This window comes from Staurois parvus, unplaced genomic scaffold (genome assembly GCF_062004578.1).
Source record: "Staurois parvus isolate SC_StPar_1 unplaced genomic scaffold, SC_StPar_1.0 ptg000293l, whole genome shotgun sequence".
Taxonomy (NCBI): domain Eukaryota; kingdom Metazoa; phylum Chordata; class Amphibia; order Anura; family Ranidae; genus Staurois; species Staurois parvus.
This window is the reverse complement of record NW_028318089.1, coordinates 384,285-456,373: the sequence shown is the minus strand read 5'-3', so window position 1 is coordinate 456,373 and position 72,089 is coordinate 384,285. Positions and strand designations below refer to the sequence as shown.

Below are 72,089 nucleotides of genomic sequence, written 5' to 3'. Positions count from 1 at the left end.
TGATCAGTGACACTGGTGACAGGGCAGTGCAGGGGTTAACTGGGGGGGGGGGGCGATCAAGGGGTTAAACGGGATTACTGGTGTACTGGCGGGCAATCTGGCGCTATCTGGGAGGGGCGCTAACTCTATCGGAAGTCGCCAGCGACACTGATACAGTGATCAGTAAAAATTGGTTCACTGATCAGTGACACTGGTGACAGGGCAGTGCAGGGGTTAACTGGGGGGGGGGGCGATCAAGGGGTTAAACGGGATTACTGGTGTACTGGCGGGCAATCTGGCGCTATCTGGGAGGGGCGCTAACTCTATCGGAAGTCGCCAGCGACACTGATACACTGATCAGTAAAAATTGGTTCACTGATCAGTGACACTGGGTGACAGGGCAGTGAAGGGGTTAACTGGAGGGGGGGGGCGATCAAGGGGTTAAACGGGATTACTGGTGTACTGGCGGGCAAACTGGCGCTATCTGGGAGGGGCGCTAACTCTATCGGAAGTCGCCAGCGACACTGATACAGTGATCAGTAAAAATTGGTTCACTGATCAGTGACACTGGGTGGCAGGCAGTGAAGGGTTTAACTGGAGGGGGGGGGCGATCAAGGGGTTAAACGGGATTACTGGTGTACTGGCGGGCAATCTGGCGCTATCTGGGAGGGGAGCTAACTCTATCAGAAGTCGCCAGCGACACTGATACAGTGATCTGTAAAAATTGGTTCACTGATCAGTGACACTGGGTGACAGGGCAGTGAAGGGGTTAACTGGAGGGGGGGGGGCGATCAAGGGGTTAAACGGGATTACTGGTGTACTGGCGGGCAAACTGGCGCTATCTGGGAGGGGCGCTAACTCTATCGGAAGTCGCCAGCGACACTGATACAGTGATCAGTAAAAATTGGTTCACTGATCAGTGACACTGGTGACAGGGCAGTGCAGGGGTTAACTGGGGGGGGGGGGCGATCAAGGGGTTAAACGGGATTACTGGTGTACTGGCGGGCAATCTGGCGCTATCTGGGAGGGGCGCTAACTCTATCGGAAGTCGCCAGCGACACTGATACAGTGATCAGTAAAAATTGGTTCACTGATCAGTGACACTGGGTGACAGGGCAGTGAAGGGGTTAACTGGAGGGGGGGAGGGCGATCAAGGGGTTAAACGGGATTACTGGTGTACTGGCGGGCAAACTGGCGCTATCTGGGAGGGGCGCTAACTCTATCGGAAGTCGCCAGCGACACTGATACAGTGATCAGTAAAAATTGGTTCACTGATCAGTGACACTGGGTGGCAGGCAGTGAAGGGTTTAACTGGAGGGGGGGGGGGGCGATCAAGGGGTTAAACGGGATTACTGGTGTACTGGCGGGCAATCTGGCGCTATCTGGGAGGGGCGCTAACTCTATCGGAAGTCGCCAGCGACACTGATACAGTGATCTGTAAAAATTGGTTCACTGATCAGTGACACTGGGTGACAGGGCAGTGAAGGGGTTAACTGGAGGGGGGGGCGATCAAGGGGTTAAACGGGATTACTGGTGTACTGGCGGGCAAACTGGCGCTATCTGGGAGGGGCGCTAACTCTATCGGAAGTTGCCAGCGACACTGATACAGTGATCAGTAAAAATTGGTTCACTGATCAGTGACACTGGGTGACAGGGCAGTGAAGGGGTTAACTGGAGGGGGGGGGGCGATCAAGGGGTTAAACGGGATTACTGGTGTACTGGCGGGCAATCTGGCGCTATCTGGGAGGGGCGCTAACTCTATCGGAAGTCGCCAGCGACACTGATCAGTAAAAATCGCTTCACTGATCAGTAACACTGGTGACAGGGCAGTGAAGGGTTAACTGGAGGGGGGGGGCGATCAGGGGGTTAAATGTGTCCTAGAGTGTTCTAACTGTAGTGTAGTGCTTGTGTACTCACTTTTTGGATGTCTTCTTCTCTGTCTGGAACGGAATGTGTCCAGGCAGAGAAGAATGACATCATATCCTGCCCTGTGTATATGTCAACACAGGACAGGATAGGACAGGGACCGATCATGTGATTTCAGCCAGAAATCACTGGCTGAAATCTAATGATTGATCCCTCCTGGATCAAATAGTGTCACCCGCGGGTCGGCGGGAGCGCGCGCGCGCCCCCTGTCGGCGAAAGTGTCGGGATCGCGGAACCCGTTTTAAAACGTGGTTTTGCGCTCCACTGCCGCCCTGCACACGTATATACATAATGGCAGGGCGGCAAGCGGTTAAGAAAGCAGATTTATTTAGGGTGAATGCTTGTTGAGATTTGATTTTATGCCACAATCGCTCCAGCGCACAACAATGTCGTTTAAGATTTCTGGTGTCGTCAGTCTGCCAAGGTTGTAATGGTCGTGGCCTGATGCTTCGTGTTGTTAGAGGAGCAAGTGAGTCTAATGCGGATGAAAGCGAACGGTTATAGACAGCAGTGGCCAGGTCAGGGCAGGACAGGGTAGAGATTCTGTCATAGAGTTGGTCAGTTGCAGAGTGGAAAAGAGCAGGGTTAAAGTTGTGAAGGTTTCTGCGGGTAATTGTTTGCTGCATCGAGGGATAGGTGTTTGAAGATGAGGAGACTGTGAAGGTGATGAGATTGTGATCAGAGAGAGGAAAGAGGTTGTAGGGAGTGCAAAGATGTGAGAAAACAAAGTTTAATGTATTCCCATCAGAGTGAGTGGAGGACTGTATACATTGTGCTAATACAAAAGATGAGGTTATGTTGAAGAGTTGGGATGTAGCCGGGTTGTTGACATTAATGGGGATGTTAAAATCTCCGAGAATGATAGTGGGTAGTTCAGAGGAGAGAAAGTAGAGTAGGCAGGCGGAGAATTCATCAAGAAAGCGGGACACCGGTCCAGGAGGCTGATAGATCACTGCAATCCTCAGAAATGGGAGAAAACAGCTGGATGCAGTGAGTCTCGAAAGAAGAGAAGGATAGAGAGGGAGGGTTAGGGAGGACTTGAAAGGTGCTCAGTGAGGATAGAAGCAAACCAACCCCACCACCTTTCCGACCACTGGGTCTGGGTGAGTGGGTCCAGATAACGCCTCCATAGGAAAGTGCTGGGTGGGAATATATATATACAGTTGCAAGAAAAAGTATGTGAACCCCTTGGGATTACATGGAGTTTTGCATGACTTGGGCATAAAATGTGCTCTGAACGTCATCTAAGTCACAACAATAGAAGAACACAGTCTGCTGAACATAATACTACACAAACATTAGATGTTTTGATAAACTCTGGAATTCATTTTCCCATCAATGACAACAATCCGTCCAGGCCCTGAGGCAGCAAAGCAGCCCCAAACCATGATGCTCCCTCCGCCATGTTTTACAGTGGGGATGAGGTTTTGATGTTGGTGTGCTGTGCCTTTTTTTCTCCACACATAGTGTTGTGTGTTCTTCCCAAACAACTCAATCTTGGTTTCATCTGTCCACAGTATATTTTCCAGTAGTGCTGTGGAATATCCAGGTGCTCTTTTGCAAACTTCAAACGTGCTGCAATATTCTTTTTGGACAGCAATGGCTGTATACACGTCATATCACTATAATGGAGTACAGGGGAGCTGGGATATACATTACTGTATACGTGTCATATCACTATAATGGGGTACAGGGGAGGGGGGATATACATTACTGTATACGTGTCATATCACTATAATGGGGTACAGGGGAGGGGGGATATACATTACTGTATACATGTCATATCACTATAATGGAGTACAGGGGAGGGGGATATACATTACTGTATACACGTCATATCACTATAATGGGGTACAGGGGAGGGGGGTATACATTACTGTATACATGTCATATCACTATAATGGAGTATAGGGGAGGGGGGATATACATTACTGTATACGTGTCATATCACTATAATGGGGTACAGGGGAGGGGGGATATACATTACTGTATACGTGTCATATCACTATAATGGGGTACAGGGGAGGGGGGATATACATTACTGTATACATGTCATATCACTATAATGGAGTACAGGGGAGGGGGGATATACATTACTGTATACGTGTCATACCACTATAATGGAGTACAGGGGAGGGGGGATATACATTACTGTATACGTGTCATACCACTATAATGGAGTACAGGGGAGGGGGGATATACATTACTGTATACGTGTCATATCACTATAATGGAGTACAGGGGAGGGGGGATATACATTACTGTATACGTGTCATATCACTATAATGGAGTACAGGGGAGGGGGGATATACATTACTGTATACATGTCATATCACTATAATGGAGTACAGGGGAGGGGGGATATACATTACTGTATACACGTCATATCACTATAATGGAGTACAGGGGAGGGGGGTATACATTACTGTATACACGTCATATCACTATAATGGAGTACAAGGGAGGGGGATATACATTACTGTATACATGTCATATCACTATAATGGAGTACAGGGGAGGGGGGATATACATTACTGTATACATGTCATATCGCTATAATGGAGTACAGGGGAGCTGGGATATACATTACTGTATACACGTCATATCGCTATAATGAAGTACAGGGGAGCTGGGATATACATTACTGTATACACGTCATATCACTATAATGGAGTACAGGGGAGGGGGATATACATTACTGTATACACGTCATATCACTATAATGGAGTACTGGGGAGGGGGGATATACATTACTGTATACACGTCATATCACTATAATGGAGTACAGGGGAGGGGGGATATACATTACTGTATACGTGTCATATCACTATAATGGAGTACAGGGGAGGGGGGATATACATTACTGTATACGTGTCATATCACTATAATGGGGTACAGGGGAGGGGGATATACATTACTGTATACGTGTCATATCACTATAATGGGGTACAGGGGAGGGGGGATATACATTACTGTATACGTGTCATATCACTATAATGGAGTACAGGGGAGGGGGGATATACATTACTGTATACGTGTCATATCACTATAATGGGGTACAGGGGAGCTGGGAAATACATTACTGTATACATGTCATATCACTATAATGGAGTACAGGGGAGGGGGGATATGCATTACTGTATACACGTCATATCACTATAATGGGGTACAGGGGAGCTGGGAAATACATTACTGTATATATGTCATATCACTATAATGGAGTACAGGGGAGGGGGATATACATTACTGTATACACGTCATATCACTATAATGGAGTACAGGGGAGGGGGGATATACATTACTGTATACACGTCATATCACTATAATGGAGTACAGGGGAGGGGGATATACATTACTGTATACACGTCATATCACTATAATGGAGTACAGGGGAGGGGGGATATACATTACTGTATACACGTCATATCACTATAATGGAGTACAGGGGAGGGGGGATATACATTACTGTATACACGTCATATCACTATAATGGAGTACAGGGGAGGGGGGATATACGTACTGTATACATGTCATATCACTATAATGGAGTACAGGGGAGCTGGGATATACATTACTGTATACACGTCATATCACTATAATGGAGTACAGGGGAGGGGGGATATACGTACTGTATACATGTCATATCACTATAATGAAGTACAGGGGAGCTGGGATATACATTACTGTATACACGTCATATCACTATAATGGAGTACAGGGGAGGGGGGATATACGTACTGTATACATGTCATATCACTATAATGAAGTACAGGGGAGCTGGGATATACATTACTGTATACACGTCATATCACTATAATGGAGTACAGGGGAGGGGGATATACATTACTGTATACACGTCATATCACTATAATGGAGTACTGGGGAGGGGGGATATACATTACTGTATACACGTCATATCACTATAATGGAGTACAGGGGAGGGGGGATATACATTACTGTATACATGTCATATCACTATAATGGAGTACAGGGGAGGGGGGATATACATTACTGTATACGTGTCATATCACTATAATGGGGTACAGGGGAGGGGGATATACATTACTGTATACGTGTCATATCACTATAATGGAGTACAGGGGAGGGGGGATATACATTACTGTATACGTGTCATATCACTATAATGGGGTACAGGGGAGCTGGGAAATACATTATTGTATATATGTCATATCACTATAATGGAGTACAGGGGAGGGGGGATATACATTACTGTATACACGTCATATCACTATAATGGGGTACAGGGGAGGGGGGTATACATTACTGTATACATGTCATATCACTATAATGGAGTACAGGGGAGGGGGGATATACATTACTGTATACAGGTCATATCACTATAATGGAGTACAGGGGAGGGGGGATATACATTACTGTATACGTGTCATATCACTATAATGGAGTACAGGGGAGGGGGGATATACATTACTGTATACGTGTCATATCACTATAATGGAGTACAGGGGAGGGGGGATATACATTACTGTATACATGTCATATCACTATAATGGAGTACAGGGGAGGGGGGATATACATTACTGTATACAGGTCATATCACTATAATGGAGTACAGGGGAGGGGGAGATATACATTACTGTATACATGTCCTATCACTATAATGGAGTACAGGGGAGGGGGGATATACATTACTGTATACATGTCATATCACTATAATGGAGTACAGGGGAGCTGGGATATACATACTGAGTAATGTATATCCCAGCTCCCCTGTACTCCATTATAGTGATAGGACATGTTGTATACAGTACTTACTGTCCCCCCGAGTCCCCCGCGGCAGTGGAGAGGGTGTCTCCTCTCAGCGGAGGAGAGCAGATCTCTCCTGCACCTGTCCCCTTGGCGGTGGTGCCGCAGAAGCTGTAAACCAGAACTTGGCTTCACAATGAGGCTTGGAGCGCAGGTGCAGTTGCTCCATGCTTCATCTGTGCTCACCGCTTGCAGCCACTCGCCACAGAGGAATTTCTCTTCGCATTTGGCGAGCGGCTTTTTCATGCGCTGTATTAGACATACTGTCACTATATTTGCAGCTAGGGGTGGACTGACAACTCATGGGGCCCCCGGGCAATAGGGGATCATGGGGCCCCTGTGTCCTTGCCCAAACTCAAAAAAGCCTATGAAAAAGGTACCAGGGGCATCTCATGGGGCCCCCTACTGACCCCGGGCCCTCGGGCAGTGCCCAAGTTTCCAAATGGTCAGTCTGCCCCTGTTTGCAGCACTTCACTACCTTGACCGGTCATGACATCTGTTTTTAAATGATTTTAGGTCTATTTTGATGTATTATCTCATTCTGAGGTGATGGTGAACTGAGGTATTTACCTTATATTTCCACATGTGTATTGTGTAATAAAGCATAATTTTTGTAATTACTTTGAGTATCGCATTCTGTCCATTATGTAACCGCCTTTTTTGAATCTCTTTTCACGTTTCTTTTGGCTGGATTATATGTATAGAATGGAGGAACTTTACCACATGGAAGAAGATAAAATGGAGAGATTTCGAGACAGATGGGAAAAATGGGATGAGTTTAAGAGATCAATTAAACATGCTGAAATGAGAGAAATAGAGAAAGAGGAGACAAGAGGACCTGTATAATTAAAAGAGGAAAGTAAAATAGGAAGAAGAAGAAGGGAATCCTGAGGATAGTCAGGGAGGTAGAGGAACAGGGAGCTAAGGGAAAAGAAAGGGGGGTGGGGGTAGGGGGGAAAGATGGGGGGGTTATTTGGGGGAATATTTAATAGGGAAATGCAATTGTTTTTTTTTTTTCATATATATATATAAGAAATGTAATGTTATGATATCTTATTTTTGTAGTTTGAAGTTTGTCAAAATTTTAAATCTAATAAAATATTAAATAAAAAAAAAAAGAAAGTGGCTTCCTATAGGGGCACTGAATGAAAAAAAGGAGCCATGAGTACCAGCAGGGGACCTAAGAAGAGAATGATTGGGGCTGCTCTGTGCAAAACCATTACAAAGGTAAGTATAACATGTTTATTATTTTAATTTAAAAAAAAACCCTGAGTTTTAGAACCACATCAAGGTTTTTCTTTTCACTCTTACACTTTGAAGCAGGGCTTTTTTTCAGTGGGAGAATCACAGTTCCACAACTTCCAGCAATGTGTGTCATGGCAAGGGGCGCTGGGGGGGGGGGGGTGCTGGTGAGTCTATTCATGCTGGCTGCTGGGGGATCTATTGTCACTGGGGGGATGTTGTTTGTTGTTGCGGAGGTCTATTGTTGCTGGTGGGGGATATATTGTTAAATGGATCCATTTATGGAAACAAATAGATACAATGTTTCAACCGCTGTATGGAAGGACAGTCCCAGAACTGTCATTAATAGTCTATTTCTGACAGTTCTATGACATTCCCTCCATACAGCGGTTGAAACAGCTGTATGGAGTGAATGTCCCAGAACTGTCAGAAATAGACTATTTATGACAGTTCTGGGACATTCACTCCATACAGCGGTGAATGGAAAAAAATAGATACAATGTTTCAACCGCTGTATGGAAGGACAGTCCCAGAACTGTCATAAATAGTCTATTTCTGACAGTTCTGGGACATTCACTCCATACAGCTGTTTCAACCGCTGTATGGAGGGAATGTCATAGAACTGTCAGAAATAGACTATTAATGACAGTTCTGGGACTGTCCTTCCATACAGCGGTTGAAACATTGTATCTATTTGTTTCCATAAATGGATCCATTTATGGAAACAAATAGATACAATGTTTCAACCGCTGTATGGAAGGACAGTCCCAGAACTGTCATTAATAGTCTATTTCTGACAGTTCTATGACATTCCCTCCATACAGCGGTTGAAACAGCTGTATGGAGTGAATGTCCCAGAACTGTCAGAAATAGACTATTTATGACAGTTCTGGGACATTCACTCCATACAGCGGTTGAAACATTGTATCTATTTTTTTCCATAAATGACATTCTGCAGATACACTTAGAGGAGCGCTGCAGATACACTTTTTGCCGGCTTGGAATTATTCTTATTTTCATCCTACTTCTTCTTTTTCTTCTTATGAGGATGAGGATGAAGAAGAAGAAGTAGGATGAAAATAAGATTAATTCCAAGCCGGCAAAAAGTGTATCTGCAGCGCTCCTCTAAGTGTATTTGCAGAATGTCATTTATGGAAAAAAATAGATACAATGTTTCAACCGCTGTATGGAAGGACAGTCCCAGAACTGTCATAAATAGTCTATTTCTGACAGTTCTGGGACATTCACTCCATACAGCTGTTTCAACCGCTGTATGGAGGGAATGTCATAGAACTGTCAGAAATAGACTATTAATGACAGTTCTGGGACTGTCCTTCCATACAGCGGTTGAAACATTGTATCTATTTGTTTCCATAAATGGATCCATTTATGGAAACAAATAGATACAATGTTTCAACCGCTGTATGGAAGGACAGTCCCAGAACTGTCATTAATAGTCTATTTCTGACAGTTCTATGACATTCCCTCCATACAGCGGTTGAAACAGCTGTATGGAGTGAATGTCCCAGAACTGTCAGAAATAGACTATTTATGACAGTTCTGGGACATTCACTCCATACAGCGGTTGAAACATTGTATCTATTTTTTTCCATAAATGACATTCTGCAGATACACTTAGAGGAGCGCTGCAGATACACTTTTTGCCGGCTTGGAATTATTCTTATTTTCATCCTACTTCTTCTTTTTCTTCTTATGAGGATGAGGATGAAGAAGAAGAAGTAGGATGAAAATAAGATTAATTCCAAGCCGGCAAAAAGTGTATCTGCAGCGCTCCTCTAAGTGTATTTGCAGAATGTCATTTATGGAAAAAAATAGATACAATGTTTCAACCGCTGTATGGAAGGACAGTCCCAGAACTGTCATAAATAGTCTATTTCTGACAGTTCTGGGACATTCACTCCATACAGCTGTTTCAACCGCTGTATGGAGGGAATGTCATAGAACTGTCAGAAATAGACTATTAATGACAGTTCTGGGACTGTCCTTCCATACAGCGGTTGAAACATTGTATCTATTTGTTTCCATAAATGGATCCATTTATGGAAACAAATAGATACAATGTTTCAACCGCTGTATGGAAGGACAGTCCCAGAACTGTCATTAATAGTCTATTTCTGACAGTTCTATGACATTCCCTCCATACAGCGGTTGAAACAGCTGTATGGAGTGAATGTCCCAGAACTGTCAGAAATAGACTATTTATGACAGTTCTGGGACATTCACTCCATACAGCGGTTGAAACATTGTATCTATTTTTTTCCATAAATGACATTCTGCAGATACACTTAGAGGAGCGCTGCAGATACACTTTTTGCCGGCTTGGAATTATTCTTATTTTCATCCTACTTCTTCTTTTTCTTCTTATGAGGATGAGGATGAAGAAGAAGAAGTAGGATGAAAATAAGATTAATTACAAGCCGGCAAAAAGTGTATCTGCAGCGCTCCTCTAAGTGTATTTGCAGAATGTCATTTATGGAAAAAAATAGATACAATGTTTCAACCGCTGTATGGAAGGACAGTCCCAGAACTGTCATAAATAGTCTATTTCTGACAGTTCTGGGACATTCACTCCATACAGCTGTTTCAACCGCTGTATGGAGGGAATGTCATAGAACTGTCAGAAATAGACTATTAATGACAGTTCTGGGACTGTCCTTCCATACAGCGGTTGAAACATTGTATGTATTTGTTTCCATAAATGGATCCATTTATGGAAACAAATACATACAATGTTTCAACCGCTGCATGGAAGAACAGTCCCAGAACTGTCATTAATAGTCTATTTCTGACAGTTCCATGACATTCCCTCCATACAGCGGTTGAAACAGCTGTATGGAGTGAATGTCCCAGAACTGTCAGAAATAGACAGAAACTGTCACAGAACTGTCCTTCTCATCCTTCTCCTTCTTCTCATCCTTCTTCTCATCCTTCTTCTCATCCTTCTCCTTCTTCTCATCCTTCTCCTTCTTCTCATCCTTCTCCTTCTTCTCATCCTTCTCCTTCTTCTCATCCTTCTTCTCATCCTTCTCCTTCTTTTCATCCTTCTCCTTCTTCTCATCCTTCTCCTTCTCCTTCTTCTCATCCTTCTCCTTCTCCTTCTTCTCATCCTTCTCCTTCTTCTCATCCTTCTCCTTCTCCATCTTCTCATCCTTCTCCTTCTCCTTCTCATCCTTATCCTTCTCCTTCTTCTCATCCTTCTCCTTCTCCATCTTCTCATCCTTCTCCTTCTCCATCTTCTCATCCTTCTCCTTCTGCTTCTCCTTCTCCTTCTTCTCATCCTTCTTCTTCTCATCCTTCTCCTTCTCCTTCTTCTCATCCTTCTCCTTCTTCTCATCCTTCTCCTTCTTCTCATCCTTCTCCTTCTCCTCATCCTACTCCTTCTTCTCATCCTTCTCCTTCTCCTTCTTCTCATCCTTCTCCTTCTCCTTCTTCTCATCCTTCTCCTTCTCCTTCTTCTCATCCTTCTCCTTCTCCTTCTTCTCATCCTTCTCCTTCTTCTCATCCTTCTCCTTCTCCATCTTCTCATCCTTCTCCTTCTTCTCATCCTTCTTCTTCTTCTCATCCTTCTCCTTCTCCTTCTTCTCATCCTTCTCCTTCTTCTCATCCTTCTCCTTCTCCTCATCCTTCTCCTTCTCCTTCTTCTCATCCTTCTCCTTCTTCTCATCCTTCTCCTTCTCCTCATCCTTCTCCTTCTCCTTCTTCTCATCCTTCTCCTTCTCCTTCTTCTCATCCTTCTCCTTCTCCTTCTTCTCATCCTTCTCCTTCTCCTTCTTCTCATCCTTCTCCTTCTCCTTCTCCTTCTCTTTCCTCATCTCCAAGGGCATTTAAATTAAAGGTACAGTGTTCTGCACTAATTTAAAGGCTCTCTGAAGCCTAGAAACCCTTTTTATAAGTCATCTTCGTAGCGAAGAAATTCGCATCGAATCGAATTTCACACTGGAATTCGCCGAATCAGCCGAATCGAATTTTTGAGAAATTCGCTCATCTCTAATTGTTATCATTAACACATTTCACACAAATTTCTTGTGAATCAAAATTATACTTGGTTGTGTATTCTCTAAAAGTTACTGGGAGGTGGGTAGGGTGAGGAACCAAGGTACAGTGCTCAGAGGTCGGTAGGGGGCAGGGAGAAGACATGACTTGCTGCATGTCTTTGTTAAAATAAATTCAAATACGTGTAAATTAATTGGTTTACGTTAAAGTTATAGCGTCTACAAATGGCGGTATAGATACTGGGATTTAAATTTTTTTTATGCTAGTAATGGGGGGGGGGGGGACTGACTAACTACCACTGACATCCCCAGTGACACCAATACAGTGATCAGTGCTAATAAAAAGCACTGACACTGTACTAATGGCACTGGGCAGGAAGGGGTTAACTTTTGGGTGATCAAAGGGTTAACTATGTGCTCTGTTGTGTTTTACTATGTGTGCTGTTTTACCTTGGAGACATGCTGTGCAGAGAAATACAAAGCAGCATGTCCTTGCTGGCAGGAGAGAGACCTGTGTTTACACTCAGGTCTCTCCCCTGTCATCTTTGCACTGCGATCGCAGGATGCTGGTGGGGGATCTCTGGCCAGGACCCGGTGATTGATATGCCTAGCCGCCAATGGCGGCACGGGTAGGGTGGCACGCACACGCTCCCTACCCGGGAATGAAAATCACGTATATCTACGTGATTTTGCGCAGCCCTGCAGCAGTAATTCTACTATAGGGCAGCAGAAAAGTGGTTAAAGTGTTACTAAACCCACAAATCAGTAAAATCAGTCTGTCTATGCAGTAAAGCATGCTTGTTATACTCACGGTGAAACCTAAGGGGTTAATTCCATGCACTGTGTGAAAAGGCCTTTGATCCTGTCTTCTCTGATTCTCCCCTTCTTCAAGCGACCACCTCTTATCTCCTGATAAGACAGACTGAACTGTAGGCATTTTGCACATGCTCAGTTTGGTGTGTATTGTAAGGGAGGTTTTTTTTTTTTTTCTTGGGGGGGATAGTGCATGTGATCAGCACAAGGCCAATCAACACTGGTTAGACAGAGGTCAGGGGTCCTGCATCCTCTTAGACCAGAAAGAAAACTCCTCCTACAAGCTTTAGCTAGTGCTCTGCCGGACACTGATAGAAGCCACAAGACTGCTCTAACTTCTGATGACAAAAAGTATTTAGCAGTTTATATTTACTAAAATAACTGCATTTCCATGTTCTGTGTACTGTGGGAGACCAGATATAGTGAATGCAGGGTCCTGGGTTTAGTAACACTTGAAAGGCTTGTTCACACTTTATTTTCTAAAGCGCGAACCACATTCATATTTTTCTTCAGAGAGCATTTGAGCAGTTGTAATGCTTCCTCACTGCCTTCATTAACCCCTAGAACCCCACACTAGCACATTGTTGTGGTGTGCAATGGGTTAGCCTTTGCAGCTAAAGTGGGAGCGGTTGTAGGGGTGTTAAAAATGCAGCTAATCTGTGGAGTTTTACCATCCCTCAGCCATTGTGAATGAGCCCTTAGAAGGTTTTACTGCTAATTCAGCCAATGATTCTATCATAGCGTTGTCAGATTTATGTCCTTTGATTGAAGCACTGTAAAAACCACATGGAAACTATTAGTGCTGAACCTCAGGTCTGCTAATGGACTCAGCATAGTGAGATTGGAGACAGTGGCATACAACCGCTGGGACAACTCTGTTTGGGTGGATTGAAGCTAAAGCCACTAATTCCGTAATATATATAAATATCTTCATCTTTTGCTGTGATTGCAGAGTTAGTTGATGTTGACAATGTATATAATGATAAATGAACTCCGGCACGTGTGAATGAGCCCCCAGCCGGTGGCTCTACCATACAGTGAAGATTTAGCAAATGAACTGATACGCAGGTATGTATAAAGCAGCTTTGTTCTCAGGGCAGTGATGACCCCTGACAGGGTCTCTTTAAATAAAGATTTCAATTGCAAGCAAAAACTATCTTTCGTGTAATGTCCCTTTAAGAATTGGCTCTAAATCTGAAGTCCTGTAGCAAGCAGTGAGGTGAGTCATTAAATATTACAAGCTATCCACTGAAGATTTCCATATTTCTACCTTGGATGTTATTTTATTAAGGGTTCATGTACACTGCAGCTGATAAACGCACGTTTAGGAGCTTTTCTGCGTTTTTTTCAGCAGCCCCTGAACTCTCCCTAATGTTTTCCTATGGGTCCATCTACACATCATCGTTTACAGGCAGTTGAGTTTACAGTCATTTTTTTCTAATGCACCAAACTTGCGTTCGGAGTAGATTTTACCGGCGTTTCAAATGCCAAATTTGTGTAAATGCTTGTAAACGTGGCTAACCGCGTTTATACGCGTTTGCGTTTAGAAGCGTTTTTTTAACTGTTCCATGTCCACAGGCTTTTTTCATCATCAGAAATGTATGCAAAGTGTTTTCCATGTATTCAAATGGACCCGGTACACCAGCGCAGTCAGTTCCAGGTTTTGCGTGAAGGAAAAAATGGTAGAACATGCTGCATTATGCTCATGATGGGATCCATAGTGAACACAACCAGAAAAGACAGGTCATCTCAACACATACTGAAAACCATAAATGTCGCACTATTTTTGGCTTCATCAGGGGGTTGCGATTGGACGGTCACTGATGAATCCCCTGATGAAGCCACGTGACCAGTGGCGTAATGCGTAGGGGAGGGGCTACTACGTCACTCTGCACCCAAGGAGGACGGCGAGTATACTCACTGTGCGGCGCACACAGAGTCTATTTTAAAAAGCGCTTTTAAGTTTTATACGATGTGAGTGCAATATTTGGGCACCTTAATAAAGGTTTACTTTTTAAAAGGATAAAGCACTATGTCCATATTTCTTTCCTTGCCATATGTTACTGAGGAGTATCTAGGGCAGGATTGAGGAGGAGATAAAACAGCAGTTGAAGGAGGGAGAGATCCTTGCAGGGATATTGGCACACGAGGAGAGGAGTGCTGAGAAGCACTTAAGGGATACCCACCATTCATTGTATGGTGCAACAAACAACATCAGGTTCAATTTGTGAACGAAAAGCGTATTTATTAGGCTTCTAAGGAGGTGACAGGGGCGGGCTGACAACTCATGGGGCCCCCGGGCAATAGGGGATCATGGGGCCCCTGTGTCCTTGCCCAAACTCAAAAAAGCCTATGAAAAAGGTACCACGGGCATCTCATTGGGCCCCCTACTGACCCCGGGCCCTCGGGCAGTGCCCGAGTTTCCAAATGGTCAGTCCTCCCCTGGGAGGTGAGCGCATAAACTAACTATATTAAGGATTCACTGGAAGTCACAAATATCATCTTGGATCACATTAAATTTTTTGGGGACTGTCACCAATTTATTGATTATTAGAGACATTTATAAATTTTTTCTTTTATGGATCACATCACTGTTATTTTTGAGATTTTTACCATTTATATATCACCAGATATTATTATATTAATATTATAAGTACATATTATATATTTTTGGGCGGCACATATTGATTTTTATAACAAGTCGAGTTTATTTATTCATCTGTTTCTGGGTATATATTAATTGCGTTATATATATAAAGAATTATATATCACTAGTTGACACACAATATTTACACCAAAAACAGGAGTGCAACATTTATGGTTTTTTATTTTTCTATACACACATTATATGGGGATGTGATTAATGTCAGTGATCCATTTAATAATATATTCCTATTAGTGGCTCACAAGTAATACCAAACGCATCTCAACACATACTGCTCTGTCTGCTTCTGCTCTATCTATTTCTCTCAAAATGTCTGAAATAGTTTTTTACTGTTTTTCAGTGCATTCTGGGCATTTTGGAAGGTTTCCTGAGGTTATCTTTTAAAAACGCTTCTAAACGCAAACGCTCATAAACGCGGTGGCTAAACTGACCTTTTTTAACCTACGTTTTCCAGCAGTCCGCTTCCATCCTTCAGAAGAGTTTTCCAAACGTCCTGTGCACATGAGCCCTAACAATGGACAAAAAGAATATAATTACAGAACACATGATGAGAGAAACAATAGAAGGGTCATATACGTAACAAGGACTGCCTCTTTTAAGTTTCTTAAAGCAAACACGTGTCACACCGACCGCGTGGCCTAATGGATAAGGCGTCTGACTTCGGATCAGAAGATTGAGGGTTCGAGTCCCTTCGTGGTCGTCTTTTTTTTTTTTTTTTTTCCTTCTCCTTCCAGTATGTGTTTTATGTCACTGTTTTCTGCATCCCGTATATTCCTCTATTTTACATGGATCTGCTAACAGAATAATTTTTTTTAAATACTTAACATTGATTAAATGTTATAATATATATTATGATAGAATTATTTAGTAGTAAAATAAGCTGATAGTGTTATTTCATGCGGTCTGGTTGAAGAATTATATTGACTAAACTGTAGAAAAACAATTATAATACACAAATCATTTTCATTGTATTAGCCTGGGTTCATGTCTTTTTGCTGGCGTGCGTCGCAGTAACGCATGCACGTTGACACACTTTGTTTTTGTGTGCAAAGTCTTTAAAGCATCCACCACTAACAGAGCAGCAAAATGAGGTGGAAGCATACAGTACATACATGAGGTGACCCCATCAAAGACCACAAGCCATCAGGAAACATGGCATCAGTTATAGATCGCACAAAGTGCAAGCGCAACCCAGTCGGAACACCCAGCAGTTACATAAACTGCAGTACTTGACATAGGATATGAGGATTGTCTGTAAACTGGATGAGACTGCAGCATCGCCCCCCTGAGGATTTACCCCCCTTCCTGACCAGGCCATTTTTTGCATTACGGCGCTGCGTTACTGTAACTGACAATTGCGCGGTCATGCAACGCTGCACCCAAATTTACATCCTTTTCCCCCCACAAATTATTTTTTTTATTATTATACAATATTTATATAGCGCCAACAGTTTGCTCAGTGCTGTACATTATAATGAGAGACAGTACACGAGACAGTACAGTAACAATACAATACACGAGGGGTTCGAGGGCCCTGCTCCTTGGAGCTTACAATCTAGGAGGGGGGGGGGGGATAGTGGTACAGGAGGAAATAGCTGTAGGGGGATGGAGTGGTAGGAAAAGTGGAGGAGATCAGCAATTAGGTGAGGGCAGTGTAGGCTTCCCTGAAGAGATGGGTTTTCAGGGTGTGCCTAAAGGTGAGGAGGGTAGGTGACAGTCTGATGGATTGGGGTAGTGAGTTCCAGAGGATGGGGGAAGCCCTTGAGAAGTCCTGGAGACGGGCATGGGAGGAGGAGACCAGGGAACTAGAGAGTAGGAGGTCTTGTGAGGAGCGGAGAGTACGTTTTGGGTGGTAAATGGATATCAGGTCAGTGATGTAGTTCGGGGCAGTGTTATGGACAGCTTTGTACGTCAATGTTAGTAATTTGAATTTTATGCGTTGGGCAATCGGAAGCCAGTGGAGGGATTGGCAGAGAGGGGTGGCAGATACGGAGCGGTTAGTAAGATGGATGAGTCCGGCCGCAGAATTCAGGATAGACACAAATAGACAAATAGAGCTTTCTATCGATGGCATTTGATCTCCTCTGCTTTTTTTATTGTTTGTGCTATAAACAAAAAAACACCAACAATTTTGAGAAAAAAAACAATATTTTTGACTTTTTGCTATTAACCACTTGCCTACCGGGCACTTATACCTCCTTCCTGCCCAGGCCAATTTTCACCTTTCAGCGCTGTCACACTTTGAATGACAATTGCACGGTCATGCAACACTGTACCCATATGAATTTTTTATCATTTCTTTCACACAAATAGAGCTTTCTTTTGGTGATATTTAATCTTTTTTTTGCTAAAGAAAACAAAAAGTACCTTAAACTTTTTAAAAAAACTGCAATTTTCTTCGTTTGTGTTATAAATTTTTGCAAATAACATTTCTTCATAAATTTAGGTCAAAATGTATTCTGCTACATTTCTTAGGTGAAAATAATAACAATAATTGAATTTGTATTTTTTTTTTCAAATGTTTCTATTATTTTTTTTATTACATTTTTTCTTTTTTTTACTGTTTTATTTTTCAGCACACTGTAACCAAAGCAATACAATGCTTACCATAGTAACATTGAACTACTCTGGGCAAGTGATCAGGATTTTGTTTTTTTTAACACATTATGATTGCTAATACCAATGTATTTCACTGATATTTGCAATCATTGTTAGTGAATGAAACCACGGCACCACCTGCCTGGAGTTTGCATGTTTTCCGTGTCTGTGTGGGTTTCCTCCGGGTACTCCGGTTTCCTCCTTCACTCCAAAGACATGCTGGTAGGTGAATTGGATCCTGTCTAAATTGGCCCTAGTATGTGTATGTATGAATGTGAGTTAAGGACCAGGGGCGGACTGACAACTCATGGGGCCCCCGGGCAATAGGGGATCATGGGGCCCCTGTGTCGTTGCCCACACTCAAAGCACACCCAAAAAGCCTATAAAAAGGTACAAGGGGCATTTCATGGGGCCCCCTACTGACCCTGTGCCCTCGGGCAGTGCCCGAGAGCTCGAATGGTCAGTCCGCCCCTGTTAGAGACCTTAGATTGTACACCCCTTGAGGACTAGGAACTGATGTGAATGTACAATATATATGTAAAGTGCAGCGTAAATTGACAGCGCTATATAAGTACCTGAAATAAAAATCAATCTAAGTCTAGGTTCACACTACAGCGATGCGGTAAATCCCGTCACCGCACCGCATTCCTGTACAAATCACATGCGATTTTTATGCGGTGCGATTAGAGCCATACATTATATATGGCTCTATTCGCACCAAAAACGTGCAGGACCCTTTATTCGGTCCGCACTAGAATCGGATTGGATGGGTATTCACACCTATGCGATCCGATTCTGCGCATCGCCCTGCGTTTTGCGGACCAATCTCGGGGTGTTGTTAACTTAACATACACATCCGCCTCGGTTCGCATGAACGGGGTGCGATTCTGATGCGGTGTGGAATTCGGATGAAAACACTGAGAATTCCGGACCGCATCAGTGTGAACCAGGGCTGAATGTTAGTATCCGATTATATTGTGTATATCTGAATGAGTGTATGAGCCTTTGATGGCACAGAAGCATGACGTCATTGGACTGTATGTAGCGCAGCATGATACGAGATATAGTGCGGTTTATACAAATGTAGAATGCCCACATCATTATGCAATCCACCTCAATACAGCGTTGTGGTGAGTAATTGGTTTCTATGGAGCTCATAGGGCACGGTGTGAATGAGCCCCTTTCTGACAGTATACTGCACTGCAATGAACAGTATTGTTGTACTGCACTGCTGCAAAACTCTCCATAGACAGAATAGCAGTCAGGATGGTAATGACCACATTATACCACAACATGAGACATAGCTTTCAATGTGCAGCCCCAGTGGCCTAATGGATAAGGCACTGGCCTCCTAAGCCAGGGATTGTGGGTTCGAGTCCCATCTGGGGTGGATTTCTTTTTCATAGCTGATTTTACCGCTCCAATTGAAATGTATTACCTATCTACCTAAACGGAACTTTTCTTTTACTAGAAAACGTAATATGTGTGAAAAAAACGCTATTTTTTGGATACTCTGTTATTGACTGAAATATGAATGCTTTCTCCAACGGAAACATCTTCCAACTCAACTGTTTTATCAATGTAACGTGAATCCTCCGAGCTGAGTTCATTTTAAATATTCTGCGTACCAAACAAGGCCGGAGCCCGGTGTGAGGTCACAGGTGTCCTGAGGAGAGGGAGCTTTGCTTTAAGGCGGGAAGAGGAATGGACACTGGAATTTTTCTACGTCCTGATAGGTCAGAGCGTGCTGCAACAGCGACCCTTGCTGGAGGTGGGCTGCCACAGCTTTCAGTGAGCTGACTAGATAGACTGACTGGGAAGGGGGATGGGGAGCTCCTGTCACTCATGATTTCATGGTGTGTGGTGTTTGTTGTGCCCAGTTATAATGATAAAGGAGTGTATGTGGGGTGGAGGGAGGGCAGATATCTCACCCCCTACAATGAGCTGTTGAAAACCTAACTCCAGGGCACCCCCACTTTATTATTTTTATTCTGTATGCATTTTTTATTTTAAGGGTCTTTGTATGTTAACCACTTGCCCTCCTGAGGATTCCCCCCCCCCCCCCTTCCTGACCAGGCCATTTTTTGCGTTTATGGCGCTGCGTCACTTTAACTGAAAATTGCACGGTCATGCGACACTGCACCCAATTAAAATTTACGTCTGTTTTTCCCACGAATAGAGCTTTCTTTCGGTGGTATTTCATCGCCTGTGCGGTTTTTATGTTTTGTGCTATAAGCAAAAAAACAAGAAAAAAAGCAATATTTTTGACTTTTTGCTATTAACCATTAGCCGCCCGGCCAATGGCCGTTTGGCGGCTTCAAATGTGTCCCTGCATTCCGGGTGCACGCCATTTGGCGTGCTCCCACGCATGCGCCGTTTGCGCTAATGCAGAGCGGCGCAGCAGTGCGATCTGTCACCGGCCGTGCACCTCGGACACGGCCGATGACAGATCCGAGTACCGGCTCCCGTTGCTGGTACCATGTGACCTGCTGTGACCAATCACAGCAGGTCACATGGGTCTTTGTATGTTAACCACTTGCCCTCCTGAGGATTCCCCCCCCCCCCCCCTTCCTGACCAGGCCATTTTTTGCTTTTATGGCGCTGCGTCACTTTAACTGAAAATTGCGCGGTCATGCGACACTGCACCCAATTAAAATTTACGTCTGTTTTTCCCACGAATAGAGCTTTCTTTCGGTGGTATTTCATCGCCTGTGCGGTTTTTATGTTTTGTGCTATAAGCAAAAAAACAAGAAAAAAAGCAATATTTTTGACTTTTTGCTATTAACCATTAGCCGCCCGGCCAATGGCCGTTTGGCGGCTTCAAATGTGTCCCTGCATTCCGGGTGCACGCCATTTGGCATGCTCCCGCACATGCGCCGTTTGCGCTAATGCAGAGCGGCGCAGCAGTGCGATCTGTCACCGGCCGTGCACCTCGGACACGGCCGATGACAGATCCGAGTACCGTCTCCCGTTGCTGGTACCATGTGACCTGCTGTGACCAATCACAGCAGGTCACATGACAGTTGTATACAATGGATGGCTTCATTCATGATGCCATCCATTATATACTAGTGCCTAGCTGTGAATGGTCACAGCTAATCACATGCACATGTCATGTGATTAGCTGTGACCAAATCACAGCTAAGCACAAAAAAAAAAAAAGAAAAAAAAGCTGAATGAATCGATTTCATTCAGGTAAATGCTTGCTTATAGCAAAGTAATTCTTTGCTATAAGCAAATTGTGTAAAAAAAAAAAAAAAAAATACTGATCACTTCCCCAAAGTAGTACAATGTTACTATGGTAACATTGTACTACTTTGGTCATAGTAAAATATGAAAAAAAAATCATAAAAAAAATGTAATAAAAAATTAAATATAATAAAAAAATAAAAAAAATTAAAAGAAAATATATATATATTTTTTTCATACTGTCCCCAGTCAGTGTCCCTGTTCACCGCCATGCCAGTTATATGATGACGCTGTACTGCACTGGTGACAGTATGTAAAAAAAAAAATAGTGAAAATTATTTTTTTAATTTTTTCATTTTCCGAAAAATTATGACAAAAAAATACAACTTCAAAAAACTCGCCATGCCTCTTATGAAGTCTACTCTGCAAAAAGGTGGGGGATTTCTTTTGGGGGATCATTTGGGGGATATCTGTACTATTCTGACCTCAAGAAATTAGATTGGCTGTCAGTACTTCAGGATGATCAATAATCAGATCTATACCATAGTTTGTGAACTCTATAACTTTCCTACAAACTAAATAATACATCCTAATTTGGGTTATTTTCACCAAAGACATGTAGCAGAATACATATCGGCCTAAATTTATGAAGAACAATTATTTATTTGTAAACTTTTATAACAGAAACAAAGAAAAATGTGTTTTTTTTTCAAAATTTTTGGTCTTTTTTTGTTAATTTAGCAAAAAATAAAAACCCCAGCGGTGATTAAATACCACCAAAAGAAAGCTCTAGTTGTGTGAAGAAAATGATAAAATTTTAGTTTGGGTACAATGTTGTATGACCGCGCAATTGTCATTCAAAGTGTGAGAGCGCTGAAACCTGAAAAATGGCCTGGGCAGGAAGGTGTAAAATTGCCCGGTATTGAAACGGTTAAATATGTCCAGCACAAAAATGTAAAAAGATCAAATTTTGTCATAAATGGAGGCCAAAATGTATTCTGCAACGTCTTTGCTAAAAAAAAATATCCCAATACGTGTAAATTATTTGGTTTACATGAAAGTTAGAGTGTCTACAAATGGCGGTATATATACTGGAATTTTTTTTTATTATATATTAGTAATGGCGGTGATCAGCGACTTATAACGGGACTGCGAAGGGCAGGGGCGGACTGACAACTCATGGGGCCCCCGGGCAATAGGGGATCATGGGGCCCCTGTGTCCTTGCTCACACTCAAAGCACACCCAAAAAAAGCCTATAAAAGGTACCAAGGGCATTTCATGGGGCCCCCTACTGACCCAGGGCCCTCAGGCAGTGCCCGAGTGCTCGAATGGTCAGTCCACCCCTGTTAGAGACCTTAGATTGTACACTCCTTGAGGACTAGGAACTGATGTGAATGTACAATATATATGTAAAGTGCAGCGTAAATTGACAGCGCTATATAAGTACCTGAAATAAAAAATAAACCTGGCGAAGTGTATTCTGACACTGGGCGGAGGAACTGACTAACGGCCACTGACATCCTCAGTGACACTAATACAGTGATCAGTGCTAATAAATAGCACTAATGACACTGGGCAGGAAGGGGTTAACATCTGGGGGGATCAAAGGGTTAACTGTGTGCTGTGTGTTTGTTTTTACTGTGCAAGTACGCTGCTTTGTAGAGCCATACAAAGCAGCATGCTGGAGCTAACAGGGGAGAGATCTGTGTTGTTTACATACAAGTCTCTCCCCTGTCAGTGTTCTTTGGTCGTTGGGGACTCTCCGGCCAGTACTCGGTGATCAACAGCTGTAGCCGCCAAGTCATGTATATATACATGATTTTGCGCAGCCCTGCAGAAGCTACATGTCTTTGCTGAAAAAAAAATACGTGTAAATGAATTGTTTTACATGAAAGTTATAGCTTCTACAAATGGCGGTTTATATACTGGGATTTTTTTTCCTTTATACTAGTAATGCGGCAATCAGCGACTTATAGCGGGACTGTGGCGGGCATTCCGACACTGGGGGGGGGAACTGAGTAACTGTCCCTGACATCCCCAGTGACACTAATACAGTGATCAGTACTAATAAAAAGCACTAATTGTACTAATGACACTGGGCAGGAAGGGGTTAACATCTGGGGTGATCAAAGGGTTAACTGTGTGCTGTTTTGCTGTGTGTGTGCTTTACTGTGTAAGAGCTGACAGGGGAGAGATCTGACAGGGGAGAGATCTGTATTGTTTACAAACAGGTCTCTCCCCCGTCAGTGATACTCGGCGATCACTGGGTGCCGGCGGGGAGTCACCAGCAGGGACTCGGTGATTGATTGACAGCCAAGGCCGCCAATGGCCCCTACCCGGAAATGCTATATATGATTTTGTGCAGCCCTGCAGCAGTATTTTTGCTATAGGGAAAGCGGTTAAAGATAGTAATTTTGGGGTGCCAGTCCTCAATGATGCAGAGAAAGACATTCCCATAGAGTCCAGGAAGAGGTAGGCAGCTGCAGTGTATTCAGGGGACAGCCCCATAATGGTAGTGAGTATTGCAGCAAATTTATTTTTTATATTTAAACATACTCAGGCTATTTTTGTAATAGAATTGAACAGAAAAGAAAAGAATAGAATAGAAAAGAATAGAGGGGAAAAAGGAACAGAATAGAAAATGATTATTATTATAATACGAGATTTATATAGCGCCAACAGTTTGCTCAGCGCTTTACAATATAACGGGAGACAATACAGCAACAATACAGTTCAATACAATAGGGATAGGAGGGCCCTGCTCCTGGGAGCTTACAATCTAGGAGGGAGGGGCTGGTGGTACAAAAGGTAGTAACTGTGGGGGATGGACAGGTAGGAGTCAGGGGCAGACTGACCATTTGGAAGCTTGGGCATTGCCCGAGGGCCCAGGGTCAGTAGGGGGCCCCATGAGATGCCCCTGGTACCTTTTGCATAGGCTTTTTTGAGTTTGGGCAAGGACACAGGGGCCCCAAGATCCCCTATTGCCTGGGGGCCCCATGAGTTGTCAGTCCGCCCCTGGTAGGAGTAGAAGATTCCATTATTAGCTGAGGGCAGCATAGGCTTCCCCGAAGAGAGAGTAGGCGATAGTCTGATAAATTGGGGTAGAGAGTTCCAGAGGATGGGGAAAGGTCTGGAGAAGTCCTGGAGATCATCATGGGAGGAGGAGACAAGGGAGCTAGAGAGCAGGAGGTCATGGGAGGAGCAGAGAGTATGGTTTGGGTGATATTTGGAGACAAGATCGGTGATGTAATTTGGGACAGAGTTATAAATGGCTTTATATGTTATTGTTTTGAATTTTATCCGTTGGGCAATGGGAAGCCAGTGGAGGGATTGGCAGAGAGGGGTGGCAGATACAGAACGGTTAGTTAGGTGGATGAGTCTGGCAGCAGCATTCATGATAGACTGAAGAGGGGATAGCCTGCGATTCCGTAGGCCAATGAGGAGGGAGTTACAATAGTCAAGGCGAGAGATAACAAGGGAGTGAATACGTTGCTTAGTGGTTTCAGAGGTTAAGAATGGCCGTATCTTGGAGATGTTGCGGAGGTGAAGTCTACAATAAAAGAATAGAACAGAATACAAAAGACAAGAATAGAATAGAAAAGAATAAAACAGAAACAGGCCAAAAACAGAATTGCTCCATAGAAGGCACCATAGGCAGGTTACACATGCCTTCCCAATGCCACCCTGAAAATTCCCTTGCAAGCTTTGGGTTTTTTAAAGGGTAAGTCCATTGTTTCACAACTTCAGATATCTGGACCCCACTGTAGTGCACATAGTGTCTGGGATGCCCCATGTTGCCAGTGTGGCAGTCTGTACACTACAATACACAACCCAAGGCTGTCCATCGTAATGCTTGCAATGGCAAGTGCTTATTGGTCTGTGCAGCCAATGGGAAGCACATGTGAGGCTTCTGCTTCCATTAGGCTTGGTTATCATTATTATTATTATACAGGATTTATATTATTATTATTATACAGGATTTATATTATTATTATTATACAGGATTTATATTATTATTATTATACAGGATTTATATTATTATTATACAGGATTTATATTATTATTATTATACAGGATTTATATTATTATTATTATACAGGATTTATATTATTATTATACAGGATTTATATAGCGCCAACAGTTTGCTCAGCACTTTCCAATGTAAAGGGTGACAATACAGCAACAATACAGTTCAATACAAGAGGGATAGGAGGGCCCTGTGCCTTGAAGCTTACAATCTAGTTCAAACCTATGCAGTTTGCGTTTGATCCGTTTCTGCGGTGCGTTTTTGCACATGCATTTTTCTACTTATTTTTGATGAGTTTTGGCTCTTTTTTTTTTCAAATTGCTGCTGGGCAGAATAAAACACATCAAAAACGCACTACATGCTTTTCTGCAGCATCTCCATTGAAGTCTATAGAACCAAAAAAGCAATGTTTTGCATTTAAATAAGTCCCTGACCCTTTCAAAAAAATGCACCGGGTGAAAACGCAGAGATATGAACTTGTCCCATAGGAAATCATGTTAAATGGACTGCTGTGCGTTTCTGCGAAACGCATCAGAAAATGCACAGGTGTGAACCTAGACTTAAAGCGGAGCTCCAACCAAAAGGGGAAGTTCTGCTTTAAGGACTGCTCCCCTGCTCCCCATTAAGGATTGGCACCTTTGGGAGAAGGGTACCCGATTTTGACTTAGGTGATCGGAAGCGGAAGGTGTCCTCCCTCCCTCCCTCCCTGTAGTCTTTTGGGACATGTGACAGGTCCCAGATGACTACAGGACCATTCATGAAGCGCAAGCTGTCACAGCCGTGTGCCCACACTGAAGATGCCGGCGCCTGGAATACAGGATGGCTGGTGAAACGGGCTGCGAGGGACACACAGCGGGACCGAGGGACAGGTAAGTGGCTGATTTTTAAAAGTTAGCAGCTACAGTTTTTGTAGCTGCTGACTTTTATCTTTTGACAGGTGAGTGGAACTCTGCTTTAAGGTGTCCCAGAAGGAAGGGCTGCTTCTTATTCAGGGCCGCCTTTAATGCAGGGCAAAAGGGGCAGCTGTCCTGGGCCCAGTTTTTGATGAGGGGACAAAGCAGTTGTCCCTTTTAGCCTGCGCTGATAACAGTTTTCTCCTCCTGGCACCTACCAGTACCCGGCACAGGCTAGTGTCCTGCAGTGTCCCCTCTAATGGCCCTGCCCCTTCTGCACTGACTCCGCCCGCCCTAGCTCTGTCTTATGCAGGCCATAGACGGGCCAAAAATCGGCCAATTTTCACACTGTTAGTGGGTTAATTGGTCGGCACTTTTTTTTATCAGTCAAGTTGGAAAATTTCTGGCTGATTTTGACGATCGGACGATTTTCCCAGAAATGATGGGCAAATCGGCCGATCGTTTTACTGATAAAAAATCTGCGCATGAGCCGTGACCTGCAAGAAGAAGAAGAAGAAGAAGAAGAAGAAGAAGAAGAAGAAGAAAAAGAAGAATTCCAGTCCGCTATTATATTTTATATGAAAAGTCTTGCGGTTGCAACAATGTATCTATTTGTATCCGAATAAAAACATCTTTATCCAAAATGGATACAAATAGATACATTGTTGCAACCGCAAGACTTTTTCATGTAAAATATAATAGCAGAGCTCTCTGCAAGGGACAGAAGTAATTATGGGGTTAAATGCCGGCCGTAGGTGGGACGAAAATGGGCCGATTTTTTTTACCGTTGGTGGTAACGTCGGCCGATCGAATGACCAATTTTTTTTTTTTTTTTTTTTTTTTAAAACGGCCGTTTTTCAACCCGTCTATGGGAGTGAATCTCTTCGCTGGAGATGTGCTGTGCCACTCCCCCTCTCCAGGCTCTTCTGTGGACAGCTGCCGCATGAGTCTACTCTGCCAGGTGAGTGGGGTGTGTCCTCAAAGACTGTGTGCCGAACCCTGAGCCCGGCTCCCCCTCCCCCCACCTCTGACAACTTTGCTGCAGAACTTCTTGCAGGGGGGAGGATGGGGCTGTTGAGTGTTGGAGTTCGGGACAGCAATTGGCAGCTGTGGGGTTCACTCTCCTTCCCTCCCCCCTGCATTTCCCATCCATTGCTCCATAGCAGAGTATGGAGGAGGAGAGGTGCTTGTGAAGCCTGGGAACCAAGATTGACTGACCACCATCTCTCCACCCTGAACAATAACACACCGTAAAGAATAACCCCCTCCCCATCCTAAACAATAACCCCCACCTCTCCACCCTAAACAAGAACCACCTCTCCACCCTAAACAAGAACCCACTTCACCCTAAACAATAACCCCTCCCCCACCTTTCCATCCTAAACAATAATCCCCACCTCTCCACCCTAAAGAATAACTCCCTCTGCACCCTAAACAATAACCCCCTCCCCCACCTCCCCACCCTAAAGAATAACCCCCTCCCTACCTCTCCACCTTAAACAATAACCCACCTCTTCACCCTAAAGAATAACTCCCTCTGCACCCTAAACAATAACCCACCTCTCCAACCTAAATAATAACCCCCTCCCTACCTCTCCACCTTAAACAATAACCCACCTCTCCACCCTAAAGAATAACTCCCTCTGCACCCTAAACAATAACCCCCTCCCCCACCTCTCCAACCTAAAGAATAACCCCCTCCCCACCTCTCCACCCTAAAGAATAACCCCCTCCCCACCTCTCCACGCTAAAGCATAACCCACCTTTTCACCCTAAAGAATAACCCCCTCCCCCACCTCTCCACCCTATACAATAATCCACTTCTCCACCCTAAAGAATAACCTCCTCCCCACCTCTCCACCCTAAAGAATAACCCACATTTCCACCCTAAAGAATAACCCCCTCCCCCACCTCTCCACCCTAAACAATAACCTACTTCTCCACCCTACCTCTCCACCTTAAACAATAACCCACTTTTCCACCCTAAAGAATAACCCCCTCCCCCACCTCTCCACCCTAAAGAATAACCCACCTTTCCACCCTAAACAATAACCCCCTCCCTACCTCTCCATCTTAAACAAAAACCCACCTTTCCACCCTAAACAATAACCCCCTCCCCCACCTTTCTATCCTAAACAATAACCCCCACCTCTCCATCCTAAAAAATAACTCCCTCTCTACCCTAAACAATAACCCACCTAAAGAATAACCCCTCCCCCACTTCTCCACCTTAAACAATAACCCCCACCTCTCTACCCTAAATAACCCCCTCACCACCCTAAACAATAACCCACTTCTCCACCCTAATGAATAACCCCCTCCCCCACCTCTCCACCCTAAAGAATAACCCCCTCCCCCATCTCTCCACCCTAAACAATAACCACTCTGACTTTCCACCCTCAACAACCCCCTCCCCACCTCTTCACCCCCTGGGGTCCTGTGTAATGATGGAGGTAGTATAGGGGAGGGGGTCCTGTGTAATAATGGGGAGTAGTATGGGGGAGGGGGGACCTGTGTAATAATGGAGGCAGTATGGGGGATGGAGGTCCTGTGTAATGATGGGCGTAGTGTGAGGGAGGTCTTGTGTAATGATGAGGGTGCGAAAGTGCATGGGGGGGGCCCAAGAAAATTTTTGCCCAGGGTCCAATCAGTATTAAAGATGGCCCTGTTGTTATTGGTCACTGCAGTCATGTCTCCTTTGTGAGCATTATGATGGATGCACACTCCGGGGATTGTGGTGTACAGAATACAGACTGCTACATTTGTCAGTATAGAGCATCACAACCCTACGTGTAGCAAGGTCTGGAGGGTGGTCAGGGTTAGACATGTGCAAAACAAAAAAATTTGTTTTGTTTCAATCCAAAATCTAACAAATTTTGTGTACTTGGATTTGGTAAATCTGTTCAATTTGTTTTCGGGATTCGTTTTGGTAATTCGTATTCAAATTCAATTCGAAAACATTTTGACCAAATTCAAAAAGTCGTTCACATTCAACATTGGTTCAACCAAATTCGAAAAGTTGTTCAAAATCGAAAAGATTTCAACTGAAATAAAAAAAAATAGCTGGCTATACACATATAGATTTGAAAAAATAAATGAGGGTGCGCATCCCTCTGAATGCATTCTGGGAGGACGTCTTATGATGACCCTCCCAGAACTAGACAACCGCGCTGTAGCCATCATTCAGCTATAGCCCGGTAAGAAAATGGTTATTCATCCAGATGTAAGAAAGCCGAGTGGGGTTTAGCTGTCACTGGAAGCTGACCTTGAATGACATTTCTATATGTACAGTATCTCCCAGAAGGGAGTCCACCCCTCACATTTTTGTAAATATTTTATTCTATCTTTTCATGTGACAACACTGAAGAAATTACACTTTGCTATCATGTAAAGCAGTAAATGGACAGCTTGTATAACAGTGTAAATTTACTGTCCCCTCAAAATAACTCAACACACAGCCATTAATGTCTAAACTGCTGGCAACAAAAGTGAGTACACCCCTAAGTGACAATGTCCAAATTGGGCCCAATTAGCCATTTTCCCTCCCTGGTGTCATGTGACTTGCTAGTGTTACAAGGTCTCAGGTGTGAATGGGGAGCAGGTATGTTAAATTTGGTGTTATCACTCTCACTTTCTCATACTGGTCACTGGAAGTTCAACATGGCATCTCATGGCAAAGAACTCTCTGAGGATCTGAAAAAAAAAAAAAGAATGGTTGCTCTACATAAAGATGGGCTAGGCTATAAGAAGATTGCCAAGACCCTGAAACTGAGCTGCAGCATGGTGGTCAAGAGCATACAGCAGTTTAACAGGACAGGTTCCACTCAGAACAAGCCAGCATCTACCAAAAACCGAAACATTTTGGGTGGTATATGTATAAGGAACAGGGAAATTCATTCTGTTGTCTTGTTTTAGCAAGAGTGACTGACAACAACTGTATGGAGGTGACAGTACTAAAGCTCGGGCATAAAGTGCAAATTTAATGGTCAATGAACACTGGAAATTCTGTACAGAAGTTTATTAAATATTTAGCAATATGTATAAAATGCTGCAATCTCGCACAATGTGTAGAGCACATATTACATTTTACCCTCCAGAAATCTTTATTTATAACTGGATCTCAGGCTTCTTCGTAACCTGAGACTTCATCTCAAGCCTTTTCGCTGCAATACATAGTCCATTACTGAAGTATTGGCATCACTTAATCCATGCTCACACTCCTACTCTGTTTTATAGAGGAATGAATCTTCTTTTGTCGTAACCGTTCACGGTTCATATTCTGAAGTCTGTAAGCAGAAATAATATCAGAGATTAGTTCCCAGCTCGTTTTCATTTTCAAAGACAAAAAAAAAAAAGTTAGACCTCAGTCACACAGACATACTTAAAACGGAGTTCCACTCATTTGCCTCCTCCCCCCCTCCACTGCCATATTTGGCATCTTTTGACAGGTATCTGAATCCCACTTCTGGCTCAGTTCGCCACGGCGAAGTGACACAGAAGTTCGGCCCCCTCTTCCCTCCTGCAGTCTTCTGGGAACTTTTACAGGACCCAGGAGACTGCCGGACCAATTAGGAGGCGCAGCGTGACTCACACATGCGCAGTGGACACCAGGTTGTGAAGCCACAAGTTGTCACAGCCTGGTGCCCACAGTTGACATTCCGGCGCCGTGGAGGAGAGAAGGGGAGAAGGGACGGAACGGGTGAGAACATCGCTGGACCCTGGGACAGGTAAGTGTGTGTTTATTAAAAGTCAGCAGCTACAGTTTTAATAGCTGCTGACTTTTAATAAACACAGAAATGGCTGGAACTCCACTTTAGTTGTACGCCTGTGCTTGCCTGCTCAGGATGTACAGGTGTTCTATGCATCCATGTGCAGGCAGTCCTATCCATCCACATAGACACAGCTGCTGCTCCCAGTTTGACAACCATATGGGTATGTGTGTCCCTGAATGCAGGCAGTGTGAGTTTGGGTAGCATGCACCCACTAATGAATGGGACTGCCTGCACATGGAGGCATGGAACACCTCTAAACCCCACGTAGGCAGACACGGCAGCTTATGTATGTCTGTGAGAATGAGGCCTAAAAGAAAAGCTTTAAATGTACCTATAGCCAACATTTTTTTTCAGTTTTGGATTGAACAGGGGAGGATCACACCCGTCAGGTTTTTATTGAGTGCAAAAGCACTCCTCTCTATAAATCACTCAAAAAAAACAAAAAAAAAACTGGCTTAGCCCAAAACAAAAGAGCAACAGTAATAAAGACATTGAGCTGCAATAATTTTACAGACATTATTCACTACAATTCAGGTATATTTTCCAAATATTATTCTCATACACCAAAATCATGAAAAAGCAAGCAAAGGGGAAAAAAAAAAAAAAAGAAAATCGAAGACACGCCATGGTTAATAGTGAAATGTGTCAAGGCATGCATGTTTTGTTAACATCTGGTGGCTCTGCTCAATTCAGGGGACACTGAAAACATATCTAGGAGACTCCATTGTATGAGGGTGGTAAAATGCCCCCAACACAGGAAAATCCCATCACCAGCTGTTTTCAGCACCATAAAAGGTATTTAATGCTGGGCATATTCATGATAGACTCTGTATCTATTGCCTGCAGCTGTTTTTTTTTTATTCAGTAGATTGCATGTATGCTTTGCATGGGAAGAGATCGTATTCCTTGGAATTTTGAAGGTGGAATACAGTGTTCTAACATTCATATTTGCATTAACAAAACAGCTCTCTGATAGTGTTACTTGATGTGAAGAGATTATTCTTTACATGGGAAGAGATTGAATTCCTTTGAGTTTTGTAAAAGAACTATGGTGTTCAGATCTCTATATTTGTACTAACAAAACTTTCTGAGATTGAAGCTTGTTGCAAACATTCAATGTCTTCCAAATGTTAGCAAGGACTTAATGTTTGAAATAATGGTGGTAACACTAATCCACTATAGGAACCTTTATGAATTTCAATGGTAAGAGTGGAAATATGACAGTTCATTGTTTGAACTTTCAGGAATGTTGATCCTTGTGGATGCTAATGAACGCTGTGCTACTGGTCACAAGTGACATTTTGTATAAATCCATAAACTATACTTAAAATATATTACAGTAAGTCAGATTTACCTGTATGCTGCACTCCATTTGGCAAAAACACCCTGCTCGTCCTGTTGGTATCTACGAACTACCTGTTGAATGATCCCCCATATATTGGCCGGCACACCAACAAGATACTTTTAAGCAAGTGGTCAGTATAAATGGGCAAACCTGGCGGGTGAAATGCTTGAAACAGTTTCATAGTAGTAATCTATGACTTGCACCTTAGGTTATTACCTACCTTTTGGTCAGTGGTGTTTTATCCCATGTGAGTAGCCCGAGTGTGTTTAAGTCCCTACATGATGGTACGAAGTCAAGTGGACAAGGAACAGGAGTACCTAAATGGTCAACTGCGCCATAAGAGTTATCTAGGAGGTGCTTTTGTTTTTTTTTGTGGGCCTTACTAGGACAAATGCCAACTGAATCTGCACAACTATGATGTAAACACTGGCAGTTTGCTTGAGATAGCCTTGTTGGCCACTTAGGGCGTCTTACACTTTTTGTTCGATCTCAGAGTATTAGATTGGCAGTGATGTAGCAATCCTGTGGTCTATACACAGATATCTACACCATGCCAAACACCAATTAGCTGTTTTTAATTATGTATATGCAAGATGTTGTGTGTTTGCTTATATTTTCCCCTTTTAGACTTTTTTTGTAATAACATTTTTTTTTTTTATACCAGTGAAGACTATTAAGGTCCTTTAAGCCACACCTATCACCTAAAGCAGCCTCTCTTAACCACGGTGCCCAGGCAGGGTGCCTTGAAGTTTCTTCAGGGGTGCCTTGGCAAAATGTCTAAAAATTGCCCAAAACTTGTATGCAAGCCTGCATTTTAGTTACACAAAGCCACAAGTTTTCATTGTGTACCATTACAGCCTTCTCGCCGCCGGCATCCTCATAACCAATGACATCATCAGCTGATAAGGAGGATGTCAGCTGCTTGCACAGCATTCTAGTTTTCCCCTCCCCTGCCCCTCTCCATCAGTCCTGGGGTCACCTTAGCTCAGTGATGGAGAGAAACTGAGGGAGAAGAGAAACACTGGAATACTAGTCAGTACCAGTGTGAAAAAGTGTATTTGCTTTGGAAGAATAAATCACCTCTAATGTTGGGTGTCCTACATGTGTGGATGTTGCCGTGTTATATAAAACTATTAGAATAGTTTTGCACATTTTAGAATGGGGTGCCTCAAGACTGTCAATTTTAAAGGGTGCATCAGGACTGTCCATGATAGTAAAGGGTGCCTTGGGACTGTCCATAATTTTATCTGCTACAGTTGGGAGGCGGTTAATGAATGATACCCATATACAGTGTATGTAAAAAGTTTACACACCCCTGTTAAAATGTCAGGTTTCTGTGATGTAAAAAAATTAGACAAAGATAAATCATTTCAGAACTTTTTCCAACTTTAAACGTGACCTATAAACTGTACAACTCAATTGAAAAACAAACTGAAATCTTTTAGGGGGGAAGTAAACATAAAATAAAATAATGTGGTTGCATAAGTGTGCACACCCTCTATAACTGGGGATGTAGCTGTGTTCAGAATTAAACAATCATATTCAAAATCATGTTAAATAGGAGTCAGTACACACCTGCCATCATTTAAAGTGCCTCTGATTAACCCCAAATAAAGTTCAGCTGTTCTAGTAGGTCTTCCCTGACATTTTAGTAGCATCCTACAACAAAAGCCATGGTCCACAGAAAGCTTCCAAAGCATAAGAGGGATCTCATTGTTAAAAGTATCAGTCAGGTTACAAAAGAATTTCCAAGGTATTAGTGAAAACAGTCATCATCAAGTGGAGAAAATATGGCGCAACAGTGACATTACCAAGAACTGGACGTCCCTCCAAAATTGATGAAAAGACGAGGAGAAAACTGGTGTTTTAGGCTGCCAAGAGGCCTAAAGCAACATTAAAGGAGCTACAGGAATATCTGGCAAGTACTGGCTGTGTGGTACATGTGACAACAATCTCCTGTATTCTTCATATGTCTGGGCTATGGGGTAGAATGGCAAGATGGAAGCCTTTTCTTATGAAGAAAAACATCCAAGCCTGGCCACATTTTGCAAAAACAAATCTGAAGTCTCCCAAAAGCATGTGGGAAAATGTGTTATGGTCTGATGAAACCAAGGCTGAACTTTTTGTCCATAATTCCAAAAGATATGTTTGGCGCAAAAACAACACTGCACATCACCAAAAGAACACCATACCCACAGTGAAGCATGGTGGTGGCAGCATCATGCTTTGGGGCTGTTTTTCTTCAGCTGGAACTGGGTCAAGGTAGAGGGAATTATGAACAGTTCCAAATACCAGTCAATATTGGCACAAAACCTTCAGGCTTCTGCTAGAAAGCTGAACATGAAGATGAATTTCATCTTTCAGCATGACAACGACCCAAAGCATACATCCAAATCAATAAAGGAATGGCTTCACCAGAAGAAGTTCAACGTTTTGGAATGGCCCAACCAGAGCCCAGACCTGAATCCGATCAAAAATCTGTGGGGTGATCTGAAGAGGGCTGTGCACAGACAGATGTGGAGAGTTTTTGCAAGGAAGAGTGGGCAAGTATTGCCAAGTCAAGATATGCCATGCTGATAGACTCATACCCAAAAAGAGTGCTGGAATAAAATCAAAAGGTGCTTTAACAAAGTATTAGTTTAAGGGTGTGCACACTTATGCAACCATATTATTTTAGTTTTTTTATTTTTACTTCCCTCCACCTAAAAGATTTCAGTTTGTTGTTCAACTGAGTTGTACAGTTTATAGGTCATATTAAATGTGGAAAAAGTTCTGAAATGATTTATCTTTGTCTCATTTTTTTTACATCACAGAAACCTGACATTTTAACAGGGGTGTGTAGACTTTTTTATCCACTGTAATATATATGTGAATGTGAGAATCCTCCCAGCTGTGTGCGGGAGCTGCGCCACTGCCAAAATACACTGATCAGCGCTGCATCCAATTGAGCAAAATTTTCTAACAAGCCCATTCGTGAGAAGTCAATCATTACATCGACTTCTCATGGAAAGGAAATAGCCATTGATGTTTAGACATGTTCAATGTTTGATATAAAAGCATTTATATTGTTTTATGTTATAGATCTTGCTATACATTTTCCTCAGTTTCCAGCAAGGATCAGCTTAAATTAGTATTTACAACAATTGAGTACTGTCCGTGATGGAATGTTAGTTGTGCTAGCCATGCAGCGTCAATATGAGGACTACTGGAAGGATATTATCATTTACTGTATGGCAATTATGTTAAACTGACCTGTAATATATGTAATTTTATAAAGGTTTCGAAGTGGAATTTTACCTCACCTATTTTATCCTCCCCTCGCCACACCTCTGCTCCTACATCTTTAAAAATCCCGATGTGTGTACAGACACGCTGCAGTCCCGAATACCTGGGACAGCTCAGTGCCGTATCTGTGCTTGTGCAGAATCTCACAGCGTGCATAAGCCCTCTTGTAAGACTGCCTCCTGGGAACTAGGGGTGCCTACAAAATTTTCACCTAGGCAAGAAAGCAGGAAGAAGAAAAAGAGAGGAAGGCGCTTCTAAGTGCAGTATTGACAATTTATTAAGTTAAAACAATGGAAACTTTGCACTTACAAGATAAATGGTTAAAAAGACTCATCGTGTGGCGATTAGATCCAGGTGGGACATTCAGCCGTCCAGCAGCAAACTATGCCTATAGGATCAGGAAGTAGAGTCCAGGATGTGCCTGTGCATCAAAAATGATGCTTGGAGAGCTTACAGAGGTCTGAAGAAGGAGCCTATTGAGCATGCTCCAAAATGCATTACCGCCCCCTTCACCTGCCACATCTGACTCTGCTCTCCAAGCATCATTTTTGATGCACAGGCACATCCTGGACTCTACTTCCTGATCCTATAGGCATAGTTTGCTGCTGGACGGCTGGATGTCCCACCTGGATCTAATCACCACACAATGAGTCTTTTTAACTGTTTATCTTGTAAGTGCAAATTTTCCATTGTTTACTTAATAAATTGTCAATACTGCACTTAGAGGCACCTTCCTCTCTTTTTCTTGTTACTGTATTAGAGCCTTGCTTCCACTCTAAGAAGAGCTGCCTCAGTGTTACTGCTCCCATCCATCCATCCATCCATCCCTGATATCCATCTGGCACCTTTATCTTACAGCTACAGAGGTTGGGTTTCAACATACATTTTCAAGAAAGCAGGAAGGGCTGCCTTGCAGCTCAAAAACTGTACTTTACAAATAATGACAAAATATTTTCCAGTTCTGTAAGAGGGAGGAGGCGGGTTCATGTAATAAGTGAAGGTCTGCATTATTTGTCTGTTATGTAAAAAACAAAACAAAAATAATATCTGACAATTTGTAACTATTATGGTGGTATTAATGACAGTCAATTAATTGAAGTACCTCTAAAATCCCACTCACAATTAAGTTCTTTTTGTAATACTTTGGGGATGTGATACCATCTCCTCCTTGATCAGTCATGTAGTATCTAGTTTAATAATATAGTAATTTTCTGTGTCTGCAGTGAAAACGACCCTACATTGGGCAATGCAGATTTCATAGAAAAAAAAGTTACATAAAAACATAAACTGGCAACGTAAACACTTCTACAGTTTACACATTATTGCACACTGCAAATAATCTCATGCTTTTACCTAGTTTTTCGAAGTTCAATATCTTCTTTTGTCTCTACTTTTGGCTTTCGGCTGGCCTCCGAAATCATAGTGCGGATTTTATCCAGACAGTCTGCCAAGTTACGCATCTGGTAACGACTAATTTCTGAAACTACAATTAGCTCCCCATTTTGGTTGATCCTGTTTTTGCTCTACAGTCAAAAACATACAAAGAGGAATCAATAAATACAAAATGAAGGACACATAACTAAGAGATGAGAAAGTGGCAAAAGAAACTAAACCTTAGAGGATTGGTGCACACAAACATTTGTTAAAAGTAAACTCGTTTCTTCCATTAATGTTGACGTTTTCTTGTGTACGACGATCTTACTACTTATCATGAAGTGATCTGTATTCTATCTACACTATGTCCTGTTTGTTGCACATGATGTGTGAAATATCTGGAATAAAGAATTTGCAAATAAATAAACTTTTTTTTTTAGGTTTTGGATGAAGTGGTGAGGGTTAAGAACAGGGGTGTCAAACTGGTGGCCCTCCAGCTGTTGTGAAACTACAAGTCCCATCATGCCTCTACCTTTGGGAGTCATGCTTGTAACTGTCAATCTTGCAATGCCTCATGGGACTTGTAGTTTGGTAACAGCTGGAGGGCTGCCAGTTTGACACCTGGGGGTTAGAACCTTTATCAAGTTTTGAATGCTTTCTCCTTGTTGGGGAGATTCATCCTCCTTATTTGTCCTGGGTTCCATTGTCGCTGGGACAGCAGAAGATTCAAAAATTTTACAGCTAACCCCCAAGAGGAACAGAGGGAAAACCTATCTGTGTGACATCTGTCTAAGATTTATTTCCTGTAGAGAAATAGTAAGCGAGCGCTATCTGAGACTAAGAAAAATAGCCGCTAGAACACCAAAAAGGCAACCAAGGACAAACCTTCCAATAAATCTATATAAAGAAAAGGTGCAGCGCCAGATGTAAATATAACTAGATATATTATAATATATAATATGTCTAGTTATATTTACATCTAGCGCTGCACCTTTTCTTTATAAGATTTATTTCCGCTTGTTTTGGAAGGATTTGCTCTCACTTCCTGTTGTGTTATCAGGAAACGAAGTAAAGGGAAATCTCCCCAAAGGGAAAGACAAATAAAAAAACATTTTTCAAAACTAAAAAGGTTTTTGCTTTAGATCTTTTGAGTTAAGATTGCTCCTTGTTTCTATTCATTCATGTAGGTCATTGTGAGTGTATGATGAACACATAGCAAACTCATAAAGACATCATAAATGCTTCTTGCAGACTACAAAGGCAGATAGGCAATACTACCTAGTCCAGGACCTGCCTCTATGGTTGGATAGTGAAGAAGCAGCAGCACATTGTTGAGGTCATTCACACAGTGCTGACGCTCCCTCGCACTAAAGCTGGTCATACCCTAGTAGATTTTTGAATTAACATACAAACGAAAATTCTCAGTGCATGAAATGACTTGAAAATTTTGTTCCAAAGTACTTTAAAATTTTTATAGTTACATTTTTGAACAAATGGACTTTTCTGAATGAAAACCACATACCCTATTAGGAATTTGTTCTTTCAAAAAAATATTTCCATCCTACTCCTTCAAATTTTCTTATCACTATGGTTAAAAATGAACATCGGCATGACCCTACTAATGACAGAAAATTGAACAAACATTCCTAAAACAAAAAAATTCAAATGAAAATTCTATTAGTGTATGGGCATCTTAAAGCACAGTTCCACTCACACTGTAAAAAAATAAAAGTCAGCAGCTACAAAAACTGTAGCTGCTGACTTTTAAAAAAACAGCCACTTACCTGTCCCACGATCCTGCAGTGTCCTCCCTGCAGCCCGTTTCACCGGCCGTCCTGTGTTCCAGGCGCCGGCATCTTCAGCGTGGGCACCACCCTGCGGCCGGTGAAGTGGGCTGCAGGGAGGACACCGTGGGATCGTGACAGCTTGCGGCTTCACAGCCGGGTGCCCACTGCGCATGCGCCAGTAGCGCTGTGTTTTTTGAATGGCCCTGTAGTCTCCTGGGACCTGTCACGTGTCCCAGAAGACTACGGGGAGGGAGGGGGGAGGATAACTTCTGCTTCCAATCGCCTAGGTACCTGTCAATTTTGGGTACCTGCTTCCCAAAGGTGCCAATCCTTAATAGAGAGCGGGGGACCAGTCTTTAAAGCGGAACTTCCCCTTTTGGGTGGAACTCCACTTTAAGTCCTGCTGTGCAGCTGGACATAAGAGGGTAATCTCAAGGAAGAGTACATCTTTAACGTCCAAGAAAAGTACTTGTGTTATTTGCCTTTAAACATTGATGGAATGATTAAAAAAAACCCTTACAGTCAGCAGTATGTGGATTAAAGTGTATGCTGAGCCAAAAATAATTTTCTAGCTTAGATAGGGGTGTAATGATTAAGGGCTGGTTCACACTAGTGGACGCCTTATAATACTCCCACGCGCTGTGGAATACATAGTGCTGACTGCACTGCATTTGTGCATAGCATGAGTCCAGTTTATTTACTTGTTATTTGTATTGTATCATTCAACATTCTTCATGCATGTATGTCCCTGTGTACAATATCATGTTTTTGTTTTGTATACAACTGTTTTATGTTCACACTTTCATCATCAAATCACCTTACAGAGTCTTTAGGAGAAATTTATTATTGAATTACTATTCATATATTTTTATATGCATGTTATCAATAATAACTTTCTTACACCACCCTCCCTTCAATGGAGTCTTAGTAACAAACAGGGAAATTTAGGTGATGGTGGGCAGGAAAAGACTTTACAGGGAAAGTTGATATTCTCAATATAGTTAAAGGCTAAGGCATCTAGCAGCATATTCTCAGTTTGGATTGCCTACAGTGCATCCAGAAAGTATTCACAATGCTTAACATTTGTCACATTTTGTTATGTTACAGCCTTATGCCAAAATAGATTAAATTCATTTTTTTCCTCAACATTCTACAAACAATACCCCATAATGGCAACATGAAAGAAGTTTGTTTTGAAATCTTTGCAATTTATTAAAATAAAAAAAATAAAAAAACGGAAAAAGCCACATGTACATAAGTATTCACAGCCTTTGCCATTACACTCAAAATTGAGTGCATCTGGTGCATCCTGTTCCCACTGATCATCCTTGAGAAGTTTCCACAACTTGTTTGGAGTCCACCTGTGGAAAATTCAGTTGATTGGACATGATTAGGAAAGGCATAAACCTGTCTATATAAGGTCCCACAGTCAACAGTGCATGACAGAGCACAATCAAGCCATGAAGTCCAAGGAATTGTTTGTAACATCCGAGACAGGATTGTATCAAGGCACAGACCTAGGGAAGGGTACAGAAATACTTCTTGAAGGTCCCAATGAGCACAGTGGCCTCCATCATCTGTAAATGGAAGAAGTTTGGAACCGCCAGGAATCTTCCTAGAGCGGGCCGCCCGGCCAAAATGAGTGATTGAGGGAGAAGGGCCTTAGTCAGGAAAGTAACCAAGCACCCGATGGTCACTCTGAAAGAGCTCCAGTGTTTCTCTGTGGAGAGAGGAGAACCTTCCAGAAGAACAACCATCTCTGCAGCACTCCACCAATCAGGCCTGTATGATAGAGTGGCCAGACGGAAGCCATTCCTCAGTAAAAGGCAAATGGCAGCCCATCTGGAGTTTGCCAAAAGGCACCTGAGGAACTCTCAGACCATGAGAAACAAAACTCTCTGGTCTGATGAAAGAAAGATTGAACTCTTTGGCCTGAATGCCAAACATCATGTCTGGAGGAAACCGGGCACCGCTCACCACCTGGCCAATACCATCCCTACAGTGAAGCATAGTGGTGGCAGCATCATGCAGTGGGGAGGTTTTTCAGTGGCAGGAACTGGGAGACTAGTCAGGATCAAAGGAAAGATGAATGTGGCAATGTACAGTCATCATTGATGAAAACCTGTTCCAGAGCGCTCTGGACCTTAGACTGGGGCGACGGTTCATCTTTCAACAGGACAACGACCCTAAGCACACAGCCCACATAACAAAGGAGGGGCTACGGAACAACTCTGTGAATGTCCTGGAGTGGCCCAGCCAGAGCCCACACTTGAACATCTCTGGAGAGATCTGAAAATGGCTGTGCACCAACGCTCCGCATCCAACCTGATTGAGCTTGAGAGGTACTGCAAAGAAGAATGGGAGAAATTGCCCAAAAATAGGTATGCCAAGCTTGTAGCATCATACTCAAAACAACTTGAGGCTGTAATTGGTGCTAAAGGTGCCTCAACAAAGTATTGAGCAAAGGCTGGGAATACTTATGTACATGTGGTTTTCTTTGTTTTTTATTTTAATAAATTGCAAAGATTTCAAAACTAACTTCTTTCACGTTGTCATTATGAGGTATTGTTTGTAGAATGTTGAGGAAAAAATGAATTTAATCCATTTTGGAATAAAGCTGTAACATAACAAAATGTGCCAAAAGTTAAGTGCTGTGAATACTTTCTGGATGCACTGTATGTTTGTGACAGGATTACAGCTATGCCTTTGGTGTGTTGCCTGATTAGTGGTCCATTCTTGCTGCACCTTATGAAATACCTCAAGAAGTAATGCTGCTTCAGAAAGCCACATAGATGTTAAAGATCCTATATACAGTTGCTCTAGGCCAATTCACACCACAGATTATTCCAAATAAGTGATGAAAAGTTTTAATCACCAGCACTGAGATTTTCTGCCTGACATCTTCAGGAATCCAGTCCGCTGAGGATAACTGGAAACGCACTTCAGCCTTTGAGTTAACTGTAATGGGAGTGGGGGAGAGAAAATCATCATTATCAAATCATTCTTTACATAAAGGCAGGACAAATAAATGACACAAGAGGTCAAGTAATCTAGGATTAAGTGTGATCCACTTCAAGCAGTTAGTTACAGTGACAATATACTTGCAGGAAACTATACAGTGTATGTGTAGATAGAGAGCTTTTTTTTAATATGTAACCTAATAATAACAAAAAAAATCTGTCTGAATGCAGAGTTGCAAGTAGAACTGTGACACCTTTTGAAATTTATACCTAGAGACAACTTCAATAGTGATCCTGTAAAGAGCACCTTCCTCCCTGTAATCTAACTACTGTTGCGACACTCCCCTACATTATGATACCCACAGACATGGGATAACAGTCTAAGGATCCATCCACTGACATGGACCAATGTATCAGCCATGCATTCATATTCAAAGCCCTGGCAAACAAAAATGGTCCTGGTCTCATTTTGTGGTAACAACATTTATAGTATGGGAAAATACATTCCTAACATATCATGTATGTGAAGGTTTTCATTTATCTAAGTCATGGTATAGGTACTAGTATTAAGTCACATTTAACTGGATTTGCTCTGTTGCAATTGTTTCATAGCTTCTCCAAGCCACATCGTAAAGTGTTCCTAAACCCAGGACTCTGCATTCACTATATCTGGTCTCCCACAGTACACACAACATGGAAATGCAATTATTTTAGTACACATAAACTGCTAAATACCTTTTCTCATCAGAAGTTAGAGCAGTCTTGTGACTTCCATCAGAGCACTGGTTACAGCTTGTAGGAGTTTTCTTTCTGATCTAGGAGGATGCAAAACCCCTGACCTCTGTCTGACCAGTGCTGATTGCCCTGTGCTGATCACATGCACTCTCGCAAGGAACAAAAACCTCTCTAGCAATATACACTAAACTGAGCATGTGACCAAGGGTTCAGTCTGTAATATCAGGTGGACATTTGAACAAAAAGATGGGCAGAGAAAACAGGACCAAACGGCTTTTTTACACAATGCAGAGCATTAACCCTTTAGGTTCCACAGTGAGTATAACAAGCATGCTTTACTGCATATACAGACTGATTTTACTGTTGTGGGTTTAGTAACACTTTAAGTTCCAATGAGTGATGGGCAGATATTTGAGGATTTATATCCACACAAGCAGCACCAACCATGGAACATGTAGAGGTTGATTGTCCAAGAACAGAAAGGTAAAAGTTGTGGAACCACCATTTTCTAGTTACACAATCCCATCCTTGGTGTCAGGAAATCACCAGAGATGGTATTACTAATGATATGGTTATGGTCATATCATGATTGGTTATACAGGTGGTATCTCCACAAGTTGCAATGTGCCCAGAAACACACAATTGTTTCCATTATTAGCGGAGTTGGTGATGGCCATCTCACCGTGATCCCAAACACCTCCTCAGCAAATGTGTGAGAAAACTAGGAATCCAAATTACATTTAATAAAAAATACCTATTTATCCTGTAATCCTTAGCAAACTAAAAACTCTCATACACAGATCCGTACCTTTGTTAACATTCTGTCCTCCAGGACCGCTGCTTTTACTATAGGAGATGGTCAACCGATCTGATGAAATACAAGTGTTAATATGTTTTGTAACTTTATACAAAAAGTAGGTTGATGATCAATAAAATATATGCTGACTATCTATATCATGTATAACAGTGATTGCGGTCAAAGTCTGTCTATACACAAAACTTTATAGAGCCGTCCTTTTACACTGTTGCATTGTGGTAATGTGATACACGTACCAATTCCATTACGGTGCCTTTCATTGTGAATGACAACACAAACCCGCTCTAATAACTGTAGCTAAATCTACTTACCAACAGGAATGTTTTTGTAATCCTGAGTGTTTTCCTGCAAACAAATAAAACAAAAGATTTTGCTGGTTGAAATGACTTATTTAAAACTACAGCCCTATAGAGATCTGGATTGAGCCCTCATACATTGCAGTTGAAGGGCACCTTAAACAGCTGCCTGAAAAGGTAGGTTCAGGAAAAATGAAAAGGTGATAATACCAAATATCCTGGCCACCCCTCTGGATCCACTCTACATAGCAGGAAAAAAAACAAAAAACATGCATCAATGGAAGGAGTACCAGACCAAAGGCCCCTTTCACACAGCTGTTCCTATCAGGTCTGCCTGTCAGTTTTTCTGGTGGACCTATCAGAAGATCCATGCATTCCTTTGGAGAGGCAGATATAAATAAACTTCTATCTGTTTACACCCACCCACCTCCAAGTCCGCTAAAGGGGATCTGTGCTCTTCCATTTATGCGGAGCAGAACAGAGGTAGCCACGTGTTGTTGTGGGCTTTTGGAATCATGTCAAAAATATGACTTTTATCAAGACATAATGTTATATAGCCAACAGCTCAGCAGAACCGGATGTTAAGAGTTAATTTTGTCTTGGTTAAACCTTCAAGAATTCTAGTTAAAGAACTGAAGAGAACAGGGAATTAAGACTTTTCCAAGACAATGGGATTGTTTAAACTGTCAACAAGGGCTATTTGTATATGGAAGTGAGAAGAATGCATCTACAGAAAGTCAAACACATAGGACTCTGACTTGTAAACATTTCAACAATAATGAGACGGGAACTCAACTGTTTGGAAGCTTAACCAAAACCTGTAGAGTGTGATGAACCAACAAACCTCTGAAACTATTACTATCTACTATTGTTCACCAAGGGTGAAAGCATTAACAATTGTTTACCATGAGTCCGATACAAGGGCTAGGCAAACAGAGATTTTTTTCCTATACAGAGGAAATGTTGATGCTGAAACCAAGGGGTGAAATTCAGGACATTTAAGTTTAAAAGTTCACTGTATATCATTACAAAAATGTACTACAAAAACAGATTATAAATAAGATGTCATAGACTTTAAACACCACTAAATACTCAGCAATGGGAACTATATATCACTAACTTGAGTATTGAGATGATGGGAAGTAAGATGTATTATAAACTAGCATTAGTTACATGTCTTATCAGGAAACAAACAGGATGATACTTCAAGGAGGAATAACCGAATATACACCTATATTCCATGGTCCCTATTTAGAATATCATAGGTATGATCACTGCTATATCTGGAAAGTGCTGTATATTTTATTCCTGAAATTACCTGAAGATTCCACCCAAGGTATGAGTCATCTCAAATACTCACATTGTTCTGTGATACATGACCGCCACCTGGCGGGCAGGTGAGAAATAGCTTATGTACACACATTTCTCAACTAGCCAATCAGGAAGCCTGGTGGGAAGGTATCTTAGAACAATGGACTAGTGGATATAAAAAGCCCATGTGCTGTAACATAAAAAAAAACCTCATGAAAAGAAGAAAAACCCTCATAAAGACCTCATGGAAAGACCTGACATCTGAAGAAGATCTCTGCTGAATAACTACTCTTCCATCTTTTCAACTTCCTAAACTTTAAACCTCCAAACTTATAACTTCCTACATTCTCCCCTATTGAATCTCTCACTTGCCTATATATCAGTCTAAAGGCGTTCCACTGCCAGCTAAATCCACGGGAGAGTTGCCTAGTCTGACGTCCGGGTGTGGTGAGATGTTTATTTGATTTGTATTCATTACTTTCTCTGTTGTGTAGAATCATAAAAATTACCGTAGTGTATTACAACAATATTGGATAGTTAGATATATGTAGTCAGATACTGTGTTACTGTTAAAAAAATTGTTTATTGCCATATTATAAATTTTTCCATATTTCATAATTTATTGAATATTAATAACCAGAGTATCATATATCAAGGGCTTACTTCTTGCAGGCCTATGGCCACGGCATGTAGGAATATAACCTTTGAGATATTCGAAATTATTAATTATTAATAAATTTAATAAATATCGTATCATTTAAATTTGTGATTGATGTAATTAGTTAGAGACATTATTAGTGTGTCTTACATTGGTAGGATATATTTTTGATTGTGTGTACCATTATTCATTTATCACCAGTCTTTTGTGTTTTGTGTTAATATATATATAATTTTTGTACATAAATAAATTTTTATATTTATCTATTATAAGGCAAATTTTGTGTGTATGGTACGAAATCATATTGGCTAAAAGAATTCAAGGTATAATAATAAGTGGTGATCAAATTATCAAGGTGTCCAAATTATTGGTTTACTAAATATTTGCCGTATTTTAACGGCTGGAGGCACTGTAATATTTCATCTAAGGGAAAGGGACACGCCCTTTATAAATAATATATATCCTTACATAAACCACCACAACATAAATTTGGAGGCACTGCTGAGATCCATAGAAATCGTACCATAACACAAAACGCACTGGTGATTGTATATTTGTACACGTTATCAAACATATATTTTGTATCAAAATGGCATCCAGTAATCACGGATCCACCTCTTCCAAGCATAACGAGGAAAATATGGCGGCCCAAGGTGTTGAGGAAGAAACTCTGAAGCCAGCCCGGAAAGCTGCCGGTGCTTGGCAGAATTATGTTGAATGTGGAGTAATAGATTATCTCCGCAAGAGATTAGGTCTGGGGGATAGCCATAATGAGTTTGTGGATGAAGAAAAAAAACAGGCTATGAGCACCTTTGAGGACCTGTTTAACCAAAAGGGCCAGGTTGTTGGGTTTTTAATGGCATTTGCTGGAGCAGAAAGTGATAGAGGCCGTGACAGACTTCTCCTAGAAGCTTGGCCCATGTTATGGTTCATGACCGCTGGAGCTGCCCAGCGGACCATGACTCTAAGGGAAGAGTTGTCAGAGGCCCGCCTCTTGTTAGAAAGCAAAAATCAGGACATTGAGTCTTTGAAAGGGAAGCTTGGTCATGCCGGTATTCGTTTAGACGAATCCGAGAAACATTATGATAGATTGGTCGGAGATTTTCGAAGTGCTCAGGACCTGTATGAAAGAAACTTTCAGGAATTAAAACAACTTCAAGAGAAGTATCAGGACTTAAAAGATGAGGTGAAGTACTTCAGATCAGAGAGGTTATCTCCTGTTAAAATTAAAGTTCACCCAGGGGATAAGCATGACCAGTCAGAACTTACCTTGATAAAATCTGAGCAGAAAACTCTGGAGGAGCAGATTATAAGGTTGACGGCCCAAATAAATTCTGGGGTCCAAAGACGGACCAACCCAGTCAAGCCAGAGGCTGATGAGCGGAGATACCCGCATCACAGCGAAGTATCTGATAGTGAGTCAGGGTCAGAATATAGGTCACCTCCTAGGCTTTCAAGATACACTCCAGAGCGCTCTGAAGAAAAATATGAGGTTTCATATAGGCAGGAAGGGAAATCCCAGGGGTCATTCAGGAGATATGACACCCCAAAGGTCATTAAGTTCCTGAAGGACACTGTTCCTATGTTTTCTAAGAAAGGGTCCCTTGAAATCACCGAACACATGAAAACATATGAACAGACGTTAGAGATTCTGGGCATTAGAGATGACCACACCAAAATAGAATTGCTGCCATGGGTGTTTGAGGAGAAATACCGGCAATTCTTTGAGACCTTGAGGGCCTATTCCAATCAGTCCTGGAGAGAGGTTAAACATAAGTGCCACATGGAATTTGGGCCTTATAAAACTGTAACCTCTGCCAAGGCTGCGGCCTACAATTTAAAGTGTGGTCCTCACCAAAGCCCTGCAGAATTTCTGGCTGTCCTCAGAAATGCCTATTTCCTGGCTGAAAAGGATCCCAATCCTAACCAGCCAGAATTCAAGACACTATTCTATGAAGCATTACCTGCTTACATAAAATTGGGACTTGCAAAGGATTACAGAAAGGGATGCTCTCTTGATTGGTTGGTGAGAGAGAGTGACTATTTATTCTCGATCCAACAGTCCAGTGAGGGCGGGATAAAAAGAGAACCTAAAAATAGCCCCAAGATGGTAGCAGCCACTACCGTTTCCCCTCCAAATCCAAATTTGCAGGCAGAGAAGAAATCATATGCGGAAGTAGTCCGTGGGGGTAAAACCAATGGTTCCCCTAGATTTGTACCTCAAACCCAGCAAGTGAAGGAGGTCCATAACTTTGCACCCCAAAACCAGTGGGTGAGAAAGGATAGGCAAAAGCCAGGGAACTACGGTAGTGGAAGTGAGAAGAATAAAAAGTATGGTAAGGGCCAGTACAGTGATGAAAATCAAAGGAGGCAATGGTATCCTCAGAGGTTCTATTATCCTCGCCAAAACCAACATGGGAATTTTTATGGGAACCCCAATTTCAACAGGCCCCATAATTACAATAAGAATCCCAATTTTAATAAAAACTCCGACTTCCAAAGATTTCCTCCACGCCAAGAACACCCTCAGGCTCAAAGGGGGGATACAGTACCCCAGGCTCCCTTTAATAACAGGGAGACCCCAAAACCTCAGAGAGAACAATGGCGTCGGGACCAGAGCAGTAGTTCTGACTCTGAGTCTCATTACCAGTCTCGTCCAAAATACAAGCGCAAGTATAGGAAAAGGGAGAATCAACAGAATGACTCCTCTGAGCGTATTGGACAAATAGAGGCACAGGTCAGCAAAATGGCTGAACAGATGGACAGGCTTGTCACTCAATTTCCATCCAATCCTTTTTTAGGAGCAGCTCCTGTGACCAACCAAGGGTCACAGAATTAACAGGCAACCAAGCCTTAAACCAACAGGGGAGGACACTGAGTCAAATGACAGGAGATGTGTGCCCCGTCCCTGACACGCCTACTAATGGAGAAGCTAGTTCTCAGGCAAAGGGGGACCAGTTGTTGGTTATTAATGATTCTCCTGTTTTTCAGTGTCCATCTATTGCCCCTAATATAGTCGCGGCATCGGAAATCGTTGGGATTGACAAGCCAGACGGAGCACCAACTTCTAGTTGTGCTTCTGTCTTGAGACAGTCCAAGAATCCCACCAGGGAGGATAAGGGTAATGTGTCCACCACATGCGGTGAGATAAGAGCCAGTCACATGTTATTGAAGGGCCCACAGATCTTCAACCACACTAATTTCATGTGTGAGATGACTGAATCTGATGGGAGATATTATGCCACGGTGCAGGTGCAGGATGCCAGTGATCTTTCGATTGTCGGCTTAATAGACACTGGATCCCAAGCAACCATCATGTCACAGGAGCATTTTGACAAAGTGGCGAATGTCATGCCCACCAAGCCAAGACTTAAAAGTTTTGACAGCTCATTGATTGGTGTAGGTGGAGACCCTTTACAAGTCATGGGTACCGCCTGGCTGAAACTGAAACTGGGTAATAAGGAACTGAGACACCCCATCATCATTGCTAGCATATCACAGCACCACATGATAATTGGGATGGACTTCCTAAAAAGGCTGAACACCATAGTTGATTGTGTGAACCAAGTCCTGTGGTCACAGGTAAATACCCCAATTAAATATGGGAAACTTAAAACTCCCCATTCCCGACAACACTGCCACCTGGTGGAAGAAAGGCCTGGATCATTAGAAATCCATTTCAGGAACAGCCAACTTCCTGATGTAACGGTTATCAAACCTGATGACTGTAACCCTATCAGAAGAGATGAGGAACACATTTTTAGAATTCCCCAAGATAAAATCAAAGATATTTCCCTCCAAGATGACATCCTTACGATATCTTTTCATCAGGAGGATAAACCAAGAAAAGGGGGAGATCATACCCAATTCTTGACAGGTATTGAAAGGGTTAACAGCGACTTGTTTATCCCCATCCGGATAAATGGTCTTAATAGGTCAAAATATGCCAAACTAGATTTGAGACAGGAACACAGCTTTGTAAGCCATGGGTTGATAAAACACCTGACCGAAATGGAAATGATCCGTTTCTCCACACCTCAGCGTCATTGGATTTCAGACTCCCTTGATGACTCTGATGATCACAATTCAATGGCTAGGTGTCTCTTAAACGTCACTGTAGGAAACAAAACAGCCACCCATGTGTTCCTAGTCTTGGATAATCCCCAAACTAAAATTTATTTTGGCAACGATGTATTACATCGCTTTGCAACGCAAGTCGACCTAATTAATGACTGTTTATGGAGTCGACTAAAGGGGGACCCCGAAAAATACCAAAATCTGGACTTAGCTTTAAAATCCCAGCAACAGATGCCTTATGCTGTTGAAGTCCAGGTAGCCCAAAAGATTACAATTCCTAAGGGCATAAATAATTTCATACTCCCCATCCAAGTTAAAAAGGGACATAGACTGAAGGGGTCAGATGCATTAGTATGCCTCTCCCATAAAATGCAGGGGGAGGGACTGAACATTACACACACGCCCCTAGTCAACACACATCAATCCCCGATGTACATTTACGTACATAATCTGTCCAATCAGGACATCGTCTTACCCAAAGAGACCCTTATTGGTCTAGCGGTAGAGACTGAATATTATACCTTTGGGGTTACTAACCAGGTGATTGGACTCATCCCCGATGAATATTTGTCGGAGGAACAATTAATTGAACAAACATTCCATTCATTACCAGAGGGTATTTTCACCATAGAGTCCATTTATCCATTCGATTCTAAAGATGGCACCTGTCGAATCGAAGAGACATCAATTGTCTTTGATCACCCAATCAAAGAACAAGAGTACCCCAAAGAACCTGGATGGCAGGAGAACACACACACACATCACATACCCAATGACCTCACCACGAAACTTGAAGAGGCATATGAGATAGGTCAGCCGGAAAGCTTTCCTGGATTCAAGGAGTTAGTGGAAGAGATGGTGGCCCTCGCCGACGCGTGTGCCAGTGATCTCGACCGACAATTGCTCCGAGAGCTTCTCCTTGAATTCCAAGAGATCTTTGCCAGGGATTCTTACGATTGTGGGACTACTGACCTACACATCGCTAGGATCCAAACAGATCCAGATGCCCCACCAGTATTCGTAAGACAGTATAGGTTACCATTAGCTTCCTATGAATCTCTAGCTGAGATTATCAGGAAGTTACATGAAAGGGGTATAATTAGGCCCATCCACAGCTCCTACAACCACCCGATCCTGGGTATCTTAAAACCCAATGGACAATGGCGTTTGTGCGCTGATCTCCGTCAGCTAAACAAACGTGTGTACATGTCAGGATGGCCTGTCCCATACATAGACCAGTGTCTCGCCCAGCTCCAAGGATCCCAAGTTTTCACAGCTTTGGATTGTGCACAGGGGTATTGGACCATAAAGGTGAGTGAGGAAGACCAATACAAACTGGCCTTCAGTTTTGGGAATCGACAATATTGTTGGGTACGAATGCCTTTCGGATTCATAAATTCCGGACATGAATTTGCTGTGTTCATGCACAAGGCCATGCCAGACGCCTTCGAAAGGGGGACGTTGGCATATGTGGACGATATCCTGATCAAAAGTACTGATATGACCAAACATATTACAGAACTTCGGCATGTCCTGGGCCAATTAAAAGCAGCAGGAGTTAAACTGTCCTTACAAAAAGCCCAGTGGTGTCGCACGAAGGTAAACTTCCTAGGCCATGAAGTTACTGCTGAAGGTTTGAACCCACAAAAGAAGAAAGTTGAGGCGGTTCTGAACTGTAAAGTCCCTACTAACCTTAAAGAATTGAGATCATTCCTAGGTATGGTAAACTACTCGCGTAAGTTTATTGACAATTACGCCGAGATAAGCAAGCCACTGCTTCACCTACTGAAGAAGGATGTCGAATGGTCGTGGGGTAAGAAACAGGAGGACGCCATGAAGGAATTAAAGGAACGTCTCACACAAGCGCCGTGTCTCGGATATCCCGAAGGGGGTAAAAATTTCTATCTAGAGACAGGGTTTACGCAGGTAAGTATGAGTTCTGTTCTTTACCAGAAACGTGATGATGTCAGTAAGGTGATTGCCTATGCCAGTAAAACTTTGTCCCCGGTTGAAGTAAAGTTCAGTGACTGTGAAAAAGCTCTATTGTCCACCGTGTGGGCATTACAGAATTTTCGCAGTTACATTCAGGGAGAGAGAATCATTGTTGAAACGGCCCACCAGCCTTTACAGTATTTAAAGAGTGAACGTATCAAGGGAGGAAATGTGTCTAATAGCCGCATCACTGCTTGGACTTTGTCTTTGCAAGGGTGGCCTCTTGAAATTCGGTACAAACAGAACAAGGAAAGTCCAGTAGCCCAGGGCCTAGCCGAGCTCCATGATTGTTCCGCAACTACGCCTGCTATGGAGGCCCCGGACACTGACTTTCTGGAAGAACAACTGTTCTCTCCCTACAAGGTTTATGATGAAGAATACTGTAAACAGCTGCCGTGTGTATATGTGGATGGTTGTGCTTTTCATCACAAGGATGGGGAACAGCTCCAACTAGTGGCAGGTATTGGAATCGTTTGGACCCAAGGTGTCATCCCAATTTCTGTGGGATACAAACTTGGACCAAAAAGCAGTCAGGTTGCTGAACTTACTGCAATTCTTAGAGCAGTTGAGATGGCTATAGAGTTCAACATCAGAGAGTGTGCCATCATAACCGATTCCAATTATGTCAGGAATAGTTTTGTGGAGTATTTTCCTAGGTGGAAGCGAAACAACATGAACAAGAGTAATCACAAACCCGTGAAACATGGTAAACTCTTTTGTCACATTGATGAACTGGTAAGGTCCAATGATCTCACTCTACACTTCAAGAAGACCAAAGGCCACTCCAAGGTTCTAGGTGCCGAGAAAGAAGGGAACGATCTGGCCGATTCTCTAGCCAAGGAAGGGGCAATCACCGGTGAACTGTTAGACATTGATCAATTTTTAGGTACCGTACAGGTCGAAGCTGTCACCAGGCAACAGGCCAGAACAGCTGGTGATCCAAATGCAATACAGTGGAGTCACGATTCTCCTAGTGAGGATTTAATTACTGCCCAAAAAGAAGACCCAATAATTGGCTTGTTTTATAGTCATATAGAAGATCCCAACCAAAATCCCATAAATAAGGAAGTATGTAGTGGGAAGGAGGATTTACGTATCTTAATGAAATCCAAATCCCAATTCTCTTTATACCAGGGATTGTTGATACGAACCTCAAAGGGTGGCGTACAACAATGGGTCGTCCCACTTAAATTTAGAGGTTTGATGCTACAGCATGCCCATGATGCTCCCACTTCCGGTCATCGTGGAGAGAAGATCACGTATGAGATCCTGCGGGATTATGCCTACTGGCCTCATATGTTACGTGATGTGAAGGAGTACTGCCAAGGTTGCCTAATATGTCCCCAATTTCAACCTACCAAGCCAACTCACAGAGCACCTCTCCAGAAGAGGGGGATATGTATGCCTTGGTCAGACCTTCAGATGGATTTTATTGGGCCAGTAACAAAATCTTCACGAGGAAATCGGTATATGTTAACAGTTACATGTTTATTCACCAAGTATGTCGAATGTATACCAGCACCAAATAATAGCTCCGAGACATGTGCTGCATTGCTAATAAATCATGTATTTTCTCGTTTTGGTTTACCTCAGAGGATAGAGTCTGATAGAGGATCGCACTTCACTAGCGAAGTGATGGCCAAATTGTGGAAAATTTTGGGGGTTAAAAGGAAATTGCATATCGCCTATCGGCCAGCCTCTAGTGGTGGTGTAGAACGATACAATCAGACCATCGTTAATGTCCTTAAGAAATTTGTTAAGGAAACAGGCAAAGATTGGGATGTCAAGCTCCCGCTGGTCCTGATGGCGTTGAGGGCTACTCCGAATACAGTTACAAAAATGTCATCTTTTGAACTGATGACAGGTAGACGGATGGTACTGCCCCAGCACTTATTGTATCGCACTACAGATCAAAATTTGATCAATGCTACCACCACACACCAGTACATAGAGGATTTACGTAAACATCTGCAATATGCTTTTGCCTTTGCCCAGCGAAATTTGGAAAGAGCTGCAACTAGTGCTAAGACATACTATGATCTCAAAACCTCCAAGAAGGAATATGAGATTGGTGACAAGGTCTATCTATACAACTTTGCAAGAGACCAGATCAAGGAACGGAAATTCCTTCCATCTTGGAAAGGTCCGTTCTCTATCATTGACAGAATCTCTCCGGTCGCATATAAATTGCAGGTGACACGGTATGGTGAAATCAGTGATAGATGGGTGCACATCAATCAATTACGTGCTTGCCATCCGAAGTCTCAATTGCAGTTGTTGGAAGACTAAACCCACCAATTCCTATCTGGAGATATTGAGATCATTCTTAAACCTCCTTTAAACATATAATTCATATTTTGCCTTACAGGATCCGGTAATATAATTTTATGTATATCCATTACTCAAACTGTTCATTTTAATAATTTAGAAAGGAAGGCCCAGACTATGACCAGACCGGCGATCGGAGGTGTCAATGACCGGACCCTAGAAGGAAGCTATAATGTCCTGTGGGAAAGTCCAGATGCCAGAGATCGATCCGGAGACGATAACCTGATGTCCCAGGCCACCAAGGGCCAGTCCAGAGGAAAAGACCCGCCTAGGAGACCGTCTAAGAGACCTGTCGTGCGGAGGACCCATGGACCCCAAGGTGGATGTGTCAGGCCAGGCCGGCCTCATCACAAGACCAAGATCGTCATCGGAAGTGTCCATCTAAAGACGCCGAGTCAAGTTGAGGAACAACCAGCATGACCGCTGCCATTTTATTATCGGAATTTTTTTTTTATTATTTCATTCCCTTCACCGGAGAAGACGAACAATCACTCTAGCCAAAAGCCTCACTCATGTTTTTCGATACAGACACCCCTATACACGTGCCTGTACCCCAAAAACAAAGGGGGATTTTGTTGTGGGCTTTTGGAATCATGTCAAAAATATGACTTTTATCAAGACATAATGTTATATAGCCAACAGCTCAGCAGAACCGGATGTTAAGAGTTAATTTTGTCTTGGTTAAACCTTCAAGAATTCTAGTTAAAGAACTGAAGAGAACAGGGAATTAAGACTTTTCCAAGACAATGGGATTGTTTAAACTGTCAACAAGGGCTATTTGTATATGGAAGTGAGAAGAATGCATCTACAGAAAGTCAAACACATAGGACTCTGACTTGTAAACATTTCAACAATAATGAGACGGGAACTCAACTGTTTGGAAGCTTAACCAAAACCTGTAGAGTGTGATGAACCAACAAACCTCTGAAACTATTACTATCTACTATTGTTCACCAAGGGTGAAAGCATTAACAATTGTTTACCATGAGTCCGATACAAGGGCTAGGCAAACAGAGATTTTTTTCCTATACAGAGGAAATGTTGATGCTGAAACCAAGGGGTGAAATTCAGGACATTTAAGTTTAAAAGTTCACTGTATATCATTACAAAAATGTACTACAAAAACAGATTATAAATAAGATGTCATAGACTTTAAACACCACTAAATACTCAGCAATGGGAACTATATATCACTAACTTGAGTATTGAGATGATGGGAAGTAAGATGTATTATAAACTAGCATTAGTTACATGTCTTATCAGGAAACAAACAGGATGATACTTCAAGGAGGAATAACCGAATATACACCTATATTCCATGGTCCCTATTTAGAATATCATAGGTATGATCACTGCTATATCTGGAAAGTGCTGTATATTTTATTCCTGAAATTACCTGAAGATTCCACCCAAGGTATGAGTCATCTCAAATACTCACATTGTTCTGTGATACATGACCGCCACCTGGCGGGCAGGTGAGAAATAGCTTATGTACACACATTTCTCAACTAGCCAATCAGGAAGCCTGGTGGGAAGGTATCTTAGAACAATGGACTAGTGGATATAAAAAGCCCATGTGCTGTAACATAAAAAAAAACCTCATGAAAAGAAGAAAAACCCTCATAAAGACCTCATGGAAAGACCTGACATCTGAAGAAGATCTCTGCTGAATAACTACTCTTCCATCTTTTCAACTTCCTAAACTTTAAACCTCCAAACTTATAACTTCCTACATTCTCCCCTATTGAATCTCTCACTTGCCTATATATCAGTCTAAAGGCGTTCCACTGCCAGCTAAATCCACGGGAGAGTTGCCTAGTCTGACGTCCGGGTGTGGTGAGATGTTTATTTGATTTGTATTCATTACTTTCTCTGTTGTGTAGAATCATAAAAATTACCGTAGTGTATTACAACAATATTGGATAGTTAGATATATGTAGTCAGATACTGTGTTACTGTTAAAAAAATTGTTTATTGCCATATTATAAATTTTTCCATATTTCATAATTTATTGAATATTAATAACCAGAGTATCATATATCAAGGGCTTACTTCTTGCAGGCCTATGGCCACGGCATGTAGGAATATAACCTTTGAGATATTCGAAATTATTAATTATTAATAAATTTAATAAATATCGTATCATTTAAATTTGTGATTGATGTAATTAGTTAGAGACATTATTAGTGTGTCTTACATTGGTAGGATATATTTTTGATTGTGTGTACCATTATTCATTTATCACCAGTCTTTTGTGTTTTGTGTTAATATATATATAATTTTTGTACATAAATAAATTTTTATATTTATCTATTATAAGGCAAATTTTGTGTGTATGGTACGAAATCATATTGGCTAAAAGAATTCAAGGTATAATAATAAGTGGTGATCAAATTATCAAGGTGTCCAAATTATTGGTTTACTAAATATTTGCCGTATTTTAACGGCTGGAGGCACTGTAATATTTCATCTAAGGGAAAGGGACACGCCCTTTATAAATAATATATATCCTTACATAAACCACCACGACAGTGTCAATGGACAGTGGAGTCCCCTTACTCCCATCCACCCAGAGAGCAGAGTGAGCTCTGTCCATGTCCGCTCTGCAGAAACTAAGCAGACACGCATGCGTCATCTGCCCACTCTGCTCCGATCAGCAGGGAATCATCTCACAGAATCTGCCCCCTGTGAAAGGTGACTAAAACCGTCCAAATTTATCAGTTTTACCACATGGTGCCCGGCCTATTGTAATATGATGGCCGGGAAAGACATTCCTCGTTCCTTGTATGATGTCCTCCTGGAAAGCACCTTGTGTGGGGCCGCGATCTGTCACCTGCGGTGTCCACTAGACACAGTTGATGACAGATCACTGTACCGGCCCGCTGTCGGTACCATGTGATCACTGTGACCAATCACAGATCGCATAACAATTGTAAACAATGAATGGCTTCCTTTCATGCCATTCATTGTGTACAGTTGTGTTGCTAGCTATGATTGGTCATAGTAATCACATGGTTAAGACAGAGCCAATCACAGCCCATCTGTACCATGTGATTAGCTGTGGCCAATCACACCAATACTTACTGAATTGATTTCATTCAGTAAATTGCAATGCAATTCACTGCTGTAACCATTTATAATGTGTAAAAAAATTCCTGATCACTTTCCCAGAGTAGTACAATGTTACTATGGTCACAGTTTGTTTATAAAAAAAAAAAAAAAAAAAAGAAATGTAAAAGAAAAGAAAAGAAAAAAAATTTAATAAAAAATAAACGAAATTTAAAAAAATATTAAAAGCTTTTTGAATTTTTTCATACTGTCACCAGTCAGTGTTCCTGATCACTGTCACACCAGTTCTATGATGATGCTGTACTGCACTGGTGACAGTATGTAAAAAAAAAAAGTGAATTTTTTTTTACTTTTTTCATTTTCCAAAAAAAATGACAGAAATTAAAACTTCCCCCTATAAAACTGGGCAAAAAACATGTACAACTTCAAAAAACAAGCCATGCCTATTACTAAATTCATTGTACTGTCTACTCTCCAAAAGGGGGTCATTTGGGGGGTATCTGTACTGTTCTGACAGTCCAAATGAGATTGGCCATCAGTACATCAGGACTGATCGATTTTCAGACATATACCATGGTTTGTGGACTTCAGGGATGTTGAATTCCTATTGCCTGACGCCCAGGACATGTAGTCCAGGCACAGGGCAGATATTTGGTTTTTTTTTACCTTCAGCCCTGCTGTGGGTAAGCAGCAGGGCTCACCTGTCAGGTGGAATCTTTCAGGCCTCTCTGCCCCTGTGTGAAGCTCCCCCCCACCCACTGTCTGCCAGGCTCTTCTTGCCCATCTGCAGGTCCAGGACTGGCTCACTGCCGGCGGCTAGAGGGGATGGAGGAGAGTGGACAAGTCCGCTCCCCTCCTCTTCTTGTCCTGACCCGGAAGTGACATTATGATGTCACTTCTGGGTCCCTGTTGAGAGATTCCCAGCAATTGAGGCCAGGAAAGAATGTAATGCAGTGCGATGTGCACTGCATTACATTCAGGGGAGCAGAGGGGAAACATCCAGGGTCTTTTAGACATTGGATGCTTTAATAAAGAAAAAAATCATCACATACGGGACATTGTGCATATACGCACATACAAATGAAAAGCACACGCTGAAACCCCTACGCATGAAAATGCTGATTGCGATACACGTTACATATCGCTGCACATGTCAGAAAGAGAGCAATAATTCTAGCACCAGACCTCCTCTGTCATGCTAACCTGATGACCTAGAAGAGGCTTTAAAAGTGACACCTATAGAAACTGACGTTCGTCGCCATTTCACAAGCGCAAATTTAAATTTAAGGTTTGACAAGTTGGATATCTATTTACTCGCAGCAACCTCATCTTTTATATTTTACAAACAAATGGGGTAATTTATTGCTTTTTTTTGTGCCCTAAAATGAACTAACTTGTATTTTTTACTGAAAATTTGTGGTAATATCATGTGACAAAAAATTGGAACTACCACTAGTTTATTCTCTAGGGTGTCTGCTTTCAGAAAATATATGTTTGGGGGTTTTATGCAATCTTCAGGTCTAAAATTATTTTTTTTAAACGTGTGCAAAAAAGGTAAAAACGGCTCTGGTAGCAAAGGGGATAAAGAATAGGCTGGACACGCCCCTTTCCTGACAAGCACCCAATCGGTGCTCATGACACTGCAAGGTCTCTCCCCTCCCTGCTAGTCTCCAGGTGCGGTGCTGAAGACAGGCAGGGAAGGGAAGAGGAGATAAACAGCGCAGTGTTAAAAATATTAACCGTTTAAATCGCCATAAAGCCACTTTTGTTTTTAAAAGTCCCAGACATTCCTAAAACCACCTTTGATTTAAATACGGTTTTAGTAAAAAAGATTTTTTTTTTTATCTGGACAAGTAGATTGTCATGAGGGACAATTAGACTGGGACACCAATTAACACCCTGGTCACATCAAGCCTGGCTTTGAAATTGTGCGACTTACAGTGAAGTTGCACAATTTCAAGGTTGGATGAAATGCCAATTTCAGATGCAATTTGGAGACATCTAACACAGATGTCTATGCAGATCGCACCAAAAGTAGTACATGTGCTACTTTAGAAATCGGTGCGGCTCCGACCAAGTCAGAACTCAACTGATAAACCCGCTGTAATTGCAGACAATAGGGTGCGACTTGGCATATGATATGCAAATCGCATGCCAAGTCGCACCCGACGTGACCGGGGTGTAAGGCTCTGGTCACATCAAATCCGATTTTGAAATCGTGCGACTTACAGTGAAGTTGCACAATTTAAAAATCGGGTGAGATGCCGATTTCCTTGCGATTTGCAAGACATCTGACATAGATGTCTATTGAAATCGCAACAAAAGTAGTACATGTGCTACGTGGGAAATCGGTGCGGCTCCGACCAAGTTGGAACCGCATTGATATGACCGCTCTGATAGCGGACAATATGGTGCGACTTGGCATGCGATATGCAAATCACCTGCCAAGTCGCATCCAGTGTGAACCAACCCTTAGTCCAGGACAAGTAGTTTTTTAAAAAATTATTAATATACCGGATTTCTATAGCGCCAACAGTTTTCTCAGCGCTTTACAATATAATGGAAGACAATATAATTACATTTCAGTACAGAAGGAATAGGAGGGCCCTGCTCGAAGCGCTTACAATCTAAAAATGTCTGCACCCCTGGGACTGTATACTTTGACTAGTGGTACTCCTATGTAGACAGGCCTGGACACCTGAGGAGGACAGAACACAAGGTCCGGGGTCTCTATGTCTTCCACAATGACACCCTTCCACCCCAATCACACAGGTCACACTCCCTTCTCTCATTGGTGGAACAAGCTGTCACACTCCTAGTCCCGCCCTCTTTCCTTCGCTTACCTCAACCGCCCGCCTTGTGTTGCCCGGATACAATTTATCTAAGCTGTAAACACTCCGAAAACTGGAGCAATACCGAACCCCGGTGACCCGAACCATGCCCAGCCGCGACAACACACCGGCCAGCGCCATATTGGCCTCCGTGCCCTTCCTGCTCCTCACGGTGCAGCACAGAATACCGTCCGCCTGTCAACTGGAGCAAAGGCACTATAGTTCCGCTTCAAATATGTGTCTAGTCGTGTCTGTTCACAAATATCCTTTTTCTGGCCCGGATACTGGGTAGGAATGTACATTTCAGAACACTCTCTATGTATAACATATTACAAATAAAACGTGCAGAATACTGACCTGTGTATGGAGGGAGCCAGTCAGGGTAAGGCCAGGTTCACACCTATGCAGTTTGCGTTTGAGCCGTTTCTGCATTGCGTTTTGCGTAACGTTTGTGCACTTGCGTTTTTTCCACTATGCGTTTTTTTTTTTTTCATTTTTCTTGTTGCTAGATTTTACACACAAACACATAAAAAACGCAATAAATGCTTTTCTGCAGCGTTTCCATTGAAGCCTATAAAACCAAAAACGCAACTTTCTGCGTTAAAAAAATGTACTACGTGAAAACGCGCAGGTGTGAACATGTCCCATAGGAAATCATGTTACATTTATTTATTTATTTCAGGTACTTATATAGCGCTGTCAATTTATGCAGCACTTTACGTATATATTGTACATTTTTATCAGTCCCTAACCCTCAAGGAGTGTACAATCTAAGGTCCCTAAACTCACATTCATACATACACATACTAGGGCCAATTTAAACAGGAGCCAATTAACCTACCAGCATGTCTTTGGAGTGTGGGAGGAAACTGGAGTACTCGGTAGGAAACCCATGCAGGTACAGGGAGAACATGCAAACTCCAGGCAGGAGGTGCCGTGGCTGTGATTCGAACCAATAACCCTAGTACTGCCAGGCGGAAGTGCTAACCATTTAGCCACTGTGCTGCCCATGGACTAAATGGACTGTACTGCGTTTCTGCAAAACACAAACCGCTTCCGTGTGAACCTAGAGTTAGCCCCCGCTCACATCAAGCCTAACTTTGAAATCGTGTGACTCACAGTGAAGTCACACGATTTCAAAGTCGGGGGACCCGCCGATCTCAGGTGCGATTTGCAAGACATCTGATACAGATGTCTATGCAAATTGCACCAAAAGTAGTGCATGTTACATAGTCTGGCCAAAAAAGGACAAAAGTCCATCCAGTTCAACCATTAAAAAAAAAAAAAAAAAAAGCTTTAATCCTACACCCACAGTTGATCCAGAGGAAGGTGAAAACCCAGCAAAGCATGATCCAATTTGCTCCTCCAGGGAAAAAAATTCCTTCCTGATCCCCTGAGAGACAATCAGGTACTCCCTGGATCACCTTTACCTATAAATGTTAGTATCCAGTTATATTCTGTGTATCTAAGAAAGAATCCAGGACTTTTTTAAAGCAATCCACTGAGCTGGCCAGAACCAACTCTTGAGGGAGTCTATTCCACATTTTCACAGCTCTTACTGTGAAGAAACCTTTCTGTGAACTACTTTTGAACTACTCGGTGCAGCTCCAAGTCAGAACCGATATGACTGCTCCAATTGTAGACAACAGGGTGCAACTTGGCATGCAATTTGCAAGTCGCAGGGCATGCAAATCGCATGACAAGTTGCACCGATGTGAATGGGGGGTAAGGCTACGTTCACACCAATGCATTTTTTTGTGCTTTTTTGCAGAAACACACTACAGTCCATTTAACCCTAGGTTCACACCTAAGCGTTTTCTGTAGTTTTCTCACAGCAGTCCAATTAACATGATTTCCTATGGGACAGGTTCTAATCTCCGTATTTTCACCCAGTACATTTTTTGGAAGGGTCAGGGACTTTTTCGAACGCAAAACGTTGCATTTTTGGTTCTATAGAGTTCAATGGGAACTCTGCAGAAAAGTATGTATTGTGTTTTTGCTGCATTTTTGATACATTTTGTGTTTAAAATCTGCCTAGCAACAAGAAAAAAAAATGCATCAAAAACGTGGCAAAAACGCAAGTGCAAAACGCAATGCAGAAATGCACCACACGCAACCTATATAAGTGTGAACCTAGACTAACAGTTTCCTATGGAACATGTTCACGTCTATGCTTTTTTTGAACTGTTGCGTTTGTGCAAAAGGAGGCCCCGTTCATACCTATGCAGATTGCTTTTTGCCCATTTTGCAGTGCTTTTTGCAGTTCGTTGTGCGGTTTTGTACACACGTTTTTGCCACGATTTGCGCTTTGTTTAGTTTTATTTTTTTGTGCTGGGCAGAATAAAAATGCAAAACGCGAAACGCGGCAAAATCACAGCAAAAACGCACTACCATGCATTTTAGCAGATTCTCCCATAAACTCTATTGTAGCAAAAACCCTGCTTTTTGCTTTTAAAATAGTCGCTGACCCTGTCCAAAAACGCAGCAGCTCAAAAAAGCACAGATGTGAACATGTTCCATAGGAAACCATGTTAAATGGACTGTAGTGCGTTTCTGCAAAAAGCACTAAAAAACGCATTGGTGTGAACGGAGCCTCGAGGACTTTTTTAAAAGCAAAAAGCAATGTTTTTGCCACAATAGATTTCAATGGAGAATCTGCTGAAATGCATGGTTTTGCTTTTTTATTCTGCCCAGCAACAAAAAAAAAATTCCACTTTAAAAGAAAAAAGCTGAACAAAACGTGGTAAAAATGTGTCAAAAACACATGAAGAAAAACTGGAAACGAACTGCGAAAAGCACTGCAAAACGGACAAAAAGCAAATTGCATAGGTGTGAACGGAGCCTAAAATATGTGAGCTGCCATTGCAGGCTTGATTTAGAAAGTTCATGTTCCAAAGCTGTCATCCTGATCCTTCCTATAAGTCACATGAATGGAGGGACATCAGCAATATCCTCAGTTCTTGAGCTGCTACAGGTATTTCTCCCTTTACAAATCACCTGCTGTTGGTGGGTGTAAAATGTACCCGAAAAAAGCTTACCCCTGGCTTCTATATCATTGGACGTGACATCATCTTCCGAGAAGATTCCTGGGGAATACAAAGCTATGAGAAGACATTCCTGTCCATTGCAAGAGACTTCACCTGCTCTGTATTTTGCAGGAAGGAGCAGGGCCGGTGCTACCACTATGCAAACTAGGCAGCCGCCTAGGGCTGAGACATGGCCAGGGGCGCAGAGTGGGCAGTACAGTCGGCCCTGCTGTAACACTAACTATATTTTCCCAGAACCCCATCAGTTCACCAGAGGGGCCCAGGAGGCGAGCAGCACAGGGGGACACTTTTATTAATTTCGGGGACAGGCAGCTAAAGCCGCTCTGTGTTTTGCAATGCTGATCAGTGGGGGCCGGCCACGGCTGCTCACAGCCTCTCTAAGGCACAGACAGAGATACAACCATACGCTGTATATGTTGTATACAGACATACAGCACCTTCTGTACTGTGTGATCGTCATCATGGTAATGATGATGATCACATAAGCACATCACTTACTGAGACACACTTTTACCATCCTCCAACCACTCCCCATCATGCTGCAAAGGCACTGCCACCGTAGTATGGCAATAGTGGCAGGGTGTTGTGTAAAACCCGTCACTGCTGTACTATGGCGGCAGTGCCTTTGCAGCATAATGGGGAGTGGTTGGGGGGTGGTAAAAGTGTGGCTCAGCTACACATCTTTAATGGCCCTCAAACACAAGTATAAATAAGAACTAACAGGAAGCATTTCATCGAGTGTGTGCAAATTTGACAGGCTGACTGTCAGGTGGAAATGATCCAATAGCTGTGCAACTGCCAAATCACTCCCCCCCCCCCCCCCCCCCATGTGCCCTGCAATGCTTCCCAGGCTCTGAATTCCCAAAAGCAGACCTGGCACCTGCATGATGGGTACCACCGAAAGAAGCGAGGGAGATCAGAGAACACCTGTTTACTGATCTCCCCTTTCTGTTAATGACCCAGAAGCAATGTGTAACACGTCACCTCGGGGTCCTTGTGTCCCTGTCCCCAGACGGGGTTGGATGATGTGAGCTGGAGATGAAGTGGTCTCCTGCAAACTTCAGCCAATCAGTGAAAAAGAGGTATCCAGCCAATGAGGTGCTGCACAATCCGTGCTTCCTCCCAGCTCCCCAGTCAGTCTCCATACAGAGCCAACGTTGCAAGGATTAGCTCTGTGTTGAGAATTGTTTTGAAGTTTTATTTGAAGTCTTTTTATTTTTTTTTTGGGGGGGGGGGGGGTGCAAGTAGGTGGTCTTGCCTAGGTGCAAAATGGTCTAGCACCAGCCCTGTGAAGAAAGAATCAAACCTGAAAAAGCCTGTCTGGTGAAAGTGGTACCCAGGTCATGAGACGGAAACTCAACAAATCCTCAGCTTCAAAAAGAGTCCATATTTTTTGGAAACCATAGATCACATTCTATTGCTAACTGCCACTTCTTTATATGTTTATGGATTTGAAAGTGGCTGGCCTGCAGTGGGATACACTCTTTGATCCCACTGCTTAGCACTCCGCAAATTTGAATGCAACTGCAAATAACCAGTTATATGAAGAAGTGGAAATTAACCATGAAGTTGACGTTCCTTCCCATGACCTGGGTTGCCTTGGCCACCAGACAGGTTTCCTTTCCTGGGTTTTCCTTCAGCTCATCATTCCACAGTTCCGCTCAGCTAAACAGGCTTTGGGCCTAAAGCTGGCCATACACTAATCGATTTAAGAATGAACATTTCCGCTTCTGGACACGAGTCTACACCATGATGCAGTCTATGCTTGATGGCTCTTTTGGCTCAAAACCCTTGGCAAGCCATGCTACATGAACCAAGCTCGTTCTTATCAAGGAATCAGAGGAAACTGGTGGGGCTCGTGTTCCTGGCTGCTCAGCAAACCCTCACTTGATGGTGGAGACAACCTTTTCTTAATCTAGAAGTAAAACAGACTCACGGGCATTATGGTACAGGAGAAGCTCACATCCATCCTTGAAGACATGCACACCCAGTACTTCAAGGTCTGGAGATCCTGGATTGATTTTAACACTCAGACGGATATAGTTCGTAACTTGCTCTCTTTGTGAATTATCCTGGTGACAAGTGGTGAGGCCCTCCACCCCTCAGTTAGCTCATGGGGGTCCCCTCTTCCTCCCTTTCTTTCTTTTCCCTCTCTCTGCTCCCAGGCATGTTTTCCACTCTTCTTTTTTTCTGCTTTTAATTTCTTTATAGCTCTGACGATGGGGATGGGAGCATCTATCCCTTCCTACCCAGGGCCGGATCTAGGGGAATGCTGGGGTGGGCTGCGCCCCCGAGATTTTAGCTGTGCCCCCCTCAGGTCTCTGAGTGTGCATCCACTGATCCATGAGTTAGCCTGATGCAGACAGTTGATGTAAGGGGGAACTCTGTTGGGGACAATTGATGTTAAGGGGGACTCTGATGGGACTTGTTAAAATTGTTAAAATTCTTTTTGAATTCATATTACTCCGCGTGGATCATCTAGAAACCTTCTTTTTCAGATAGGGGTGTCCTTGTCACACTATCACATTGCTTAGGACTCTGATGGGACACCTGATGTAAGGGGGAACTTTGATGGAGACTCTGCTGTAAGGGAGCACTCTGATTGGGACCCTGATGTAAGGGGGAACTCTGATAGGGACCCTGATCTAAGGGAGCACTCTGCTAGAATCCCTGATGTAAGGGGGAACTCTGACAGGGACCCTGATGAAAGGGGGAACTCTGACAGGACCCTGATGTAAGGGGGAACTCTGATACAGACCCTGATGAAAGGGGTCACTCTGATAGGGACCCTGATGTATGGGGGCACTCTGATAGGGACCCTGATGTATGGGGGCACTCTGATAGGGACCCTGATGTAAGGGGGCATTCTGATAGGGACCCTGATGTAAGTAGGCACTCTGATAGGGACCCTGATGTAAGTAGGCACTCTGATAGGGTCCCTGATATAAGGGGGAACTCTGATAGGGTCCCTGATGTAAGGAGGCACTCTGTTGGAGACAGTTGATGTAAGGGAGAACTCTGATGGAGGTACTCTGATGGGGACACCTGATGTAAGGGGGCAAGCTGATCGGAACCCAATGTAAAGGGGGACGCTGATGAGGACTCCTGATTTAAAAGGAGACTCTGATAGGGACATCTGATATAAGGGGGACAGGTTCTGTCCCAGCCTAATACACACTAGTGTTTCCCAGGTCGTAACACTGTGTGAAAGATTCTCAGTGACTTATAGACAGTGTAGACATTCTGCCCCCTGACCTTTTTTTTACTGCACCCCCAGATAAGATAGGCTAGATCCGGCCCTGTTCCTACCCCGTCCCACCCCTCTTGCCTTGATGGTTGCAAGAGCTGGGGGACCTTCCCTCCCTTTTTTTTCCCTCCTTTCAGCAAGGCACATTCTACAGTTAATGAAGAACATTCCTTGTTCTGGATGGTTTGCACTTGACCTGTACATGCATCTCCTCCTAACTATATAGCTGGTCATCATATTTCCTCCTAACCAATGTTCTTGGCTTGTGTCCCGCGTTTCATACAATCCAAGCCTTACTCTGTTCATTTGTTGTTTTATATTGTACTCTTGCTTCCTGCCTATGTCTCCTTTGTACAGGGCCGTAGATAATTTGTTTTCCTGGGGGGAGGGTCAGCCTTGGGCACCTAAGGTACAATAACTTGACAGCTCTATTATTACATCTGCTTTTCTGCACACAGTCCACTATGACGAAGAACGTCATTAACCACTTGCCCTCCAGAGGATTTACCCCCCTTCCTGACCAGGCCATTTGTTGCATTATGCACTGCGTTATTTTAACTGACAATTGTGCGGTCATGCAGTGTTGCACCCAAATGAAATTTACATCCTTTTTTCCCAGTGAATAGAGCTTTCTTTTCGTGGTATTTGATCGCCTGTGCGGTTTTTATTTTTTGCGCTATAAATAAAAGAAAGACCAACAATATTTTTGACTTTTTGCTATTAAACATTTCCAGTAAAAACATTTTAAAAACAAATTTTGTCAGAAATTTAGGGCAAAATGTATTCTGCTGCATGTCTTTGCTAAACAAAAATCCCAGGATGTGTAAACTAATTGGTTTATGTGAAAGTTATAGCATTTACAAATGGCAGAATATATACCGGAACCCTCTGTATTTGCTCTCATGAGGTCTTCTCTTGATTGTAGCCTTTGACAATGATACGTCCACCTTCTGGAGAGTGTCCTTCACTTGTCTGGATGTTGTGAATGGGTTTTTCTTTACCATAGAGAGGATCCTGCGATCATCCACCACTATTGTCTTCCGTGGACGTCTATGCCTTTTTATGTTGCTGAGCTCATCAGTGCGTAGCCCACACCTGGCCATGAAACAGCTTTTGATTCAATTGTCCAATTACTTTTGGTCCCTTGAAAAAGGAGGGATGGGTACTCTTAAGAGCTGAAATTCCTAAACCCTTCCACCAATTTGGATGTGCAGTTGTGTTCAAAATAATAGCAGTGTGTTGAAAAAAGTGAATAAAGCTCAAAATCCTTCTAATAGCTTTTATTTCCATACACACAAATGCATTGGGAACACTACACATTCTATTCCAAATCAAAACATGAAGAAAACTATATCAAATTTGTGTTGTTCCTCTAAAAAAATGGAAGAAAAGTGAATATTAGACTGTTCAAAAAAATAGAAGTGTTTGTATTCTTCTTTACAAACTCAAACATTCACTATATAAACTGAAAAATGTTTGAAGATTTTGCTTTCCTTTGAATCACTTAATAAATATTTAGTTGTATAAGCACTGTTTCTGAGAACTGCTGTACATCTGTGTTGCATGGAGTCAACCAACTTCTGGCACCTGTGAACAGGTATTCCAGCCCAGGATGATTGGACTACATTCCACAGTTCTTCTCTATTTCTTGGTTTTGCCTCAGAAACTGCATTTTTGATGTCACCCCACAAGTTTTCTATTGGATTAAGATCCAGGGATTGGGCTGGCCACTCCATAATGTCAATCTTGTTGGTCTGGAACCAAGATGTTGCATGTTTACTGGTGTGTTTGGGGTCGTTGTCTTGTTGGAACACCCATTTCAAGGGCATTTCCTCTTCAAGTATTCTGATGTATTCAAACTGATCCATGATCCCTGGTATGTGATAAATAGGCCCAACGCCGTAGTATGAGAAACATTCCCATATCATGATGCTTGCACAACCATCCTTCACTGTCTTCACAGTGTACTGTGGCTTGAATTCAGTGTTTGGGGGTCGTCTAACAAACTGTCTCCGGCCACTAGACCCAAAAAGAACAATCTTACTTTCATCATTCCACAAAATGTTGCGCCATTTCTCTTTAGGCCAGTCAATGTGCTCTTTGGCAAATTGTAAAGTCTTCAGCATGTCTTTTTTTCAACAGTGGGACTTTGCGGGGGCTTCTTGCAGATAGCTTGGCTTCACATAGGCGTCTTCTAATTGTAACAGTACTCACAGGGAACTTTACACCTTCTTTGATCTTCCTGGAGCTGATTGTTGGCTGAGTCCTTTCCATTTTGGCTATTCTTCTATCCATTCGAATGGTAGTTTTTCTCTTTCTTTGACGTCTTTCAGGTTTTGGTTGCCATTTGAAAGCATTTGCGATCATTTTAGCTGAGCAGCCTATCATTTTCTGCATTTCTTTATATGTTTTCCCCTCTCCAATCAACTTTTTAATCAAGGTACGCTGTTCTTCGGAACAATGTCTGGAACAACCCATTTTCCTCAGAATTTCAGAGAGAAATGCACTGTAACCAGCATGTACAACATTTGCTGCCTTCCTTCCTTAAATAAGGGCAATAATTGCCACCTGTTTTTCAAAGAATGAATGACCTCACTAATAGAACTCCACACTGCTATTATTTTGAACATGCCCCTTTCAATTAGTGATTCAATTACACAGAATCAGCAGCATACATGTCATGACTGTTGGGTCTGTTGGATTTCTATTACTCTACTACACCTACTAGTAAATTATTTGCCATGTAGAAATATCATTTCTACCAAAAACAGTGATTGATCAGGTTAGTGATGTCTGACTGCTATTATTTTGAACACAACTGTACATACCCTCAAATTAAACATTAGAGTGTGCAATTTCAGCCCATATCCATTATGTAACTATAGCTTGAATATGTTTTGGTAAATATCTGAAAAAAAATTGTGCCTGTGTCCAAATATATATGGACCTAACTGTATATATGTGATTTTGCACACCTGTGCCACCCTGTAGCAATACTTCTGCTATAGGGCAGATGGGAAGTGGTTAACAGTGACTGCTGAGCAACCAGCATCTGTTGTACAATATAGATTAAATAATGCAGGGGTCAGGAGTATGTCTTATACTGCCTAACATATGCAGTCGCCTTTAGGCAGAACTCTACTGGTGGCAGCAAATAAATCGGATACAAATAAGGGTGGATAAAGGCCTCTCATTATCCCACTGATTCACACGAAGCTTTGTCTTTTATCAACACATACAAAGTTGGGGGGGGGAGATAGTAATACTATTGTTTGTTGATAAAATACAAGGCTTCCTGTGAATGGCTGAGCAGAGCCAAGCCTGCATTTTGTTCTGGGAATGGGGTGGAAAGTCCCCGTCCTGCTGCCAGAATATATGATGCTCCATACAGTTTGCACAGTGCCCCCAGCAGGAACATCTGCTAGTTATGGAAATAGTAAACATGGAGTTAGGCTTCACTGTCTGATTTCTAAAAAGGTCAATCTGTCTAAAAGTCTAAAATATGGCTGAAGGAGGCTGTTCACATACCTCCTTCAGCCACAGAAAATTGGACGTGGCATGTCAAGATGACTGTCAAACTCCATTGCATTCAAGTCAATAGTGCTGTGCCACAACCATGAGCCAAGCCCCATTACAAAATAATTTATTGTCAGTAAGGAAGACACTCATCAGCATAGACCTCCTCTCCCTCAGTACAAATCATCCTCTCAGTTCACCCTCTCAGTACATTAGCAACATTAGAAACTGCCATTTGGCCTCCAGTCGCTTAGCTGCACACTGAAAAGCAATCCACTGAAGATCACTTTTAAGAACTTTGGCTAGTGTGAACCAAGTCTAATAACACTCATTATAATGCTACCCATATTCGTGTCATTTTAACTAGGTGACCATAAGCTGACACCTGATGCAGGTCCTGTTGCTTTCACGCTTTAAAAAAAGCACACTCTCAATCACGAAAAGGAATCTTTTTTAGCAAATGCTGTAAACAACTTGAATAATAGTAGAAAATCAATACAGAGCTTTGCACCTTCACACCTCAGATCACACCAATTACTGCTCCTTCACATCTCAGATCTGCCCAATTCCTCCACCTTCACACCTTAGATCAGTCAATTTCTCCACCTTTACACCTAAGATCAGTCAATTCCTGTACCTTCAGACCTCAAATCACTCCAAATTCCTGCACCTTCAGACCTTGGATCACCCCTCAATTCCTACAGCTTCACACCCCATATCACCCCAATTCCTCCACCTTCATACCTCAGATCAGAGTCAATTCCTGCACCTTCACAACTCAGATCAGCCCAATTCCTCCACCTTCACACCTCAGATCAGAGTCAATTCCTGCACCTTCACAACTCAGATCAGCCCAATTCCTCTATCTTCAAACTTCAGATCAAAGTCAATTCCTGCACCTTCAGACCTCAAATCACCCAATTCCTGCATCTTCAGACCTTGGATCACCCTTAAATTCCTGCACAATCCCACCCCAGATCATCCCAATTCCTCCATCTTCATACCTCAGATCAGAATCAATTCCTGCACCTTCAGACCTTGGATCACCCCTCAATTTCTGCACCTTCAGAACTTGGATCACCCCTCATTTCCTGCACTTTCATACCTCAGATCAGCCCCAAATCCTGCACCTTCACACACCAGATCACCCCAATTCCTCCACCTTCACACCTCAGATCAGAGTCAATTCCTGCACCTTCACAACTCAGATCAGCCCAATTCCTCCACCTTTACACCTCAGATCAGGTCTGAAGGAGTTTTGCTTAATAACTGGCTTTGTGTGTAATCATAACTGGTTTTGTGAGTAAAACCTTTAAAACTGGCTTTGTGAGCAATGCTTAATATCTGGCTTTGTAGTAGTCACAGAGCCAGTTATTAAGCATTACTCACATTGCCAGTTATGATTACTCACAAAGCCAGATATTAAGCATTGCTCAAAGCCAGTTTTAATGCGTTCCTCACAAAGCCAGTTAAAAAGCTTTGCAAAGCCAGTTATGAAGGTGTTTTGCTTAATAACTGGCTTTCTGAGTGACCCTTTATAATTGGCTTTGTGGGTAATGCTTTAGAATTGGCTTTGTCAGTAAGGCTTAATAATGGGCTTTGTGAGTACTCCTTTATATCTGAATTGGGCTTATTTGAGATCTATTATTTGAGTGCAGAAATTGACTTGAGGTGTGACGGTGAAGAAATTGGGGTTGATCTGAGGTGTGAATGTGCAGGAATTGGGGCTGATCCGAGGTATGAAGATGCAAGAATTGAGGGGTGATCCAAGGTTTGAAGAAGCAGGAACTGGGGTGACTTGAGATCTGAAGGTGCAGGAATTGACTCTGATTGAGGTGTGAAGATGGAGGAATTGGGGCTGATCTGAGGTATGAAGGTGCAGGAAATGAGGGGTGATTTGAGGTCTGAAGCTGCAGGAAATGGGGTGACTTGAGGTCTGAAGGTGCAGGAATTGGGGTGATTTGAGGTCTAAAGGTAGTGCAAAGCCAGTTATAAAGCATTACTCAAAGAGCCAGTTATAAAAGAGTGTTGTTTTATAACTGGCTTTTTGAGGACTACTTTTAGTAGTGCATACAATGCCTGTTGAACACTTCCTTGCTAAATACATCCACAGCCAACTTTTCTGGTTGGAATGGTGACAGTCTCCCCTTCAGCTTGAGCCAGACATGTCTGCTGAGGGAGAGGAGTGCCCAGAGGCAACAGGTGCCTACTGATTAGAAAAGCCTGGCCATGAGCTGGCTGATTAGAAGATGCTGTAGTCACAGAGGAGAAAATAAAATGATTTACCATTAACAGCAGTAGCACTCTCTGGTCCTGGGGCATCCGATCCAACCCCTCCACAGCGCAGATGAAGAGCTCAGCCAACACTACACCAGCATCCAGCGGGAAAAGACGTGGGTAGGAAGAGAGGTGGGGGTGCACCAGCCGCACTGTTTTCCCTATATGTGGCTGCAGCATCTTGCCGGCTTTCATGTGTGGGAGGCGGGTCACAGTGGGCGGGAAGAGAGGTGG

General features: G+C 42.6%; 1 protein-coding gene and 2 non-coding genes across 3 annotated transcripts; 2 read left to right on the top strand and 1 right to left on the bottom strand.

Moving 5' to 3' along the window:
• The first annotated feature begins 16,050 nt into the window (after positions 1-16,050).
• TRNAR-UCG (transfer RNA arginine (anticodon UCG)) lies at positions 16,051-16,123 on the top strand. Its single transcript has one exon. It is a non-coding gene; the product is annotated as a tRNA-Arg (tRNA).
• Positions 16,124-19,338: 3,215 nt separating this feature from the next.
• TRNAR-CCU (transfer RNA arginine (anticodon CCU)) lies at positions 19,339-19,411 on the top strand. The gene has a single exon. It is a non-coding gene; the product is annotated as a tRNA-Arg (tRNA).
• Positions 19,412-30,134: 10,723 nt separating this feature from the next.
• MRPL58 (mitochondrial ribosomal protein L58) lies at positions 30,135-59,956 on the bottom strand. Its single transcript, XM_089682638.1, has 6 exons — positions 59,781-59,956; positions 43,518-43,551; positions 43,198-43,257; positions 41,570-41,652; positions 36,887-37,056; positions 30,135-30,417 (listed from the first exon to the last, which is right to left on the bottom strand). The coding sequence occupies exons 1-6, from the start codon at positions 59,907-59,909 to the stop codon at positions 30,333-30,335; spliced, it is 561 nt and encodes a 186-aa protein (XP_089538764.1). The 5' UTR covers positions 59,910-59,956; the 3' UTR covers positions 30,135-30,332.
• Between the last annotated feature and the right edge of the window lie 12,133 nt (positions 59,957-72,089).

What these genes read in the sequence shown, in the direction of transcription:
- MRPL58 (XM_089682638.1), bottom strand. Translation starts at nt 59,909, where the DNA reads ATGGCGCTGGCCGGTGTGTTGTCGCGGCTGGGCATGGTTCGGGTCACC. An exon ending in ACACAAGGCGGGCGGTTGAG is followed by an intron (nt 43,552 to 59,780) that starts GTAAGCGAAGGA and finishes ATTTGTTTGCAG; the next exon opens with GAAAACACTCAGGATTACAA. An exon ending in GGCAGAAAATCTCAGTGCTG is followed by an intron (nt 37,057 to 41,569) that starts GTGATTAAAACT and finishes TTTTGACTGTAG; the next exon opens with AGCAAAAACAGGATCAACCA.